At 41.7% G+C, this 72,089-nt stretch overlaps 2 protein-coding genes across 2 annotated transcripts; one reads left to right on the forward strand and one right to left on the reverse strand.

Annotated features, from left to right (window-relative positions):
* Window positions 1–29,137: 29,137 nt before the first annotated feature.
* Window positions 29,138–30,785, reverse strand: cbln2b (cerebellin 2b precursor). Its single transcript, XM_015955298.3, has 3 exons — window positions 30,285–30,785; window positions 29,654–29,773; window positions 29,138–29,562 (listed from the first exon to the last, which is right to left on the reverse strand). The coding sequence occupies exons 1-3, from the start codon at window positions 30,570–30,572 to the stop codon at window positions 29,365–29,367; spliced, it is 606 nt and encodes a 201-aa protein (XP_015810784.1). The 5' UTR covers window positions 30,573–30,785; the 3' UTR covers window positions 29,138–29,364.
* A 3,353-nt stretch (window positions 30,786–34,138) lies between these two features.
* fbxo15 (F-box protein 15) lies at window positions 34,139–47,678 on the forward strand. Its single transcript, XM_015955299.3, has 10 exons — window positions 34,139–34,219; window positions 34,472–34,581; window positions 35,030–35,134; window positions 35,738–35,950; window positions 39,421–39,624; window positions 39,735–39,858; window positions 39,941–40,023; window positions 43,158–43,303; window positions 43,414–43,538; window positions 47,357–47,678. Exons 1-10 carry the CDS (start codon window positions 34,190–34,192, stop codon window positions 47,621–47,623), a joined length of 1,407 nt encoding a protein of 468 aa, XP_015810785.3. The 5' UTR covers window positions 34,139–34,189; the 3' UTR covers window positions 47,624–47,678.
* The last annotated feature ends 24,411 nt before the right edge of the window (window positions 47,679–72,089 follow it).

Raw genomic sequence — 72,089 nt, forward strand, 5'->3', positions numbered from 1 at the left:
GCGTCTACTGTGTGGTTGAGTTGCCAACGCTAACAGTTAGCTTCTGCTAAACCAACAACAGCCTTCCATGTTGCGAGCCAATATGGGTCAATTCAAGTGACAGTGGGATGTAGATCTGTGAAGCTTTTCTAAACTTAGAGTTTCACTGTCTATTTTCTCTCAGAAGCTAATGCAGGAGATAGGTGTAGGAGACTATTTTCATGTTCAGCCTGCATGAATATCTCAGAGTGATTCATTATAATAAAAAAATCATTAAAAATGTTTTTTCAGTGTTCCACACCTTTAATAAAGACACAAGTTCTTGCACATGGATGTTTGTCAGTTTACCTTCACCATTTACTCATTATGACAACTAACCATCTGACATTTGTAATTTTAAATTCAACTTGCAGGGTTTAATATTTTTAGATGTCATGTTGAAAGGGTAGTTTTTCCACAATAAATGATTACCAAATAAAATTACATTTTTCAATTTATATATAGATGAACAAAACCAGATTCCCCACAAAAATCTTATAATAGTTTGTTTGTATATGCAAACACAATGATAGGTGGTTAAAAGTCAACATTGTGAGAGAATTCCCTTGATGAATCCATCAAACAAAGAGACTGACATGTTCTTTGAAGTCAACATAACAGTTTTAACGTATTACACAATAAATGACTGTAAAAAAAATCCAACAACATCCTAATTGTATGAGGAAAGACGAAAGACAATCACAAGCAACATTTTCTCACTGGTGATCTGACTGCAAACATTCCAGGTGCATTTCCATCACAGTCAGCAAGGTTAAACTCCAGAGAAATTAAACAAATTGCTCCTTCAATACAGAGTAAAACAAATGGAGAACTTTAGTGCACATGTGGAACCCTCTTGGGTTCTAATTATGTAAAACTATAGACATCAGAAGGCAGTGAATTCTTTAATGAGCACTTGAGAGAACAAAGGGAATTTAAGTGCATGTTAATAAGAGAGGCGAGACAACAGGAGAAGGCAAAATGCCACAGAAAGAACTGCTACACGTTAAATGGGAACATTTGCTCTTTCACCACCGAGCAGCTTCTGACACATACAAAATATTCTAGAGGAATGTATTTTCACTGTGAGTTAGCATGCGGCTACGAAGAGCAGGCTATGTTTGGTCAATGATGAAATCAATAACACAGACAGCAAACTGAGATGAACTACCAGAGATTCTGCTGCTGAGTTTTCACTGTAGCCTGCAATCAGTCACTAACAGAGCTGTCCCTGTTATCCACTGTGCTGCAGGTATTTTTAAACTATGGTTTAAACACCCTTGTCTGGTCTCAGTGTTGCCATTAGGCCTCCATGGTGTCACTGGAAAAGTGTTTTTAACAAACTTGTCCTCTGTCCAGGAAGCTGAGTTACTTGTTGCTGGTCGGTGCATTGCTCAGTTAATGTTTAAAAAGTTTGCAACATCAACAGGCATAAAGTTACCACCCAATTAGAGCTCTGCATGGGCCTAAAATCTGAGCCCGTGTCCGGCCCGGCCCGAGAGGGTGGAGCCCCAGCCCGACCCGGTCCGAAAAGGTTTTCAGGATTCTCTGGCCCGGCCCGAGCCCGACTTTTTTTTTTTTTACCTTTCATGATGTTTTAGCGTGATAGAAAGCTCAGCATTCTAATTATCTGTGAGAAGCGTTCTGCAGTAAAAAAAAATAAAAGAAAAACACAAAATCATAATGATCTCAAAAGAGAAATAAATTTACATCAGAAATAAATAAAGTCAAACAAATGAAAGATTATTACAAATTTTTGTTAAAAATAAGAAAATGAAAGATTTTGGTAAAGCAGCTAAAATGGTCTTTAGCTGTTTTTTTCAAGTGTCCAGACTGTAAATGCTGCATAACCCCCAAATTCCACTATCTCCGCTCCGCTTCGGTCCGCCCCCGCCTTCCGCTGCCGCTCGCTTCCGAACTCAATTTTTACTGGTACCCGCTCTACAACGGCTCCGCTCCGGTACGGAGACCTGAGGGGGGCAAACAAGCATGCGCGGGATTTTCGAGATCTTGCGATACAGTCTGAGCAATAAACGCAGAAGTTAGATCCAAACACCCGTTGTGTGGGAGAAGCATCGGCATGAACTGTTTAATCTGCCCATCATTTGTGTTGACAGATCAGCAGTGTTTGGATCAACAAAGTGTGACTACTTTGATAGTAGAAACTGTATTTATGGCTTACTTTTGTGCATTTAAACTTCAGCCGCCATTGATAGTTGATAAAAGTTGTTAAACCTGTGCATATAAAACAAAAAAACACCTTTTGTTTATCGATTTATTGTGAAAAACGGAAATTGTGCTTGCTCCTTTTCCTGTTGGGCGGTTGTGATTTCTGTCCATTTACTGCGGAGGTGCTCCGGCGTCCGGCAAAAATAGGATTGATTTTTGCCGGACGCCGGAACAGAGGGCGGCGCACGGCGCCGCACTGCCGTAGCACGGCCGCAGTAGTGGAATTGCTCTGATTGACTACAACGGGACCGATTTTGCTCCAGCGTTCGTGTCGGAGCGGAGCGGAGGTAGTGGAATTTGGGGGTAAGGATAAAGGAAGATCATTCCAAAGTCGGGGTGCAACAGTCTGGAAGGAGCGATCACCTCGACTTTTCTACCTGGTCTTTGGAACTTCTAGGAGGTTCTGGTGTGTGGACCTGAGGGCTTGGGTTGGAGCATAAGGCTTTAACAGTTCAGTAACATAGGGAGGAGCTTGACCATGTAGAGCATTGAAAGTTCTAGTCAGGATTCTAAAATGAACTCTAAAGTTAACGGGTAACCAGTGCAGAGACATCAGAATAGGAGTGATGTGTGCTCTTCTGTTTGCTCCAGTCAGGAGCCTCGCTGCAGAGTTCTGTACCAACTGAAGGCAGCCAAGGGCTTTTTTGTTAAAATACGTGAAGAGTGTGTTACAGTAATCTAGAAGGGATGGCGCTAGCTTGAATGCTAAATTGACAAGCACTGAATAGTGTCAGTATAAATTGCAAGCTAACTGTGGAAGAGGAGGGAGGGGAATGAAAAAGGAATTTGTCTTTTGTGTTCTGGAGCTAAGTGATTAGCGTAGCATTCAACCTTGTGCTACGTACATCTGACTTGTAAGCAGGCTTTCAGCTCAGCTGAACTGAAAATTAATCAAATTAATTAATTAACCTAAAATAATTGTGACTATTTTAAGGCATTTAGTGGTGTACATAGCAGCAAAAATTAATTATTTCATGTTTTTCTTGCCTTTCACTGCCTCCATTTCTTGGTGTTTAAAAGTAAGCTAGTGCCTGAATGACAGGTGGAAGTTGTTGCATCGTGTTCCCTCTTAGATGGATTGTTCCCACATTAAAGGATGGTGTGTGTCTATCCAGCGTCTCAGTCTATCTCGTCATCTGTTTAGACTGCAGTCTGAGCCAGAAGGCAAAAACAAACGTAAAGACTGGCGATAGAAGACTATGCCAGCAAAACTTCATCTGTAGGAAGAAATAAGAGCCACTGAGAACCAGTAAATGGTAAACAGGGTCTGTGAGGAGAATTGTGAAGAAAAAGGAATGAAGATCATATAAATAAAAGGGAATAGTTCATTTTCAGTCACTCCCAGTTTACGTACAAACTACAAAGGCTATATGTCAAAAGCTGATTTATAAAATCAATCCCTTTTGTCAGAAGAATAATGTGGCAACAAAACTCAAATTATGGAAAGCCATGGTCATGGTGAACTAGGGTTGTTATTTATTTACTTGTGAGTACTGGAAGTGGACTCAAACAAAGCTCAAGTAATACAAAGTCATGTTAATGCTTTACCTCTACATCAAAAACATTTATCAGTCTGATTTTATTGGGAACACTTTCTTTTAGCTTTTTCTCCATTCCATCCATTCCTCCTTCGATTCATCTTTTAACCATGAACCCATTCATCCATGCATCCACTAACCATCATTCCGTTCATCCATCATCTATTCATTCATCCATCCCTCCATCTATCCATTAACCATCATTTCATTCATTTATCCATCTGGTAAAATGGTACATGGCCTGTATTTGTATAGCACCTTTATGTGATTGTACAGCCCCCCCAAAGGTGCTTCTCAACTCAATTAGTTATCCACCCATTTACACACCCATTCACACGCTGGTGATGAGGAGCTACAATGTAGCCACAGCTGCCCTGGGGCACACTGATGGAAGCAAGACTGCTAAAAACAGGCGCCACCGATCCCTCCAACCACCACCAGCAGGCAAGATGGGTTAAGTGTCTTGCCCAAGGACACAACAACAACACTCTCCACCGGGAGTCGGGATCGAACCTACAGCCTTCTGATTACTGGACAACCTGCGCTACCTCTTGAGCTACTGCTGCCACATCCATTCACCATCCACCCATCATCTATTCATTCATCCATCTATTCATCATGCATGCAGCCATCCATCCATCCATCCATCCATCATTCATCTATTCAGCCATCCATCTATCTACCCATCCACCCATTCGCCATCCATCCACTCATCATCTATTCATTCATCTATCTATTCATCATGCATCCATCCATCCATCCATCATCTATTCAGCCATCCATCTATCTATTCATCATGCATCCATCCATCCATCCATCCATCATCTATTCAGCCATCCATCTATCTACCCATCCACCCACCATCCATCCACCCATCATCTATTCGTTCATCATGCATCCATCCATTCATCCATCCATCTACCCATTCACCTATCCATCATCCATCCATCAACTATTCATCCATTTATCTATTCATCGTGCATCCATCCATCATCCATCCATCCATTTATCCACCATACATCCATCAATCATCTATTCAGCCATCCATCTATCTACCCATCCACCCATCATTCATTCATCTATCTATTCATCATGCATTCATCCATCCATCCAACCATACTTACATACATACATACATACACCCATCATCCATTCATTCATCTATTTATTCATCATGCATCCATGCATCCATTCATCCATCCACCCATCATTCATTCATCTTTCTATTCATCATGCATTCATTCATACATATATACTTACACCTATCATCCATTCATTCATCTATCTATTCATCATGCATGCATGCATCCATCCATTCATCCATCCACCCATCATCTATTCATTCATCTATCTATTCATCATGCATACATCCATCCATCCATTCATCTATCTATTCATCATGCATGTATGCATGCATGCATGCATCCATCCATCCATCTATCCATACATACACACACCCATCATCCGTTCATTCATCCACCCATTCATCATGCATGTATGCATTCATCCATCAGTCATCTATTCATCAATCCATTTACAATCATTCCATTCATTCATCCGTTCATTAATTTATAAGCCCTTAACCCATCCATCATTCAGTTCATTCATTAACTGTCGTTCCATCCACATTTTCCAATTTTGACTTTTCCCACTTTAGTAACAAGAGACTTGAATTCATTCCCATCCATTCTCAGGTTTCTGTAGAAAGAAACCAAAGTATCTGGTGGAAACTCACATGCGCTGGTAGAATACAGAAAATTATTTGTCTAAAACTAAGAGAAAACAAAACTCTCAAACTAAATCACCCATTTACACAGATTTAAACACTAAATATGTTGTTGATTGACACAAAAAGTGGGATTTTACTACATCTCTGGTAACAGTACTGACATTCATTTGACTGAGCTGGAAATTATTTCTAACGTAGTCATGTCTCACACAGTTTCATATGCACGAGCCTGACTAATAAGGCTTTGAGTTACTGAAACAAAGAAAAACTGAACGTCGTGCTCTCTGTGGTGCTGCGGTTCAGTCAAAATGGGTTTTTGTTTGACATAAAACTAGATCAAACTCTACAGTACTAGCAGACCAAAGCTACTGCTGGTATGCAAATGATCCTGAGTTACAAATGGAAAAAAATCCTCAAACTGTAATCTTCTTGTTCATTCCCAAACAAGAAATCATTTGGAAGGGTATATTTATTGTGTTAGACGTTGTTTTCATCACTACTGGCCAACTGCATTTTTTGTCAACATTTGCAGATTATCTCACATGAAATATAAACCAGTCTCGAGTAATGATTAATCACTTTCTCTTCTTTATTAGTCTTCTCTAACAGCAAAAAAGGTTGTGAGTGTTTTATCTAACATGACCTAACGTGAGGTAAGCCTCAGGGCGGTGACGAACGGTCATCCCTCCCCTGGAGCCAGGAGCAGCTCCCTAATGATGTGTTTGTCTTTTGAACGAAGCAGCCCAAGCCACAGCCCATCACTGAATCCCACAGGAGGAGGCAGGTTAAATTGAACGACAAAGACTGAAACTGAAAGAGATGCCGGTGGTGGGTTGAGGCGTCGAGTTCCTGCTGATGAAAGCTGTCCTTTTCAGAATTACTGTTAGAAATCAGAGTTCACCAGCTTACAAAGCTGATTCAGCTTTAAACCATTAAGAGTAAATACCTGAAATTTCAACAAGCCTTTAAAATAAAAGGCTTACAATCTGCTTCACTAAACAGAGCTCCTTCTAAGAACCAGGCAATCAGAGGGAAGCAACAATGAAATACATATTGCATAAATGACAGGCAGTAATACAGCTGTTGTTGTCTCACTGTCACACTCTAAATATGAGCATTCTCAATCTGGAGGGCTCCACATAATCACTGTTTATCCATTACTTCCCCAGTTATCTTGCCGAAAGGCAGCACACACAGTCAAATTGCTCTCAATCATTTGGTAATTGATGCTTTGGCATTTCATGCCGTATTACCAAAAAAGATAAACAAAACATTTCTGGTTAATTCAATTCAATTCAATTCAAAAATACTTAATTAATCCCAGAGGGAAATTGATTGCTGTAGTAGCTCAGAATAGCATCTTGCTACAGAAATTGAAGGACCTAAGCGTCCTCAAGAAGTGCAGTCTGCTGTGTCCCTTCTTGTAAACGCTTCGCTGTCCTTTCTCCAGTCCAGTCTGTTGTCCAGGTGAACTCCAAGGTATTTGTATTCCTCAACCACCTCCACTTCTTCTCCCATGATGGAAACAGTGTTTGACTCCACCCTGTTTCTTCTGAAGTCTAAAATCATCTCCTTTGTTTTGTTCACGTTCAAAGTCAGATGATTGTTTCCATACCATGCCACAAAGTGCTCCACCAGCTCTCTGTACTCAGCTTCCTGTCCATCTCTGAAACAACCGACAACTGTAGAGTCATCTGAGTATTTCTGTAAATGACAGGTCTCTGATTTGTACTGGAAGTCTGAGGTGTACAGGGTGAAAAGGAATGGTGAGAGTACAGTCCCCTGTGGTGCTCCAAAGTTACTGATCACCTGGTTTGATGTGCATTTTTTCAGCCTCACAAACTGTGGTCTGTTTGTCAGGTAGTCTTTAATCAAGGCGATAGTTGAGGCCCCCACCTGTGTCTTCAGGAGTTTCTGGCAAAGTACATCAGGCTAAATTGTGTTAAATGCACTGGATAAATCAAAGAACATGACCCTCACAGTGCTGCCTGCTTTGTCCAGATGACAGTGGGTTGGTTGAAGCAGCTGGATGATGGCATCTTCAACTCCAACTCCATGGCAATAAGCAAACTGCAGCGGGTCCTGATATGTCCTAGTTTGCTTATTCAGGTGGACCAACAGGAGTCTCTCCAGGGCCTTCATGATGTGCGATGTCAGGGCAACTGGTCTGTAGTTGTCATTGACTGATGGGCGAGTTTTCTTTGGAACTGGAACAAGGCAGGATGTCTTCCACAGGACTGGAATTTTTTCCTGGGCCAGGCTAAGGTTGAAGAGGTGCTGCAGAATCCCACAGAGCTGCTCTGCACATGCCTTCAGTACTCTGGGGCTGACACCATCTGGACCTGCAGCCTTGTTCCTGTTCAGTCTCTCCAGCTGGCTCCACCTGACTTCTAGAGACAGATCATTTAACAGATTCTTCAGTTCACTGGTGATCCAGGGTTTGTTATTAGCGAAGCATCTCACTGTTCTGGTGGGTATGATGTTGTCCACACAGAAGTTTATATAGTCAGTGGCACATCCAGTCATGGCATTGATGTCCTCTTCATATCCTTGGCAGAGAGTCATCCAATCTGTTGTCTCAAAACAACCCTGCAGGGCCTCTTCAGCCTTCTGTGACCATTTTCTCACATTTCTTCTTGTCACAGGTTGCCTCTGAACAAGTGGTTTGTATTCTGAGGAGAAAAAAAACAAGATTGTGATCTGATTGTCCTAGAGGATGTCTTGTTTTGGACATGTATGCATTCTTTACATTTGCATAACACAAATCCAATGTCTTGTTTTCTCTGGTGGAGCAGCTGACAAACTGTTGAAATGTTGGAAGTGTGGCAGAGAGCGAGGCATGATTAAAATCACCAGATATAGCCACAAATGCATTGGGGTGCTGGGTTTGTAGCTTAGCGACAACGGAACTGATGGCATCACAAGCACTTTCAGAAATGGCTGAAGGTGGAATATAAATGGTTGCCAAGACAACACTGGTGAACTCTCTTGGCAAATAATATGGGTGACAACACTGCCAAGAGTTCAACATCTGAGCTGCAGGGACGACATTTCACTGAAACATGACCTGGATGGCACCATCTGTTGTTGACAAGCACTGCCACTCCACCTCCTTTTCTTTTCCCGCTCCTCTTCAGATCTCTGTCTGCTCGTACAGTCAGGAATCCTGGCAGAGAGACGCTGGAATCGGGAATATGGTCCTGCAGCCACGTCTCAGAGAAACACACAACACTGCACTGTCGATGCTCTGGCTGAGTCCTTGAAAGGGCTTGAAGTTCATCCATCTTGTTGGCCAGTGACCTCACGTTGCCCATTATGATCGATGGAAGAGATGGTTTGAATTTCCGCTTTCTCTGTCTCCATTTTGATCCTGCTCTACACCCACGCTTCTTGCGTTTTAGCTCATTTGGGATTTGTGGCTTCAGTTGAGGTATTATTTCAGCCTTTCCCGTATTAATCAGCTGCTCCCGATTGTAAACCAGCTTGTTGCCGTGGTTACGCTTCATAACAAATGCTCAAAAAGAGAAAAAGTGAAAAAATAGCAGTAAAAATCCTCTAAGCTTCACAGCACCAGAAAAATAAAAGTAAAATATCCAAAAGAAATAGTTTTTCTTGAGAAACTAGAAGAAAAAATGCCCCCAAAAAAGCAAAAATTACATATAGTCAACAGAGCTACTCCAACATGCAACCACCCAGAGCAGCGCAGTTCCGGAATGCCCCACCTCCTCCTCCCCCCATTTCCCACCATCATTCACCCTCTTCCAGGATCATGTCCAAGGGGTGGCCCGGGATAGCTCACGACACCTTGGGATTATAACACCCAAAACCGTATGTGGCAACATGTACCTTTAACATTGTTTTCAGCCCCAGGACAACTAAACATTTCTGTATTCTTTTTATTCTTTTTTTTTTTCACGTTGACGCAAATATAATTAAGAATCCTGGTCTCATTCCCTCTCCACTTCAGTTGGTGGCACTAATGCACAAAGAAGTGGCTTGCTAACCACCACAAAACAGCAACAACAGTGTTTCTCAAATGACCCCGTCCCCATGCATTTCACTTATTCAAATCTCCTGGAAGCTTGTTAAGTCCATTCTAATGTTCCCATAATTTTCTCATTTGGGGACAGCTGTTAGCATCAGAAAAGTAAAGAACAGCATAACACACATACGGCAGAAGCAAAGGAAGTAAAGTCTGTGGTAAAAGAAGAATTGCCTGAGGTGGTGTTGAGTGGCAACAAGGACTCCCTTTCTTCTTCTGCACTTTTCTGAATTATTAAACCAAAGAGAAAAAGGAACACCTAGGACAACCCAATGAAAGAAGATGCAAATGAGCAACGGAGAAGATGAACTGGGAGTTATCATATATATAAACATATTTCTTTGTTCTAGAAGGTGAAAATACAACGGGAGTCTGGTGTAGTGCGTGGCAGGGATTAAATTCAGCCCACACGGGTGCATCCATTTTATTCACTCTTCATTATTTTCCTAGCTACACCTAACCGAACCATTTTAGGTTTCCATGCAGAACTGAGCTGGCAAATCTTTTGATTTTCAGGTTCATCTGTTGTGGATTGTCGCTCATCATCTCTTCATTTCTCACCGGAGTGGAAGTGACTAAAGGAAGCCTCCTTTTGTTCCTGCTCTGAAAACACACATGCTAGTGCAGAGATCTGGATCGCCTTCGTCTGCATGTGTCCTGTGAGTCCACCGGTTTCAGAGAGTTGTGCAAGGTTTTTCATGATGCTCACAATTAACAGCAGAACAAAGAACTAATTATTTGTCCATGACATGATGAGATCTCGCAAATCTGTGGAACATGATGAAAATTTTTTGAAAGCATGTTGGGTAAGAGAGGAAAATGTGGTAGAAGGTGGGGTGTTTGGAGAATAAGAATGCACTCAGGGAGTAAGAAGAAAAGAAATCACACCACTTTTGCATTTAAAACACTCTAAAACTTAAAAAAATAAAAGGGAGAAGTGGGTAGGCAAGGCATTAAAGAATATTCACAATGCCTCTGGATATAGAAAAGGAATGGGGGGTTCCTCTGTTTCCTTGCCTTTGCTTGGTAAAAAAAAAAAAAGATATCCACCTTGATCACGATTTATCGTCTGAAGATGCATTGGCAGTTGTTGACAGAGACAGAGTTTGTGATGATAGACCTGGGTATTCCGTAGAGATAGCCGGGGAAGGGCGGTGAGGGGGAGTCGACTCTCCTCCCTTGTTTTCTCACAGACTCGCTTAACTGTGTATACTCTTTCAACCCTGGCATCCAAAGGTATGCAAAGCTGCTAAAACTTTCCTGCTCACTCAAATGTACCACTGTTTCTGCTGCACAGCCTTCATTATTTGTTGATCGATGCAAAGTTAAATATGTGAGCGGTGGTTAGATTTGACCAAGGTCTGTTAGCTAACGATTCAGGATTATGCTTTTACTCCTAACATTTCTGATAGCACTGAGATGAAACAGCCCCCTTGACAATGACCCCCCCCCCCCCCAAAAAAAAAAACATTTGAACTTGTTTTTCACATGAGTCCATGTGAAAAAGATGTTACGGGTCTAGGGGACAGACCCGCATCAGAAGAAATGTCCTGAATGACAGGAGAAATGAGGAGACAGCCGGCGGTTAACTGGGTTTGATGAAGCCTTGCTTCCTTATATTTTATTTACAGAATTATATTCAAAAAATACCTCTTTATTTACATTTCTTTTGTCCTTTTCATAACCAAACTGGGCTATATTTAATAGCATTCCATCATTTTACTATTACCTTGCAGGTCTCATCAAATTCAGTTGGTCGATTCAAATATGTACTGTCATTGACTAGCACACATATTACCAGAAAATAGTACTTTTATTTCTACATTCATATGTAGCTCTCTATATGGTAAACAAGCTTTTTTATTACTTGAGGCTCAATCAAAACAATATTTCTATTTACTATTGCTTGGTCTGCTTATCAATCCTCCATATTTTATTCCAAAACAGAAACTTAAATATCCAAAAATAACAATATAAAATGAATTATAGTACTGTTACAAAAACCATTTTTCAATTAAACAAAGACTTTTACAATTACAATAGTGTCTGAGCTGTTACACTCTTTTTAAGTTCATGTTCGGGTTTAACGTTGTCTTCAAACAGTCAGAACAGTGAAGGTGGAGCACCGCCATTACAGAACCTCGTGTCTGCCTTTAAACAACGAGTACAGCTTGAACAGCCTCTTAACGTGGTCTACTTTGATGAAAAACCCACTCAAAAATTGGCCATATAATGCCAGAACAATATAAAGTCATGTAACATGAAATTTTATGTATATTTTATGCATTATTGCCTGAATAACAGGAGAAATGAGGAGACAGCAGGCAGTTAACTGGGTATAATCATCGACATATACATATATGGACAATGGGTTTCCATAGGCTCCAATAACATATTTTTGAAGAGAAATGGGAGGTGGCCACCACCGCCATTTTGACCGTGTCACAGGTTCCGTCAAGCCCAGACAATTCCACAAAAGGGAAGAGAGGTGGAGATGAGGGTGGGGCTGTAAGGCTGGGATCAACTGACACCCGGTCGAACTAGCTACAAGCTAACCTGAAGCTAACCCAAAGCTAACGCGGAGGTGGGAGCTAAGCTAACGGAGGTAGCAACCTAGCTACAACCGGAGTTAACTGTGCACAACACCAGAGGTTCTGAGTCAGAGATACGCCGGGCTGACCGCTGGGTAAAACCGGGTGGAACACAGAGGACTCCGAGACTTCCACAAGCTGGCAGCCGCACAGCAGACAAGCGCCGCTGCAATCTGAGATGCGCAGAGCTGCCGCTGGGGAGAACCGGGTGGAAAGGTTTCCATCCCAGAGCTCCACAAGCCGGCAGCCCACGCAGCAGACAGAAGCCGCGATCAGACAGAGATGCACCGAGCTGCGGGGAGGGGAGAACCGGGTGGAAAACGTCGGTTTCCATCTGAGACCTCCACAAGCCGGCAGCCCGCGCAGCAGACAGGAGCCGCGGCGATCAGAGATGTGCCGAGCTGCGGGGAGGGGAGAAATGGGTGGAAAACATTGGTCTCCTGAGAGCTCCACAAGCCGATAGTCGGAACCCAGCTCCACCAACATGTTATATTTCAACCCATTTTCCAAAGTGCAGCATTATGTTAAATGCACTGGGTTTCACCGTATTACATTTAAATTTCATGGTTAAACAGTACATGTTAAAATCTAAGCTCAGCTCGGCAGTGACCTAAAATACATAAATATAATTTTATTTACAGAAAAAAATGAAGTGGAGACTCCTTGGACGCTCTATTAGTGCAATTAATACCACAGCAAGTCATTTTGTCCAACAATTGCACAAATAATATCCAAACAAGAATACACAAACACAGAGACTCCAAATCCTGGAACAGTTTCCAGGCCAGACCGAGGCTCTACTGAGGCCTTTCCACGGAGCTAGCTCTGTGGTCACGTGGGTCTGATGCTCATTAATTATACAGAATTTTAGGCTTTTAATACACTTAAACAGAAGAGTGAGAAAAAAATTCCCCCCATCAGAGTTGTCATGAGTGTAAACTAGATAATTTAAACAAAAAACATGTTTGGTACCAGGCTGTAAACATGTTTATTTCTGCTGTGAAATTGGTATTTTTAACATGGGAGTCAATGAGGATTTGCTCGTTTCTGACACCAGCCCCTAGTGGTTGAGGGTGGAACTGCAATTTTTGGTACTTCTGGGTTGGCCTCAATTTCTGTCCCGCATTGTGGGGGCTTGGGTTTGATGCAGCCTTGCTTCCTTGTATGAGAAGAGCTGCAACGTGTTAACAAGAAGGGTGCCCCCGTCTGGCGAGCCCAAAACCGCTCATTACACCGCCCCCTGGTGGCACACTCCACAATCACATGCACTTGGAAATTAACCAGAGAAATGATTCATTCCTGCCAGAACTCTCATGCTCCCCTAACTCAAATGCAGCAACAAAGATATAGGAAAACTTCCATTACAAAAATAAGAAAAACAAATGTGACTGCACACCTTGTGTGCGTCACAAAGACATGACCATATATGGGATCATATGAACCACAATCTAATTGTAAACATGTGCAGACTGTGTTTTGCACATGTTCATTTAACATGTGAAGTTTCCCCTTTTCCCCATTTAAAGCTTTTATATTCACACAGAAGCCTGTTTTTCCATGTATTTCACATATGTCACATTTTAATTCACGTTTCACATGTGATTTCCAAAAGTGCCAGACAAGAATAAAAAAAATTGGTTAAAAGACAAAAGTTACGAGAATGAAGGGTTTTCAAATACAACTACATACATGTTTCAAAAATGTTACATGTGCAGTTGTTACCTTTTGTTTGACTTTTAAAATCACGGTAATGTTTTTGTTCACGTGTGATGTATTTAGTTCTCATCTCATTCTCTTGTGTAAAACCAGCGTTTCACGGGTCAATCAAAATGTTACTGACTAGGAAACATATTCACATGTACAATGAAAATGGGAAGTTGATATATTATTGTTATTAACCATTTTTACCATGCGCAAAACAAGTATTTATCAAAGGAACTAAACACCAATAGGTTTGTCCATGTGTGTTTAACTTGTTGTTTTGTTTTTCTTGGGGACAACAGTATCTCCAGAGGAAGCACAGGTTGTCCAGTAATCGTAAAGTTGCAGGTTCAATCCTGGATCCAACTAAAGAGTGCTGCTCTTGTGTCTGTGGGCAAGACTGTTAACCCACCTTGCCTGCTGGCGTTGGTCGGAGGGACTGGTGGCGCCTGTGCTTGACAGCCTCTCCTCTGTCAGTGCGCACCAGGGCAGCTGTGGCTACATTGTAGCTCATCACCAGTGTGTGAATGTGTGTGTGAATGGATGAATGACTGATTGTGTTGTGAAGTGGGGAAGCTTGCACGGAACATTGCTATATTGGGGAAAGCTAAGTATATTTTTAATCAGAAAGCACTTTATATATCATACAATATAATGCTACTGCCATATTTGAGCTATTGTGTAGAGGTCTGGGGAAATACGTACAAAAGTAATTTACAAACAGTAACGACAATGCAGACAAGGGCAATCAGATTAATAACAAATGCAGGATATTTGGATCACACAAATGAACTTTTTATTAAAACGCGGACAATGAAGTTCCAGGACTTGGTTAAATACAAAGCAGCACAAAAAATGTATGAAGTAAGAAATAAATTAATGCCTGATAAAATACAGAAACTGTTCACAGAGAGAGAAGGGGGATATAACCTGAGAGGGACACTCATAAGATACATAAGTTTAGAACAACATTAAAACAGATGTGTATCACAATAATAGGGGTTAAATTATGGAATAATTTAGAAGAAGAAATCAAAGTAAGTACAAATATAAATGTGTTTAAAATGAATTATAAAAAACATATTCTGAACAAGTATATAGTTGAAAATAGATGATTTATGTGGGTGCCCTTTATTCTAAGGAAAAGTAAATATGAGCATCAATTGTAAAAAGATGTTTTTTTTTCGTTTTTTTTTAATTTTTTCCATATGGTTTGGTGGTTTTTGGTGACTTGCACCATTTTGTTTGTTTTAATGTAGGTTTTGTGTTACATTTAGTAAACAAGTAAAAATTACTTGTATAAAGGGGTAGGGACATAGAAGTTTCGACTTCAGCCTACTCCTTTACAAACAGAGAAAAAGAAAAAAAGGGATGATGATATGTATTTTTTCTGTTTGTGTATTTTTTTAATTATTTATGTTTTCTTTGTTTGAAATAAACTAAACAAAAAAAAGTGCCTTGGGGGGTTGTGGAATCCTAAGAATGCACTATACAAATATGTTTACAATCGAAATGTTTTCACATGTGAGAACATGTGATATGATTTTCCACATGTGAAGGATGTTCCAAAATAGTTTCCGTGTTCAATAAATTAGTTTCAAATATCTCAAATTATTATTTTAATTTGTATTTTTGTGTGAAAACTAGGCAAATTTTTTACACATGAAATGTTTTTGATTCTCATGCGCAAAACATTGATTTCACATGTTCATAAGTTGTGTTAATTTAACACATTCTTCTCATATGTAAGAAAATATGATTCATGCATCTGAAATGGTTTTGTTATTTAATCTCATGTGCAAAACATGAATTTGACATGTTTTCACATGTTAAATTAAAATGTCAAATTTGATTTTCCAAGCGTGAAGTTCTGGTAGTTTTGTAAAGAAACAGTTTATAAATGTTTCACATCAGTTTGAGGCATGTTAATATGAGATATTTCGTATGTGAAATGTGCTGTCCCGTAGCAATATTTCTAATGCGCAATGAGTTTTGAACGTGTTTCACATATCACATGTTAGTTCTTATGTACCATCACATTTGAACATGTGATTTTCCAAAAATGACGTCCCTGTGCTTTGTGCCCAAACTGAATTTATCATGTGCAACATGTGTTTTACATGACTTTTACATATACTGTATTCAACTGATGCATGTGCAATTCAGTACATTAATTTATATGTGTGCAAAAGATCATTTTCACATATTTTACATGTATTTATTAAGCATGCTTTACATGTGAATGTGTAGTTTTTCACAAGCAATATCTGTGTTGTTTGGTACAAAACCACATGTCCCATGTGCAAAACATGGTTCCTACATGTTTTTCATAGTGTAAACCCGTGATTTCCACATGTGACGGGTTAAACAAAAATCTACAGTTTCAGTTTCCTATGAATCTCTGATTCCTCATTTAGGTGAAATTTGAGGAATCTTGCGGCATCGGGCTCAACTCCCTCCTGGGCGTTTGTGCTCTGCAAGGCGGTGGTGGCGACGTTGAAGAGGCTGTGATCAAATCCAAGTTTCTTCTGAAGCTTCTGTGCCTGATCGCAAGTAATCTTCAAGAAAAAAAAAATACAAACACAGAGCAGAGAGTGGAGATGAGAGAAGGGAGAGAGAGAAAAACGACTGATTTCCATCTAAACAGATTGTCAAACCAGATGGGGACTGTTCAAGATCTGGGGCAGAGCGGATAAAGGAGCTGGGGGGTGGCGTGGGGGGACGACTGTGGTTGGGCATGTCTCAACACAAACTCAGTAGTGTAGCGTTATGAAGAACAGTGGATTTATAAAGCACTTGGCTGCTACGCTGCCATGTTTAAATGGCATTAAGTAATTATGAATTTCATTCCCGTCCATTACAGTAAATATTAAATAAGTACACAAAAGCTGCCTGGAATTATTCAGATCAGAGAGAGAATCCTGCTTTATGTGGGAGAATTTAGCTCTTCAGAGCTGAAATAGGCTCAGCTTTGATGGCTGTGTTTAATTTCCTGGAAGCGCACAAAAGTGTCTGACCTTTCACCTCTGAGCATGAACTCTCTGCTTTACAAAATGATGAGCCTGTGCACCGGATGAGTTTGTGTGGCCCTGTCTTTGTGTGTGTTTGTGTAATTAATTCGCCCTGAACCATCGGTGCTTCTGGGATGATTCTACATGCTCTGGCCATTATCACGGAGCCTCTGGCAACACCTGAGCAAGGCTCATCAGCATGCCAGCATTGATTCGACACAAGGCTTCCACCAAAGTGGATTGGCTCGACCGCATGCTTTAAACATGTGATCTGAGCCAAAGCACGCCTGCGTCTCCAACAAAAGACTCTTTTTGTCAGCCTTTAACCACATGGACAAAATAAACAAGCTTGTTTTGATGCCAAACGCAGCCTTTTATAATGCTGAATATTGTTGTTTAAACAACAAGACTGTGATTTTTAATGAAAGGCATAAAAAGAAGCATTCAGAGTTGACGAATACAAGAAGATCATTTACATTTTTATAGAAAAAGTACTGTAACAGTAGTAGGTTTAAGTCTGCGGTATTGCACGCCAAAAGCACTATGTGCCCAGCTGCTGATGATTACAAAATTGAGTGTTTATACAATCAAATTGACCTTTGATGACTGCGCTTTACCCCATGCAGCAAAAAGCCATTTGCACAAGGCAGATGCAATGCAAACAGGTTTCTGATCCCAGCATTAGCGTAGGTGCACAGGCCAGAATCTGATTGCAGAAAAGGGATGTCACAAAGTTATATGTTTTTTACCAGCAGGGGTGGGGGGGGGGGGGGGGGGGGGGGTTGATTTTTGGTTCCAGATACTATACTAAATTATTTATTTTTTCATTTTTTTCCATTGGGGGGGTGCCACATGTATCAGTATCAGTTTATATCAGTGTCGGAAATTAAGAGTCAGAAAATAGTATAAAAAGCTGATTTCGAGCATCCCTAGATCTATCTTTGATTGGCCTTTTATAGGCTTTTGGGGGGGGGGGGGGGGGGGGGGGGGATTTGATCTTTCTTTTTTTTGGCCCACTTCATGTCCTTTTCCATGTTTATGTTTCAGATTTACTGAAAGGAGAACTATAGATTTGTTTGTTACAGTCAAGTTCCAGTAACTTAAAACAGTAAAGGAACATCTTAATGTTTCCTAAGATGTGAGACTTTGAAGGCATTGTTCTGTAATCGGCCCCATGCTATCCTACTACTGATATTTACAAGTTCTACCCTCTCAGACATTAGACTGATCACAGACCCATCTCCACGGTCCGACTAAGTAACACCCATCTCATTTTTTGCCTTAAACATGCCTGTAGCATTCCTGGAGGTCCACCCGCCACGCCTGAGGCTGTGGAGAACATCCCGTGGACTTAGTCTTTGAATTCCTACTTATGTTTACTTTAGAAATAATTTGTCACACTTTTATTCCCTTTTTCCACAGAGAAGGCCTTTGCTCTAACCTGCATTGACTTGCAGCTCATCGACACTGGAATTCTGTAAAGTTGTATGGGCAAAAAAGTAATTGCATGCAGTCTGAATCAACTGAGAAAATGTGACACTTTAAAATGTATTATTTCTCTATAAAATCTTTATAGATGTATGCTTTAAATCCAGGATTTTCTATCTTGTCTCTAATAATTCTAGTGGGAATTGTGCCAGTATTCTTTATAGTAGAGCTGGAGTTATAGGTCAGGGCCAACAAGCTGCTAATAAAAAGGGATTTCCTAGAAAATAAAATAACACTAGAAGCTTTATTTATTTATTTTTGTTTTATACAATTCACCCTCCCCTCTAGGTCTAGAATACTACACTGAGGTGTGACTGCTAATGTGTCCAAAACCATTCACCAAGTGCAAACAGAAGCAGAGTGGAGAATATAATGTGAGCTGCTGTTGTTTCATTCTGAAACAGCAGCAGCGTGCAGGAGTCCAGGACAACCGCCCATTAGGGAGGAAAATAATGATGGCTGAGGTTGTCCGACACATTTGAGGATGTTTTTTTTTTCCTGGGAACTCTTTATGGTTACAATATTGTCGTATTTTTATGAACACATAATTATAAAACATTGTGCAGCTCGTTCTTTTTTTTTCTTTCAAACAATGGCGAGCAACAAAACAGCACAAACATTCTTCTGGCATCAGAGCTCTCTCTGTGCTGGACAGCCTAAAACACACTGCAATCGTTTTCAGGGTAAGAATTTTTATTTTTTGTTTCACTTTGTCTGCCACTAATGGAAGCCTGTTCTGCATTCTTATGATGGCCATGAAACCCTTAATTAGTACTCACTTTTCCAAGCATTGTCTTATTTATTGTGCGTTGTTCAAATATTTATGTTGCCTCTGTCTGCAAACCATTTTTGGTTTGTTCCTAATAAACAAGTGACAAGCTACTGCTCTTGATCTCTATCACAGAAAACTTAAACATTGTCAGGATTTGCTTTAGTCTATGTTTTTACCGTTGGGTACACCCGTTACAGTTATCTTTGGTCGTTTAGCAAACTGCTGCGTCACATTCCTCAGCCTTCGAGGTTTTCTGTCTCCAGTACAACAGTTAACATTTCTCGATCGCAGCTCTAAGTCTACCCAACAGAGCACTGCAATTGACAAGACAGAAAACTGTTTGAGCCAATGGTAGGCCTGCTGAGGCTACAATGGAGCGTGGCTAAACCGACCTGCAAAGCTAAATATTTTGCTGCCGCTACGGTTGGTCTAGATTTCTAGGCTAGACCTTGATTCCTGCCTGTACACTTTTTACATAATCATCTACTGATCGGTGTGGGGCGAGGCTAGATCCCCAGGAAGGAAGGGTCCAGGTCACAAGAGCTATTTTTGGTGGGAATCATCTATGTGGTCCGATTAGGGAGAGAACAGGCCTGTTGTTTGTACCATTTATCTGCTTAATTGATATGTAACATTGAATTAACTGAAGCTTCTGAATCATGGTGATTATTAAAGTCTTTATTAGTCCTCCAGCTCAGTGGCCTAGTGGTAGAGTGTCCGCCCTGACACTGGGAGATCAGGGTTCGATTCCTGGACGGGTCATACCAAAGACTTTGAAAAAATGGAACCCAATGCCACCCTGCTTGACACTCAGCATTAAGGGGTTGGATTGGGGGGTTAAACCACCAAATAGTTCCCGAGCACGGCTGTGTCTGCAGCTCTCCGCTCCCCCAGGGGATGGGTCAAATGCGGAGAACTAATTTCACACACACATTGTTATGCGCTGTGTCTGTGAATGGAGTAATTTTTTTTGTTTGTTTTGTTACCGGGGACTTCACACAACGTCGGGTCCATGGAGGAGCAGAGAAGGAAAGAGTGGGGACTGGCATGAGCTCCTGCTGCAAGGAGTTCCAGGGTTGCTGGGGCAACGGCGGGAGATCTCTACAACAAGGACATGACAGCAGCTCCACCGAGGGGAGGAGTCTCCGGGACGCGGATCAGGAACCACACCTGTAGCAAATAAACTAATTGCTCTTCTCACCTCTTCAACCAGGATTTAAGCAGTTCATGGACGTTCCGTTGAGGAGCGACTCTTTAACCTTGAGCTCGTCTCCGTAGCTGCTTTGTTGTGCACATTTAGTGGTTGGTTATTTCAATAAGTGTGTGTGGCAACTAGCGGGACTTTAACTTTGAGTGAACGCCATCGAACCTCTCTTGGGATTCTGAAAACACAGGGAACAGCATTTCAGCCGGACCACTTCTGGTGACAGACCACATCTGTTGGCACGGAAAAGATGATTAAACATGATAAAATGCTTCTACAAAGCCACGTGCAGCATTAACCTAAAATGTCTGATTTTGGTTTGTAAAAAGAAATCGGAACATCTGCAAAAAACTCACACATGCTTGAGGAGAACATGTAAACAACAGAGATCTGGTTCCACAGCTGGAATTCAAACGTGTGATCATCTTGCTGTGAGGCAGCATTGCTACCAAATGCTCCATCCTACAGCCAATTGTTCAATAGCTTGTTAGAACTAACAGCAAATCAGCCAATCAGATGAAAGAGTGAAACTCAAAACATTAGAATACAGTGAAATATTCTAGACTCAGAGTCAAACTAATCAGCTAATAATCTAAAACACCTGCAAAGCATTCCTGAGCCTTTAAATGGTCTCTCAGTTTATGCTGATTTACGAAAATAAATAGACTTTTGCACCGTATTCTAATTTTCACCAACAAGTACACCCAGCTTCACCTTTTAAAGGGAGAAAAGTAAGGGGGCGAGGATGGAACCTTGAGGAACCCCCCAAGGAAGGGATACGGACTGTGATACTCAGCATGATGCTGAAGGTCCTGTTTAAAAAAAGTAAGACCGAAACCAATCAAGAGCCAAACCTGTGTGTAGTCTGGACATCAGGAGGTAATGATCGACTGTATCGAAGAAGTACCAGAACCACATGGAACCCTGAATCCTTAGCCAAAAACACACCTATATGACATGATAAACACCAGTTGCTGAAGTTCAAATAAATCTTCTGAAAAAGAAGAAGAAAATAGATTTAAGTGACTTTGAAGGTGGCATAGTCGCTGGTGCCAAACAGGTTTGAGTGTTTCAGAATCCAGTCCACTACCTTTGATACACGTAAAGAGTAACCGTATGAAGCTATGAGGGATCAAATAGAAATCTCAGGAGATCTAAGAAGTCTTTAGGTGTTCATACCAAGGTGACAGGTGAACTCAATGTCCAAATGCAAGATTTATGTTACTATTTCAAATCAGGCTCCACATCCCGTTGCAATAAAAGGAGAACATCTCCTTTGTTTGATTTGGTAATTAGGGGGATTTGCTGATAAATATGTGCACACAGTTTTGCGAGGTGTTAATTGGATTATCTGCAGGTGTAGACTACATCCCGCTCTATACGGTGATGAAGTTCTCTTCCACAGATGGATAACTCACCTTAAATTTGGTTCTGTAGCATCCTGGATTTAACCCTCTTTGTAGAAGTCAATGCGCGTTCTGTTTCTATGTCGAAAAGTTCACAGTGCAGCTCAATTTTGCTTTACGGTGCATTTTTGTGTGAGTTTTGCTGTATTGAGAGATGCTATCTGTGCAATAGAAGCTGCAGGGTAGAGAAACAGAGCAGAGCAATCTCCCAGGAGCCCTTTGTTTATTACATGTTTATTTTTTAATTTATCTGTTTTGTGTTGAAAGTGAAAGACACATAAACGCAAATGCTTGGTGGTATCTCAGGTCATTTTTGCTTGGATGGCAAAGTGTGGGTGGAGGGTCCCTGGTTTTCTATTTTTAGCTATCGTGAGCTTATTAAATCCAACATTTTACTTGGGTTTTGCCTCTTGCAACTTTTGCAGACAGACAGTTAAGACAGGTGGTGCGCCTCCCAAACCAGGAAACAGGCAGGGAAAATTACTACTGATCCCTCAGATCTTTTTTATTTGCTTCCTTCTGGCAGAAGAGGAGTGTGCAGGTCAGGACTGGCTTCTTCCCTCACACCATCATCCTTCCAAACCTACACCTGTTTTTTTGGCTCTATCTCCAATTAATGTCCATCTCCAGGCTGATGTTATATCATATTTGCACTATAACTGAGTGTGCAGGTCAACGAACTACAAATCCCAGAATGCACTGGGATGAAGAGCTGGCTGCCCCTCCCCTAAGCTGCAGAGTCGGTTCCTGCTGTTGAAGAGAGCTCTCAAAACAGGTCAAAGGTCTTTTTGAAGCACGGATGGGCAATCCTGGTCCTTAAGGGCAGCTGTCCAGCATGTTTTAGTTGTTTCTCTGCTTAAGCACACCTGGTTTAAATCTGCTGGTGATTAACAGGCTGCTACAGAGCCTGATGAGCTGCTGATCAGGTGATTCATCCAGGAATCAGCTGTGTTGGAGCAAGTAAACAACTAAAACCTGCTGGATAACAGCCCTTGAGGACCAGGATTGCCCCCTGGTTTAAAGGCATTCAATGCCATTTTTTCATAACTTCAAATCATTTCCTTGAACCAGTATGTCGCTAAAATGACCCTTTACATGGTTAATGAAATGTCACTCAGACCCCCACCACACCATGTGGCCAATATACAACACTTGCAACTTCAGAGTGGTGGGCAGTCTCCTTTAGGACTTAGAAAAAGTGGAGCTGACATACCAGCACTGGGGTCTGCTTCCAGCACATTTCCCTGCATGTTTTACATTGTGAACACAGCTTTGTTTCATTTAGTGATGAGCCGCTCCTGTAGACACTAATGAAGGCTGAAGAGTCATTTCAGCTGTTAGATTAAGTTGCTGAAAAGACAAAAGCACAGCAAGGAGACACGTTTTGCTTTCAGGTCTACTAAAAGGACATTAGGGGGTGCTAAAAGCAAGCCTAAACTGCCTAGTCTCCCTTTAAAAACCTGAAGCCAGGTTCCTGCTGGGGTGGACTGGCCTATCTAGCATTCTGGCACTGTCCCAGGGAGCTGCTTGCCCAGCTTGGGTAGACACTCCCCCACACCCACCAGTCTCCTTTTGGATTTGTGGAGATAAAAAAATCAATGTTGCAGAGTGAATGGAGGCAGTGGAAGAGTTGTATCGCTGTTAGCCAATCAGAGGCAAGATGTGTTGAATATTAATGAGTAAATCCTGCCGTTTTCTGCTTCCCTCGCCTCTGGCTAACTTCTACTTCCTAAAACTAAAGCGCCAGAGCTTTTATTCCCAAAGAAAACGACTCAAGGCATTAATTTATACTAGAGACCACAGCAAAATTTTCTGAACATCAGGTAAAATAGCACTTTAAATGTGACAAAAAATAAAATCTGCAACAAGGTTAAGACTCCTCACAGCACTGTTTGTGCAATAATTACGTGTATTTGTTACACACTTGGTCGGTAAATGTGATTCTGATTCTTAACTCTGAGCTGCATCTGTTCTGAAATATCTTTAAAACTCCTAAAACCAGAATCTGCACACACACACCTGTAAAATAGCTCCTCTCCCTCTGCAGTGTTGTCACATCCGTCACCCAAAACACAGGAATCATATAAAAGTGTGTGTGCGCTCATCCCTGATCCAGAGGCTCCACAGCCAGTGGTGTGTGTGCTTTGTCCTCCACTGCAGCTGGAGGTGCCGAGGGAGAATTTTTCCCTTTTTTTGGATTCTAATGAATGCAGTTAAACTGGTTAGGTGCTGGGCCCAGGAAGCTGTCTCTCAGGCTTGCTGCGCCCGAATCTAATGTGGAGACAGATGATGTATTGGAAGCATCACATCAAGGAGTAGCTCATATGAGCTGGGGATGCCTGTGTGTGGTAGGAGGAGGGGGGAGGACTGAAACAGGGGAGGAAGAGAGAAGAACGGGGGAGTGGTGGGCGAGCTTGTATTTTCTTTTGGGAATTGCGTGTTTCAGCAGTATGGATATTGCGAGCGGTGGCAGAAGGAATAAACAGACTTTCTCTGTCTTTTCTTCAGGGATGGGCCTGCTCACAGAGGCGGCGCTGTGACTGATGTTTGTCAGTGTTACGCGTCTATTTATTTGTTTGGCAAACAAATGCATTATTAACAAGCGACTGCCACATGTTATCCTCTCAGCAACATTCTTCCCAAACCCCCACCCCCCACCCCCCCACCCCCCATTCAAGTGCAAATTAGTTGGGTCACCGCACAGCCGCTGCGCCTAAGTTGAAGGTAACTCTTGTCAACTTTGTGAGGTTCAGTCGTTGGAAGTTTGAAAATTTAAAGAAGAAATTTTGACTGTAGAGTGGAAGCGGAAACAGGTGGGATTTTTTTTACTGCGGCTCGTGGAATTAACAGGAATGAAATTGAGAGGTCTGGACCATTGAAGCCAGAGATAAATTCAGAACATTTATGCATTTCCTTTTAACTCACAGCCACATTAGATATCAGATTGAGCGAGTAGGCCCCTGAGGGCCGTTTCAGACCCAGGAGGAACTTTGCCTGTAGGTTTGCCTGGGAGCAACTTGAAAGGCTCATTCGCACTCACAATCACACTTAAGGCAATTTCACCAACAACAGGAACGATAGGGCTGAGAGAAAATGAGACTATGGCAAAAGGCACCTTTTTGCCAAGTTCCCCCTTCCCCTTTCTCATGCATATCAATGCATTTAGCTCATCTGCACTCAAAAAGAGAGGGTTGAAAGTCCTGTCGGAATAAAAGTACAACGAATATCGTCATAGAAGGAAAGAGGGCGAAAGAATGAGATGTAGAAATTCGAGCAGAAACGTGGCGTCAAACACTGCCTTGTTGGTCAAAACTTCCCATTTTAACATTCTTTTAATATTTAATTTAACTAAAATTGCTCTCTTTGTATTTCATATTAGAAAAAAGACAAAGAATCCAGAACTAGAGGTAGAATTTGGAGTAAGATAATTCATTGGTAACACTTTACAATAAGGGTCCCTTTCTTAATGTTACTTAGGACATTATTTAATAGTTTATTAATGCTTATCAAAGTATTAAAAACTGCTTAGATTAATGTTAATATTAAGTAATGCATAAATAAGCAGAGACCACCCCTGGAATTTTGTCCTAACCATTAGGACACTTAAACAATATCCAGAATGTTATTAAAGAGATACCTTGTTTATTAATGCTTAACATCACTCTAAGTAACATTAATAAAGGGATTATTTGTTTATTAATGCTTAACATCACTCTAAGTAACATTAACCCTTTGATGCATAATGGTCACTACAGTGGACAGGTACTAAAAATTGTTATTTATTTATTTTTGCTATTAAGCACAGCTGTTGAAGACTTTATTGTATGTGAGCCCCTCCATTTGGACTTCAGTAAGGCAAGCCACCATATTTCATGTTCAGAATGCACGATGCCCACTGAGATGGACATGTAATAAAGTATTTGTAAATTAACAAAATGTTACAAAAATATTAGTTGAAATTTGTTTCGTTCACACCTAAAGATGAATGAAAAAAAATGTTTAACAAATCATGGTTGAAGATCTCATAATTCATGCATCAGAGGGTTAATAAAGGAATCCTTTGTTTATTAATGCTTAATTATGCATTAAGTGACTTAATGAAGGGACACTTATTGTAAAGTGTTATCAATTCATTTTTTAAATATTAGATCTCAAGAAGAAAGTAGATTTTCCACTAAAGAGATGTAAACTGAAGTGTATCCTTAAAATGTACTCAGATCTAAAACTTAAGTAGATTATTCAAGGTGAAAGCAGCAATTTAGTTGTGCAGGCTACATTATTTAAAGTTAAGCACCAAAACTGTAGCATGAATAGTCCATTTTATACATAACTAATTTATGTGGAAAGAAAAAAACATAACGCAGTTCTGCAAATCCTGTATTATCAGACCAAAAGAATGCAGAAATCCTGCTTTTCTTGCATGTTAGGAAGACTTTTTGATGCTTTCCTTTTATGCACAAGTGATTCATGTTTTTTCCTATTAATGTACGAAAATAGAGAGAAAACATGACATTTTAACCATCATCCTTGTTATGACTGCACCAATCACCCTCGGAAGAGGCAGCATAATTAAATGTTTAAAGATTACAAGAGGAGCCGAGATGAATGTCAAAGCTGTTTTTGATCTCTCAGAGGACAGCTTTCAAATCAGAAACCATTTTAAAGGTAATGTTAGTTTTTTTAACAGAATTAGTGCTGAAGGAGCGGGTTTGAACAACGAGACTGTAAAAAAACCTCGTGAAGGAATAACCGATGTGGATCTTGCCTTACACACAGAGCTGCTGCCGCCACGCCCTGCTGCGGGTTCCAGGCCCATCTCTGATCTCCACGTGTCACAGAAATCAAAAGCCGTTTTTTTTTTAAAGAATGCATGCATCCTTAGACGATATTTAAAATCCCAGGGATGCGTTTGCAGCATTTTAACAGCGTCTGGATGTGTTAAATGTCCATGTGTGTTCTGCAACATGCAGTAAAACACCATCTGTGCTTTAATAACAAAAGCTTGTACAGAAACTCTGGAGATTTTGTGCACTTAAAAAAACAACAGAACAATAAAAATATTCCTGTTAGGGTGAGAACACTTTTGCAATACTGTTGGCCTCCAAGTGATATTTACACTTTGTTTTGGGTAAAGTGTGCTTATTAAGTACAAACACTCTGCCTACTCAAGGATTTATTAAAAGCACGTAATATGCATTTTTCAAAATTTAATAATTTAAACAATAAAGTGATTCAGCTGGACTCATTTGATGATGTGAAACAAAAAAAGGTTTTTGTTTGTTGTTTATTGTGATGAATTAAACCGACAGCTCTGTCAATTATCATGGAGGGACGTTTCTGTGCAGCCTTTTCATTCCAGAGTGCAAACAATTAGCTCTATGTAGGCCAGTTTCAAACACACCGGTTTTCCTGGCAGCTTCTGCTGCTTCGTGCAGCCCTGTTGCTGGCATCAGCAGCATATCAGCAGGTCTCTCTCTCTCTTTGTTCTCAGCTGCTACGTTCTGTTAGACACAAGATGAAGGTAAGAAATTTACAGGAAAAAAACAGATATCTGCATCGCTGAGGCATGCAAGTGGGTTCCCAGCTGCCCAGCAGCTGCAGGTGTTCATTCCAAGTTCATTTGTTTCACCTTTTATGCTCAAATAACGACATAAATGAACTTTTGCACCATGTTCTACTTGTTTTAGTTTGACCTATAAGTGCATTTTGGAGTTAGGAATGATTATATCTCATAATTCACTTTGAATGTTTCACTACAAATAAAGAGTTTTTTTTTTTTATAAACAAAATGGTCAAATGTGGACCTTTCGTGCATTTGAACTTCCTTTATAAAGAAACCTGAAATATCTGGCAACTGGATTAATGAATTTTTAATCTGAGGGCAATTTTCTGGTTTCACTTTTCAGGCGAGAGTTTGTCGGTGCTTTCCACAGATTAACTGATTCAAAATGTAAAAGTTTTTTAGATTAAGTCAGCTTCTCACTGGTGGCCTTTTATCTCTTAGACCTTGTTTTTGTTGTTTTAACCCATATTTGTGAGATAGCATTCCATTTATAGAATTGCTATAACACTTTTCTTTTAAATCGTCAATAGGAAACAAATAATAAGTGAATTTCTTGCTCAGTTCAGTCTTTTCACTTTGATCATTCTGGGTCACCTGAATCCTCTTGACTCAGGTGTGTGTGTGTGTGTGTGTGTGTGTGTGTGTGTGTGTGTGTGTGTGTGTGTGTGTGTGTGTGCGTGCGTGTGTGTGTGTGTGTGTGTGTGTGTGTGTGTGTCTAAAGTGTCATCACAAGAGTTGAAAACTTTCAACTTACATTCATTTTCTTTGTCATATAGGATTATATTCTTTATTTTACATTTTATATCCAAATGTCGTTTGAAAGTATCTTTGTAATCTGCTCTGAGGGTGAATTTTTCTATTTTTAGGGATATTTAGACAAACCAGTGCTCAACAGTTGCTGCAAGTTGCTGCTCCTGATCACTTTGCAGCCCCCAGTGTGACACAATAACTGTATTTCTATAATAAGGCTTTAGAAACAATCTATAGTGATAAAAATATAAAATTATGTTATTTAATTTAAACCAAACACATTCAGATGTAAAATGAATGTGTTTGTTTAATTACCCGGTGACAAAAGCTGCAGAACGTCTATTTTGGATTTCAGCACCACGGACAGCGACTAACTGTTTCCTCAGATTCTAAACAACAAATAATCAATTTTCGGTTTTAAACTCGTAAACAAGAGGTGATGAATGCGCGTGTAGCCTATACAATACAATATCGTTTATTTAGCGGGACATATGAGGGATTCTTCTCTTCTATTATTTTCCACAATGTACATTAAGTGAGCAAAGTCACTGAACATGAAATCAGTCAAAGCTACGCAAATTCCCAAATGTAGAACACACAGTAATGTGAATATTCAGGAATGAGATATATCTTCTTCTTTTAATCTCTCTTTAAATAAAAGGGCTGTAAGTCTGTTGCTGTGGCTCAAATATGTCGCCTTTTTAAAGTCTCATAATAAAACTGGTCCGCGGCCTACATTTGGCTTATTTTCAAGAGCATCCAAACGCAACACCAATGACAGCACACACACACAAAAAAAGAGGAGAAAAAACTTCCATTCGTGCAAAAAAAAAAAAAAAAAAGAAAAAAGATTTTGCCATGGGCGTGAAAGCACTTCTCTTTCGGTTGTCCATAATTCCGACAAAAAAAAGGGGGGGGGGGTATCATCTTTAAGGCTATACAAACACAAAATAGAGCATTACACACTCGGCCTGTCCCCTTGTTGCACCAAAAATTTCGTTTTTTTCCAGGCAAGGAAGGGGGTGGGAGAAAAATCCACATACTCGACAAGCACATGCCAATCACTGGCCGATGGATTAGATTAATCATCCAGACTGCTTTAGAGTTGATTGATGGGCTCGAATATATGAAACTCCAAAGAAACGTTGATATTTGACTATATAGTGGAGGAGTGTACAGATATTCGTCGGCTTCCTTGGCTGACAGTTATTTAAATTGAAAAATAAATGGCATGTTTCTTTTCGTTTTCTTCTTCACCATCTTCATCTTCCTGAACCTATAATGAGCAGAGTCCCGTGCGACGCCAACCATCGCAGACTGGATTATAGAGGAAAGACTAGGAAGCCCGAGAAGGTGGAAAATTTCCATCCACCCATGAGGGTGCCCCGCTCCAGCTTCAAATACACCCGGTCCTCCCGCTCGATCATCAGCAGTACTCCGTTGCTGGCCGCCTCTCTTGTAACGTCCTGGTCACCGGCGAACGCTGATATGACCGCATAATCGTTCTGCATCAGGTTCACCTGCAGGGAAAAGTACATTTGAGTCCATGTGCGCGGAAAATCTCACCTATTAAACCCCTAAATTGGAGGTGAGTACTTTCTAATCCCTCACCTGTATCGTCTGTCTGTTGTAGACCTTCACCACGTGAAAGCTGAAACTATAAATACCTCTCCTCGGAGCTTGAAAAACACTTGCTTTCAGATCGAAATGGTTTCCAATATTCACTAAAACCTGAAAAGGAAGGCAGAATGAGGTGTGTTGGGATCTTATATGGCTTTACTGCAGAGATGGGCGTCAGGACGTCTGCGTGTGATTGTGCCAAATGTGTAAATTTGCGCTTCAGTCGCCTTTTTAGTGTGTGGGGAGGGTTCCCGTTCTGGTGCACTTAACAGGCCGCTGTCCAAAGACCTCAGCCGGAACATCTACTCAGGGCTGCGCAACTGAAACGTAAATGCGCCGTTTATGTGATGGATGATTCTGCGTGAGTGATTGCGCTTTTGGCAGCACCTTGCCAGATTTCTCCAATTACGCACAGCGTTTGTTGAATCCCTCTCAAAAGAAAAAGAAAAAACGACGCAGTGTTCTGTAGTTTGAGGATCGAGGGAAGAACAATGAGGAACAGAATATCAAAGAGAGTCGCCAAACAAGTTTTGTGCGCACACAGAACGTTCAAAAAGTGCGTAAAGACGCATAACCAAATCTATTCGCATAATGTTTGTGTTGCGCTGATTGAACTTCTTACCTGGTCAAAGTAGATGGTCATGGACGTGTTGCTCATCTCTGACGGCTCATGATTGGTCCCACGCACAGCGGAAAAAGCCACTTTCGCCCCAGCGGAGCGGACTGATATGCCAAGTGAGGAGGTTACCGCTCCGTCAGACGAAGGGTTCGAGTCGCACACCACCAGACACTTCCCTTCCAACACGATGGGTTCCGTGTCGTTCTGACCGAGGCAAAGAACTACGCCGCATCCCAAGAGAGTGGCCAGTGCCAGGATGGCACACGGTCCCGGGCAGCGCGCTGGCACCATGGCTGGATCACTGATCCTGAACACAATGATACAACCCGGCAGCCCCTTGGAGGTTTGTCGATCACCCGGTCCAGACTTGGTCCCTCTTTCGTTTCCCCCCTCTTTTTCTTCCTCCTGTCTGTGATGCTCCCTCACTCTCTCAAGCACCCTCTGACACAGACGCACTCCGGCTGAAACTCCCCTCCCTCCTCTGCGTCTTAGTTGATTGTAGGAAAGTATTCAAGCAGCTGCTTTAGTAATACCTGATGACACGTGAGGGCATAATGGAATTATTTTTTGGGAAAAACACGACTGAAAATTAAAACATTTTACTCACTAAACTTGATAAATTCTCTGTGCGTAAAATGCACATCTGCTATCAGTACATATCCCAATCGGCAAAAAGGAATTGATAGTCTTTTAAAAATCGTCTTTTCTAAGATCTAATCTACATTTAGTGCGTCTATAAAACACTTTAAATATTTAAAAAAAAATACATTAATACGTCACAGGTGCGCGTCCTTGCACCTAATGAGAACTGTAAGGATATGTTTCCAGAAGAAAGCGCATTTATGTCTGACTTACCTGTGCTCTCCATCCCGCCTGTGTGCTCGCTGTCTCTCCCAGACTCAACTGAACGCTCAGATTGTTGCTTCAAGAAAGAAAGAAAAAAACGATCCACGAGTCTCGGGGCTCCCTTTCGAGGGACAACTCACGCCCATTCTTTGTGTGTAGCCACGGTAGCCCAGACTCCTCAGAAGCACCCTGCAATTAAAAGCACATGCGTGGACTAATAGGTTTGTTTACATAATAATCAGCTCTGTGCAGTGAACTCGGGAGCCCCTGAGGACGCAACAAGGATTCGTTTCTTTCAGTGTCTGCTGTTTATGTGCTGTGATTTCCACACGTCTGGCCCTGATTAATCCGAAATGAAGGGGGTCTGCAGTGGATAACCCTGCTGGTGCATGGATCATTCACCATGCATGCATATGTTATTAATTTGAGACTTAAAACCACAGCTTTGACTAATAAAGATACTCGTGCGCCACCCAGTGGCCACCTTTGGCTTTGCAGAAAAGGCTTCTGGTTCTAGAATTAGCACAAGAACATCAGATGAATGATTAAATGACACGTTTAGAACCTTAAAATCGTTCTAAGAGGTAAATAAATAAATGAAGGACACATTTTTAATGGAATGGTGTATAAAAGTATCAGCTTCCCTTCACAGGGAAGGGAAAGCACCTCTCTTTGGAACCTTTAACCTTTTCCTTTCAAGTCCTGACATGACGTCCTTTGAAGAGCTGTGTTAGGTGTCCCCATCAGTGCTCCACACCGCTGAATCACCTGAGAGTGGGCTTCACAAGTGGTGAACCTTCCCTTTGGACTTTTAATGAGCTGTCATTTTCCTACTCAAAGGTATGCAACCCGGCTACATTATGCATTCAGCATATTCATTCAGAAAGTTATTGTCTAGACTCTCCAGCTTAAATAATTAGCTGGAGGGAAACACCTGAAACCTTTGAACTCATCTGTAGTAAATATAAAAATCTGACATATAAAGTGTTATCCAGATGTTACCATTAATGCTCTAAGGATGGGATCATTCTGGACTTAATTGTCACGGCGAATGCTTCTTCTCCATTTCTGTCCTTTTTGACAAACATTGCACTGTCAGAGCTTACAGACAAATCATGCAGAAGGGTGACATCAGGTATCCAAGAGCCTCAGATGTCCCCGGGCTCCTCAGAAGGACACAGCCACAGACAAAAATCAAAGAATTCAAATGTCAAGTACAGGAAACATACAAGAGAAACGGGGATGTGTCCTACATAACGTTACTAAACCAGAGGCTGCTGTTTCCCCGAGAGGCACTTCACTTCCATCAGGCAAGCTGATCGGCCAGACTGACAACAGCGTTATGGTGATTTTCCCTGACAGCTAACAGAGCCTACTGGCTTCTCTGAACTAGGAGGTGGGTCATTTGATGCATCTTAAAATGAGACATCTGCTTTAGATTTTTTTCTAAATATGCTCTGCGTTGTGCTTTTCTTTCAACATCAAACAAAAATTCTACAAAAATTCTGAGTCATGCATTTTTGACAGTATTCTAATATTTTGTGTAATAGATACATAAGGAAATAAGCAAGGTTTATGTGCTCAAACAAGCACAAGCAAGACTCAGACATTTTGGTATTTCTTAAATGCACAAAGTGAATGCGTGAAAAAAGAAAACGTTGGCCGATTACTCAGAAATATGTCATTTTATCTCTTTCTCTAGAGTTATTTAAGCTTTCACTTCAAGGAGAAGTTATGTTGGTAACCAAGAGAACATTTAAATGTATATTTAAATTCCAATAAGGGCTGGAAAACCACATTTTGTGTGTTTTTATTCAGAATAGATCAATGAAATCAGTGTTAAATGAAATGTATCATGCCAAATTCACCTTTGGCATCCGTTTTTACTGCCATTTGGGTCTCTGCTGCCTCTATAAACATTACAAATGTGGGAAAATTCTGTCCTTTATAGCTCATTCAGTGTTTAGTTTAGCAAATTATGTGCCTGAAAACAATCCATTTGAAAAAGGTCCTCATTTGTGATGTCACAAACAGGAAAATCAGAATTGAACCACCTCTTGTGTGCAAAGGATATCGGAGCTTCTCAGCTCATAGTAGCCTGAGTGGGGGATGGAAAGGCGTGGCCAACTGCAGTTTGTTTTCTTAAAGAGCAAGTCAGCCCCTACCAGAGTCTAACTCCACTCTCACTTCCTGTTTGAAAAATGCAACAAATGCTGTTGCCTGGCAGACCGAGAAGGCGGAGCTGCTAACAAATACACACACATAAGCTCACGACAGCATTGTGACATCATAATGTACCAGTTTACACCATAGCATAACTCTTAGCCAATAGCGGTGGCAGATTTAAATTAAAATACAGTGCAGAGTTTTTACCTGACAACGGCACAACACTGCCAGTTTTAGGCAGAATATTTAAATTTTAACTAAGATGCACTGAAATGCCAAATTATTGACTACACGTGTCTGCAGCACGATTGGACACTCGTTTATTTAGTTTATCAGCAAAAAAAAGTTGATTTGGGGGTGACTTGCTCTTTAAAGTGACAGAGCCCTGAAATAACTCATTCTGGAAGGTAATGATAATGTTCACATTTTCTGGTAAATTAAGAATTAAAGTGTTCACAAGAAGTCAAATATGGTCACCTTTCCGATAAAATGTTGAGGTATTAATCTAATATATAATATTATATGGCATTATGTATATTTAGATTGAAACATCTATATTTTGTTTAGTGTTATTAGTCAAGCATTCTTTTTTTTAATTAAGTTCTGTTCATGCTTTAATGAGATGTCATATTTTTCTAAGATGCAAGTTACAGGATTAATAAGGGTTTTACTACCCTTCTAATGCAACAAACTTCTGCTAAGCATTGTCTCAATAAAGAAAAGTGTAAAACATTAACTCCTAAATCAATAACAAATTACAAATCAACCGTATTAACGTTTGGAGTTATGACACAATAAAAAAAACTCTCCAATCTAAGCTTTTATTTTGAAAAGAAAATTTTCACTTTCTTCCACCGGAAGTTTGGTTTTCTTCTCGGCCGTAACAATCGTCATCTATGGTTACCATGGCTACTAGACGCGAACAGGTAAACGTAGTTAACATTATAGCAATAAATCGCTAATTTGTAAAACAAATGTTGTTATTGAGCAGGCGGAACACCATTTATTTAACTGACATAGTTTTTCCTCAGTGACTGTGTTTTTGTTGCATTTTAGCTAGCTAAAATCAGCTCGGTTATGGAGCCATGATGTTTAAAATCAATCTTGTCAACATTACAGCCTTTAAAATCTACCTGTAAAACTAATTAAGTCGTTTTTATACGTTTTTTACTTAAAAGTCGTCAAGAGCAGAGAATGTGTTAGCTTCCAAACAAGTTCCCAAGATACAGACCGGAAGTACCTCCACGAGAGCTAAAAAATCTCCGTGCAGTCCAAACTATTTGGAAAGGTAATCCTTCTCAATTACTTCATTCCTTTCATTTCTTTTTTTAATTTTTATCCTGGTTTACGTATTTTGGTAAATTTAAGCAGGTTGGATTTAGAAAATGTAAAATTTTTGGCGTTTTATTCCCTTATTTAGGAAGTTGTGGTGTTTTATGTAGGTATAGCTACTTTTTATTCTAAACTGGTGAATTGGCTAAAATATCCCCACATGATATTTGATATTCAGTAAATTTTCAAGAATGTAAAAATCTGAGGATACTTGACACTGTTCACCAGGATGCCAAAAATCAAAATGTAGGAATTTAAGACATAATTACATAATTCTACACCCATATTTCATTTAGCCACCAAACATTTTTATTTACAGAAATATAAGAAAAAAAATGGCCAAGCTGTGTGTTTAGTGGACATTTGTCTCATGGTACTCCATTGTTCTTATCGCTCTTTGGTAGACTGCCACGTGAGGTTTGGATGAAGATCCTGTCATACCTGGATGCCGGTGCACTTTTAAGCATAAGCTACTGCAGTAAGTTCTTCTATCAGCTCGCCAATGACAAGTAAGTAATATCAAGGATTTTTAAAAATGCAATGAAAGCTCTGTGTTTATTAGCAATCATAAAAAATCATGTCAAAAATTATATTTCTTTCACATGTCCACAATACGTTTTTTTTTTGTAAAACTTCAATTATCAGATTTATTGTAATTTTTTACAATAAGTAGAGATATTAGAATCAAAATGTTTAACCCTTGATTCCAATTTCATTCTTTTCAGATCTGAAGTTATCATCAATGAATGTTAGGCTTGCATTATGATGCTTTATATTTATTTTATATAGGACAGATTTGCAAACGTGTAGCAACCAGCACACCTGAATGTTAAGGACCCTGTATAACCCTTCATAATAAGAGTCTCAAACATATTTTAATACTGATCCCCCCCCCCCAAAAAAAAACTCAAATGGAAAACAGTAGGAAAGAACATCTAATACTTCAATGCAACGTTAAACTGTACATTTGACTCAAAACAACATGAACTTTGATATTCTAACTAGATAAACAGTGCAAATAACAATTTTAATGCAAATTCAAATGTTTATCCAATTGCCATTGACGTTCCTTTACTGCTAGTTTTCTGATTTTCCGGATGCAATCTCTGCAGAACTCTGTGGCACAAGCTATACATCGAGTCTGCAAAGACAAGAAGGACAGTGGAACATGTGACGATGATGAAGAATGAGGATGAAAGTTTGGGCAGCTGGAAGCGGATGTACTTCAGCCAAAAATTATCCCTCGACATGAAAAGATGGCGCTCTTTTCTCAAACCCTACAGTACTCACACTGATGTGACTGGCCAGTCAGCAGACGTCCTCAGGTGCAGTAGAATAGGAAATGAGTTTGAAATGATGTATTTAGCTACCTGTCATTTGATTAGTTCATTTCTATGCTTTTTATTTCTACCATTAAAACTCCAGTATTGAAAAAATTTTTACTTTAGCACCACACAGTTCAGAGTAGATATTACAGCTACAGTAGCACACACGCATCAAAAAGGCTATCTGTTATTGTGGCGGTTTGCGCACGGCTGCAGGGGAGAGGGAAACACTGTAGCACTGACAGCTACCTCTGGGTCAGCTTTCAACTGTACACATTTTATTTACTGTTTCCACTGCTTCCTGTAATCAGCGTCTCTCTCAGGCAATCCATAACCCCCTTGTCCACTGAATTTATGTAGAATGTGTCTGATTAGTCATTTGTAGCAGCTGTGCCTTTTTGCTTCATTTCTACGTGTCACGTTTTGGAGGGATGTTAGAACCCAAAACGCAGAACCCAAGATGACACGAGGCAGGAGTGGATATGAAGAAAACAATCCTTTTATTGTAGGATAAACAAAATTAAATCCAAAAAAAGGCAGGGAGCCAAAATCCAAAAATCCAGAACATGAGAACCAAAGCCCACTTAGAGCACAAACTGGGGACGGGACAGGAAGCTCACACAGAGCACCAAAACAACACTGAACAAACAATGGACCGACAAGGCACTGAGACAAGACAGGACTTAAATAAACTGGGGCATGATGGGAGGCAGATGAGCTGCAGGTGTGTGGGGAGAGGACCAGGTGAAAGCAATACTTAATTAGGGAGGGAACTCACATGACCTAAGAAAAAAACCTAAAAAAAAGGAAAAGCAACCACATAACTAATATTCTAAAGGGAAGGAGAACTACAAAGACTGGTGGGACAAAACATATAAAAGAGACTACTAAAACGAAAAGCTGAAACTATAAACACTGCAGAGGGGTGACTGGAGAAGACTAAAGGAACACAGGACCTGAGAGATATATTCGGAAGGCTGAAGACCAGGGGACAAATGAGGAACACAAAGAGACACATAAATGAGACACAGACAAAGGACACATGAGGGCGCTATGAAACACAAAAGGAGAACCTGGAGTGGGAACTGGAGGGGCTGGGGAACAAAGGGACACAGAACATGACACTACGCTGCAGTCTCACACGTCTCCCGCCACAGTCATCAACAACATCCAGTCCACATCACTGCAGATGCTGCTCCAATCCGCCTGTCGATCTCCCACTCCCTCCTTCCCTCACTCGTGAACAAGACCCCGAGATACTTGAACTCCTCCACTTGAGGCAGGACCTCTCTCCCGACCTGGAGTTGGCAAGCCACCCTTTTCCAGTTGAGAACCATGGTCTCAGACTTGGAGGTGCTGATCTCCATTCCAGCCGCTTCACACTCGGCTGCAAACCTCCCCAGCAAGAGCTGTAAGTCAGAGCCTGATGAAGCTAGGAGGACCACATCATCCGCATAAAGCAGAGATGAGATTCTCCTGCCACCAAACTCGACACACTCAACACCATGGCTGTGCCTAGAAGTCCTGCCCATAAACATTGTGAACAGGACCGGTGACAAAGGGCAGCCCTGGTGGAGTCTAACCCTCACTGGGAACAGGTCCAACTTACCGCCAGCTACACGGGCGAAACTTACACTCCTCTGCTACAGAGACTGAATGGCTCTCAGCAAAAGACCATCCCCCCCTTCTCCTGGATTGCCCCATACAGGGTGCCTCTGATGACACGGTCATAAGCCTTTTCCAAATCAACACAACACATGTGGATTGGTTGGGCAAACTCCCATGACCCCTCCATCACCCTATTAGAGTTGGTCCACAGTTCCACGACCAGGGCAAAAACCACATTGCGCCTCCTCTATCGGAGGTTCAACTATCGAACTGACCCTCCTCTCCAGTACCTTGCAGAAGACCTTTCCCTGGAGGCTGAGGAGTGTGACACCCGCCCCCCACCCCCACCCCCCAGTTGGAACACACCTTTTTAAAAACTGGGACCACAACCCGAGTCTTGCCACTCCACAGGAACTACCCCCGATGACCACGCAATGCTGCAGAGACGTGTCAACCAAGCCAGTCCTACAACATCCAAAGTCTTGAGATACCCAGGTCAGATCTCATCCACCCCAGGGGCTCTGCTGCTGCGTAGTTGTTCATATATATTATAAATATAAATAATATAAAGGATCCCTTTTATTAACATTTCTGTTATTGTTAACTATTAAGTGTCCTTAAGATTAGAACAAAGGTCCAAGGGGTGTGTCTGCTTAGTAATGCATTACATAATATGGTTAAGCAGTTGTTAATACTTCTCTATTAATGGTTAATAATGCAATAAGTACCATTAATAAATGAAACCTTATTGTAAGGTGTTACCAAAATGCCAGTGAAAAGGAGTTTTGTACTTATGTTGAGTAAATTGTGGCATAAATACCATTTGCATTCATCTATGATTCCCTAAATTGCTACAGCTCTGTTTAGACAGAATAAAACTTTTGAGATCTGCCCTTGCTGTGTAGAAAGTTCTGGGCCGACCCGAGACAATCGTCCTACAGTCTAAAACAGAATAGTCTTTGTGTTGTTTTTTCCTACTGAACTTAATGACACTTTCTTATTAAAGGTGAGGAAGGAGGTGTGCGTCTGAATGTGATGTGTGCTCAGAGGGGGTGCCGGCACACAGGGAGGGGGAAGCTACTTCACCTCCGCCGCGGTTTCTGCTGTGCTTTTATAACCTCTGATTAGAGGCTGTACAGCACTCCATTCTGAGTTCTGTAGCTGTTGTTGTGCTGCAGAGAAGTAGAAATAATTGTGTTCTTTGCAGAGGCTGCCTGAATTGTTGAAATAAATTATCCAGCCTAAACACACACAGATATGTGCTCATGCCTCTCTTCTTCCTCCCAGCAGCTGAGACACTTCCCCATGGGGAGGCTGTCCGTTAGAGGCATTGAGGAACATGCGATTTACCTTTGTAATAATCGTTTCACAAGACTTTGCACATACAGACGGTGCAGAGTGAATTCCCTTGGGTCACCCGGAGGCCTCCTGAGCTGCTCCGGTACTCAGCCTTGTTCCTCCATCTAACTGATATTGGTTGGTGCCTCAGCGAGATGCCGGCTACGTCACAGTGGGGGCAGCTGTGAATCACAGTTTAGACAGAATTGGATCGAGAGATTTATCACAACAGCTGCAGTTTCATTTCATTTGCGACACATCGTTTCATTAGTAGGAACAGCTTAAAAAGGAGCTGCGCTTCTACCTGCTGCTGACAAAAGAAACGTTCAAGCCATTAATGTCATCATTTCACTGATTTAAAAAGGCAGCAGCCACGTTTCTTGGCCAAACTCTGCAGTAAATGGGTCATGGAGGTGAAGTTAGTTGTTTTTTCCATTATATAAATAAAAGAGCTTTAGCTAAACTCTCAGTCCCATTACTCCTCATGTGCATCTGTGTTTAAGCATTGCATTGTCTCTCTTCAGACGCTTGGGCGTTGTCTGGGATCTGACAGTTACTGATAAGTCTGGGCATGATTGTACTTTGGAGATGAGCTGGTCCAAGTTCTTTGAGACCTCGATAGCAGTGTGCTGGTTCGGAAGAGACTCGCTGCCCAACTACGAACAGATTACCACCATCCAACTCCACGCTATCAGGAGGATTGACTTCAGCCTCCCCGGCGTAAAGACGTAAAGACAAAAAGCATCTATACCAACCTTCTCATTGTAGCGCTGACGCTACATCATTCTTTGTTACTATCTCTCTGTGAAACCAGCTGTTTTTTTGCTTGCCTTGTCAGACCTGGCTGGAGGTCCCTCGTGGCAAAACTGGACGTTCAACTTCTAAACGCAAAAGTTATTGGTGAGGACCAGCTGGTGCAGCTGAAGTTGGTACAGCCTGGAGTCCTCATTGGTGTCTGGAAGGTAATTACTTTGCTTGGAATTATTCATTAGCTTAATGCCGTGAGTATGTGGCCAATTTACAAGGTATACTGTATTTTTGCAGGATCAGAGCTCCATTGCCTTCATTATGTTCACCCTCCATGTCCACAATCTGGCAAACAGAATCGTTAACCCAAGCTCTTATCGGTAGGTGCCTTTTCTCACAATCGTCTTTGTTTTTAGCAAAGTTTAGCCTGTTGGTGTACACAGAGTACTTTTAGATCTTTATACAAAAGTGTGATTAGAAACATTTCATAAGTTTTAAAGGCTTTTCTACATTAGGTTAATTCAAAGAGTCAATATCTGCAGTCTTGGTCCTTCTCTATCTATACCACTGCATTTCACCGTGGCAGGCTACCAATAAACATTCAGGCCAAATCCTGGCCAATGGGAACTCATTCTTCTACGATCAATGGCTTTGATCTCCTAAGAATTTGTGTCTTTTGTTCGTTCATCAATCTTTTGAGGAATGACCACAAGTTTTTAGTAGGTTCCTTGGACATGGACTTAAAATTGAGATATTTAAACTCATAAAATTCTGCTCCATCATGCTGGAAACCGCTAGCCTGGAAATCTAAAGAAATCATAGCCATGGCAAAACATTTTGCTCTCCAGGTCTGTCTCGCCATGCTCCATTGTAGCTTCAGCACATCTACCGTTGGCTTGACTGAGTTTAGGCTGGGCCAATCACGGCGCTCTATGTTTGTAGAGAGCTGTTTGGGCAGTTTTAGCATCAATACAGCAGAGCAAAACAACAGCGATGGCGACGGCTCAGGAACAGCTCTTGTTTGAAACGGCTTTGGCATCAGCTTTGGATGATTTAGACTTGGGCCTTTGTTTGAGACGAGCAGATGCAGGTACTTCTTCTACTTCTCTTGATTTGTAGGAATATGTCACTTTGTTTTCTGATTGGTTCTAACGCTGTCCAACTGTGTGCAGGGACAACCGTAGGTTCCACCCCTACGACTGAGCTCTGTCTATAGGGAGCCTAAGTCTTCTCTTTTTCGGGTCGTGGGTTCCCGGAAGAACGAAAAATGCATGCAAGTCAACGGGGCTAAAGGAGCTATTTTCTAATCCGCTTAGCCTTCCGCCGTGAATCACACTTATGTTGTATGTCCATTTAAATGAAAACGAATGATGTGTGTTTCAACCACGCCGGTCGTGTACTTTGAGATTTATCAGCTTGTTAAAATTTGTAATTCCTATCAGATGTCAGCTAGTCGCAAATATGACATCACCTCATAATCTCCTCTACGTACCACATTGCCAAGTTTAAGAAGGTTCTTTCCTCCTGAGGGAAGGATTTGAAGTTTGCTTAAATTACGGCCATTTTCCCTTTGCTCTTCGTGTCTGGTTCAATGACGTGAATTAGTGATGCACATTTGTAGTCCTGGACGTATTTTCACACAAAATTTTAATAACTTTTGCCCCTGTTTAAAAAAAAGCTCTTTCTTGGCATCAGAATTTGTCTTTAAAATAAATGAACATCATACATGAAAGCCATGGCACATAAACAGGATTAAAAGATAGCTCCTGTAGCATGAAACTACAAATTAATTATGACCAATAAGATGTGATGATTCCATATAAATATGAAATATCAACCTGATTGATCTCTGAATGTTTAATCAGAAGATTCTTGTTACATTTACTTGTTCAGGGACCATAAACACACTTCGTATTAATTCAGACAGAGTCAGGTATAAAGTTTATAAAATGGGTACTGCATGCCTTTGTAGTTGTGTCAGTCATCACTGCGTCGCCTAAAGGTTGTGCAGAACAGCGCAGCCAGGTTCCTGACTGGGACCAGGAAACGGGACCACATCAGTCCGGCTCTGGCCTCCCTGCACTGGCCTCCGGTTTGCTATCGCTCACAATTCAAAATACCCGTCTTTGTTTATCATTTCTTCCAGGGTGGTGGTCCCCCCTATCTAGCCACTCTCCTGAACAAACATTCCCCATCACGCGCTCTGCTCTGCGCTCCTCTGACCAAGGCCCTCGCTGTCCCTCTTTCTAGGTGTCGTACCCGTGGGGACCGGGCTTGCTCAGTCCTAGCACCGTTACTCTGGAACCAGTTGCCACCCTCAGTTAGGCTGTCCCCATCTCTGCCAGTCTATAAAAGTCACCTAAAAACACACCTCCTCCACTTGGCGTTTCCAGAACATGTTTGATTTTGGCCCTCTTTTATGTTGAATTTAATTCACAGTTTTCATTGGTTCACTCAATCCATCCACTCAATACAAATGTGTTTCACACATTTGTCCTGTACCAGAATGTTTCATCTATCTTGTAATTTGTATTTTGTAATTTGTATTTTGTAATTTGTATTTTATAATTTGAATTGCTCTTATTGTTGATTTATTCAATATATTTACCTACAACTGAACTATGTTCAGCGCTTTGGGCTTCCTAACAGGGTTGCGGAAGGCGCTTTATAAATAAAGCTTTGATTGATTTATTGATTAATTGAATTAATTTTTTTTTACTAAACTAATAATTTATACATGACAAGATATGAATAATGAGATGTGATGTGGTGGCTGTAAGGTGATGTAATGTGATATATTTTCATTCTTCCGCTGACCCATGGTCCAGTGGTAGATGGGCGTGACTTAGGCTCCCTATGTGAGACTATGTATTTACATAAATAGGAGGGTTTGATAGGCTAGGTGCTTGCTGGACTTTCTTCAGCATCCTGTAGCATTTTTGTCAGTACTGTGAACATTGGGTTTTTGTATTTTTATTTATTTGTTTTATTGACAAAGAGGTACGTTGTAATTAATTGTAATTCATTAGCTCACTCTACAGAACTTTCTGGAGTTTATGCAAGCTGCCATCATAAAAGCTGATGCATTGTTACATTTTTTTTCCCCATTCTCAAAAGTTTTGGTTACAACTTTAGATGGCTCTTGTTCAAAAGCAGTGATAACTGATGTGTTACTCACTGCTGCGTCAGCTCAGACACGCCTGATGGCCTCTGAAGAGATGAATATTATGTCTACCTCAGGTATCTTGTTGTTGTCACATGTCAGGGCTACTTTTAAGCCAAACCCTATAGTTCCTGCCTTCTCCTGAAAAGAAGACTTCAGTTGTCTCATATTTGTGGAATTCCACTGTGGAGCTGAGTGGTGGGACCATAGTGCTCTCACATTCTGTGGGTATGGCTCCCTCTAGTGGCATCTATAGAAAATGCTGTTTTAGGATTAGAGTTCATTCAATCAGTAAACATCTAAAGTACCCATGCAATAAAAAAAATTCTAAATCTTTTGTTTTTTCTTCAGTCTTCTTGCAAAGCAAATAATCAAACCAGGTTATGACGACATAGATCCTGAATATGGTCTCCACGGTTACGTCCTGCACATTGGACTCCACGACACTAGAAACATGCTCTTGTCTCAGCGCTATTTGGCGCTCTTCTGTCGAAGAGGTAAGTTTCTAACAATGTGATGCCGTCCTTCGTAAACAGAAACAGATTTTATACATGCAAATTCTCGTGATTTAAAAACATTGCTGTTCTGTGCTGTGGCCTTTAATCAGAAAACATCTGTGACGGACGGATTCGGCTCACAGCAGTTAGCAGAGAAAACTTGTCTCATCATCAAAAGCTGCCAGGCATCATCGCTCTACCCTGGAGGAGTGAGGCCATACAAGGCACAGTGGAGGTACTGAGAGTGCTTTGAAGGGTATTTTTGCTAACTGCTAAACTTTAGTAAACAATAACAAATGGAACCTACAATTTGTTTTGTCATTTAAAGTCATTAGTAATGGTCTAATGTAAAACTTTGCTTATTGTATTCTTAAACATATTAGTTTTAACCATGCACTCTAAAAAATGAAACGTTGAATTTAAACCGAGATGCTTAGATATAAAGCATAATATACATGGCTACAAGTATTTAGGCAAAAACAAAGGTGTGGTTCACTGAAAAAACATTATTTAATCATTTTTTCTGTCTATAATCAGTCACGGAGTTTTTCATGCAGGCTGAACATGAAAATAGTCTCCTACGTTTATCTCCTGCATTAGCTTCTGTTAGGGTCACCTGATGTCCCGCTTTGTGCGGGACAGTCCCGCATTTTCATTACTTTTCACGTGTCCCGCAAAGTAAGACTCACGTCCCGCATTACTGACAGTTTCAATCTTATAAAAGAAACAGTGGAACAATCTGCCTGTTGCTGTCAATCAAACGGAGGCGGGACTTTAACGCCGATCCGGAGCGTGTGTGGAGTGCACCCGAGCAACCAAAACAAGTGTGAGTGAGCACGGAGGAGAAAATGCTTTAAACTCATGAATTAAACGTGTTCAGAGATACTCGACAGAGTCTTTATTGTTTCTGAGTCATTCTTTCATGTCTCGGTGCAGAGTGTGATATGAAGAGGTCAAAAGCAGGTTTTCCAGTAATTAGACAGGTCCATGATAAACACAATGGAGGCTCTAACACAGACAAGGTGCTGCGGTTTCAGATACCTGTGTTCATGCTGAGCCCCTTAAAGCACAGTGAAGAAATAATGAGAATAACTGGAAGCTTTGATCACTTGTTCTCAGAAATGTGAGGCAACAAGTAACTCTAAGAAAATATTATTAATTAGATCTGAATTTTTTAGAGATTAGAATCTGATGTTTGTTCTCTCACCTAAAATTAGAAGGTATGTGTTGTCATGCTAAAAATAATCGTTTTGTTTCTGAATTAAGAAATAAAAAGCAAAAAGGTGTGGATATTTTTTCAACGAGATGCTGATTTTAGTGGAAAATTTATTTAAAACAAACATAAATCCATCTAAAAATATTACTGATACTTTTACTGTCATTCTGTTGTGGAAACATTCAATGAACACTCTGAAAAGCTGCTTAAACCTGCATTTTTTTTATTATTGTGGGCCTATCTATATTATTAAAACGATCAGAGCCACTACAGAAGGCCCAGAGAGCCTGAGTCATGTTGTGGTGGCTTGAGAGGAACTGTGAAATAGAAAAGCTTTTGCTGTATGCTTCTTCACGTTGAATTCCAATAATATATATACAAGAAATATATGATGATAATAAGAATAATAACAACGTGATGTATATGTAGCACTGATGTTAGGGCTAAAAGGCAGAATATAGGTTTTGTTTGTTTGTTATTTTCTCATTACATTGGAACTTCACGTTGTCCCACATTGAGTAGTCTCTGTCCCACATTTGGCAAGTTGGGATCTGGTCACCCTAGCTTCTGATAGAAAATAGTCGGTGAAACTCTAGGATTTGAAAACCCTCAAATATCTACGTTACACTGTCACTTAACATTCATGGACTCACCCAGCATGGGTGTCACACCCGTGGGGGATGTGGGGGATTCAACACCCACACTTTTCTTATTGAGATCGTTCAACACCCTCACTTTTCAGCCGTTTGGCTCACCTCCACACCAGTCTGGTTTCTTTACATCACACTCACTCTGTTTGCCTCATCTCCTTCTTCCTCTCCCTCTTCTGACAGCCAATGTCGGGTTTCAAGGAGAGCAGGAGAGGGAGGGACGGAAGAGCTTGACTGAATTCATAATTTTACATCTTGACATTAGCTGTACAAAGTCTGAGTTTGATAATGTGAAGCACAATAATATGCAGAGGTTTATAACTGGCGCGGCACCAGGTTTTCATTTTTGGGTGGGCCACGGTAATTTTGGATGGACCTTAATAAGCAGTGACTTAAGTGAAGCAGGCAGGTCGCGCTAGAAAATTTCGTTTAAAAAGACATCATAAATGTGTTCCCCGTCATTTTTATTTCTTAATTATGAAGTAAAAACTCCCAATTTCATTTTAATTCATTTGTCATTAATATGTAGTCTACACCCGTGCGTTAAGTGGACCATCTTCCAGTGAAAGCAAAGCATCCAGCCCACCTCTCCAAATGCATAAAATGTGCACCACAGCCGTTAGGCGCGCCGCGCGCACCATCAGCTATGTCAGCCCAGACAAGAGCAGAGCAACTAGAGAAAGAATAGAGGATAATTGTGTCTGGATGTGGATGGAGATTACATTTTACAGCAGCCTGATCATCATTTAAATACGTAAACCATCACCTGCTAGTCCACGCTATCAGCATTATTTTAATTGGTGTGTGTGTGTGTGTGTGTGTGCGTGCGTGCGTGCGTGCGTGCGTGCGCGTGTGTGTGTGTTTTCCACTTCAAACACTGGTCTAACCAACCCAGCGTGTCCAGTAACATATTAATGTTACAATTAAACAGTTTCACTTCATTTCACCTGCCGTGGCCCGACCGCTTCTGTTCCACATAAACTTTTTGCGTGATCAAATGTCTCTACAGGTGCTTTCTGAGCTGAAGGGGCTATTCTGCCTCAGACTGGATGTGTCATGCGTCTCCGTATTAGAGACAGGAACAAGCGCTATTCAGCCAAAGTTTCATAATCAGAGAACATTTTTCCAAGAGACACATCCCTCAGAGAGACCGGGTTTCTTGTTCTTTCAAAACAGCCAGCATTCTTGAGTTTATCCGTCAAAATAAACAGTCAAATGGAAGTATCTGTAACCTGCCATTTAACTGTTTTACCTTCCTGTGAAGATTGTTGCAACGAGAAACAACTAAACTTGATTAACCCCAGAGCCATGCGCACTGCGCTGACTGTAAATGAGGGGGAAACGATTTAATCGGATCCTTTTCTTTTCAACATGGTTTAATGTAAACTTTCATTCAGTACAAACTTTAGTTACACCAATCTAACGAGACAGAGCCTGGATTTGTATTCTGAACAGTTTAAACATGTTTAAAATGGAGACATGCGTGACGCGTCTAAAATTCGCACCTGCTCCGCTATTATGGAAATTAAATGAACAAGATGAATAACATGAAATTATTTTAGGCACAGACAACATCTCCCACACTTTTGAAAATCTTGCAACGCGCCTGTCGCCCAGCTTGACTCACGACGAGGAAGGCTGCTGTTGGTCTAGCGTCCAGGAAACAGCAGGCAAAGCCTTGGCTACTAGAAGCTACCTGTTAGCATTAGCAACTCCACCACACGGCAGGACTCCTTCAGGCTTGCGTGATCTGTGGAGATTAAACATCAACGTTGCAAAGTAAATAGAGTAGTAGAGTTGCTGTTATCCAATTCGAGATGTCCAAATATCAGGAAGTAAGACTCCAAATCCTGCTGTCTGAAGCTCAGCGCTGAAGTGGCTCACTTCTAGTTCCTGATGCAAGCACACTGGTGCTTCCTAGCGTACGACTTACAAGGCATTCATTCTAGAGACCACAGCAGATGTATCGATTAAACAAGGAACCACACCTTTAACTATCTAGGTTTATTGGAATCAGTTGACATAACTCAGTTAACCAAATTCAACGTTTAGTTTCTTAGAGTGTGCATTATTTCTCTAAGCACAGTACAATATATGCATGGTGTGTGTGTGTGTGTGTGTGTGTGTGTGTGTGTGTGTGTGTGTGTGTACATGCTGACACGTATTTACTCTTTTACGATTCAACAGAACTGCTGCATCATGAGTCTGACTCTGACGCACATGCCTACGAAACTCGTCGTGTGTGTCTGCACTCCCGTTTCCATGGAGCAGGAGAACCCGACCGTTTCATACGATTACGATGGCGACGCCTTTCTGATCCAGCATCAGGACTCAAATGTTCAAGTGAAGATGCAGCTCGTGAGGACCAGAGAGGAGAGGGAATTCTTCCTCGTGGGTTTAAACGTCTATCTGAGTGTGGATTTTGTCAACAAGCTTTTTGAGAGAAATTATTGATTTCTCTGAACATTTTTGCTTAGTTCCTCTAATAAAAAGACTATTTCATTTGGAATTTTGTGTTTGTTCATTCCAAGGAAAGCAGGTTCATCATCTGAGATATCTGTTAATCATGTAATGCACCTTGGAGCACCTTGAACCAAAACATTGTGTAAAATAATCACTTTCACTATAACTTATTCTTCAAGTCTTAGCTTTATCTTTTACATCAATTTATGTGAAACTTTCTGTGTAAACCAACTTCATGAAAAAGATGAAGCTAACTCTTAGAGGATGTTTATTTATCTGCCCATTTTTGTAAAAATGGGACAAAAAAGGAAGAGAAGTCAGAGATATAGAACAAATTCTTAATAACTAAGTGCTAAAATGTAAAACTGACAATTTTCTTTCCTAGATCAGGCAAAGGAAAAATGTGATATGATGACGAATCATTGAGTGGTCCAGCTTTATTCAGTATTGGGACTTTTTTTAAACCCATAGTGTGCACCAGGACTTTTTGTGGTAATTTATTGGTGGAAATCGCCAGAATTTCTGAAAATAATCTGTCCATCTTCAGGTACACAATCAATCTACACCCCCCTACCTTATCCAGTTAGTTATTTAAAGAGCAAGTCACCCCCAAATCAACTTTTTTTGCTGATAAACTATATAAATGAGTGTCTAATCGTGCTGCAGACACGTGTAGTCAATAATTTGGTACTTCAGTGCATCTAGTTAAAATTTAAATATTCTGCCTAAAACTGGCAGTGTTGTGCCGTTGTCAGGTAAAAACTCTGCACTGTATTTTAATTTAAATCTGCCACCGCTATTGGCTAAGAGGTATGCTATGGTGTAAACTGGTACATTATGATGTCACAATGCTGTCGTGAGCCTGTGTGTGTGTGTGTGTTAGCAGCTCTGCCTTCTCGGTCTGCCAGGCAACAGCATTTGTTGCATTTTTCAAACATGAAGTGAGAGCGGAGTTAGACTCTGGTAGGGGTTGACTTGCTCTTTAAAATGACAAAATACACGGCACTAGGAAATTATGTATTGGAGCTACTAATGCATACAACAACACATTCTCACACCCAAAGCTTCGAAAAATGACGCTGGGCGACAAAGCGTTTGTTTCCGACGCATTGGGAGTCCAATTGCGTCGGGAGCTGACGCGCTGTGCCAGAGCGTTGGTTGGCAACGCCCACGTTAAAACGTGCATTTCACCAACATTTAACTTCTAATCTCTTGCTATTTAACCCTCCCCTCACACCCATCCTAACCTTAACCCTGTTGCTCGTTCTAAACGCCCCGATAACCGTGTTGGAGAGGGAAGTTACAATTCGGAACAAAGTTTTGACGAGGGTTAAAGTTAGGATGGGGGTGAGGGGAAGGTTGAATAGCAAGAGGGTAAAGGTCAGACATGTGAAATGTCTGTTTTACTGTGGACGTCAGGAACCGATGCTCTGGCACAGCACGTCAGCTGAACAAATACTTGGTCAACCAGCGTCATTTTTCGACGCTTTGGGTGTGAGAATGTGTTGCACACAAAGTAAAATGCACTAAAATGTAGGCTACTCTAATACAAACTAGTACAGAGTACTTTAAAATGTGCGTACTGCTGCTTATGTTTATCCAACTCAGAAATACAAGGCAAGGCAGATTTGTTTACATAGCACATTTCACACACAGAGGAAATTGAGTGGGCTTTCCATTAGTGAGAATAGCATCAACGTGACAGCACAATTAAAATACACTAATAAATTTCAACCTAATTAAATGCACTAATTAATTTCAGATTTAAAAATCAGCAAAAACACAAAGTTGTTCAGTAGGTGCATTTCTAAGTTCTTTATACTAGTTCTTCCTGGTTAAAGTAACTTGTATTTAAGTTAATTTTACTTGGTAAGTATTAGTAGCTCCAACACATGGTTACCTACTCCTGAGAACTTGTAATTTTAAGGGCAATTTGTTTGTGTGCTTTTTTTTCAACTAAGCAGAACTAATCAGATTTTACAGTGTAGGAACTCTCTGTGACCCATAGTTCAGGAGTCCACAACTAAATTTGTTCAAGGGCAGGAGTTATTTCCAGTAGACACCATTAGGGGCAGATGCTCTTCTAAAAATAGTTCAAGTATTGTTGTATCTTAATTCATCAAAATTTAAAATTTGTTTTCGAGAGGAGCCAGTTGAGGTGGCTCAGGCATCTGGTCAGGAGACCTTCTGGACACTCCCCCTGGTTAAGTTTTCCAGGCACATCAAACTGGGAGGGGGCCAAGAGAAGACCCATGACATGCTGGGGACTATATCTCAGCTGGCCTTGGGAGTCCCCCAGAGGAGCTGGCCCAAGTGGCTGGGGACAGGGAAGTCTGGACCTCTGTTAGATTGCTGCCCCCGCCACCCGACTCTGGATAAGCAGCTGAAAATTGATGAATGGATGGACTTTTTTCCCCATCTAAACTGTTTTGTTTGAAGTTTAGTTGTGTTTGCAGAATGTAAACAATTATTGATATTTGGGAAAGGTCTGGCGGGCCGGATGTGATCCGTGGGCCGCCAGTTGAGGTTCACTGCCATAGTCCATAACTGGACTTTAACTAATATTTGCCTTGTTGGTTTCCTTTTTTTTATACCTTCATCATAACAACAAGATTCCTCCATGTGTTCATGACTCAGACGTTAATGCATCTAAATTAAATACATTAGAGACATTCTTCACATAAATGTTTACTCTCCTTGTAGACAAATCAGGTTCGGCCCCTTTTTAATAACTTGGCATCCATACCCTACTGATCATCTTTCACCAGTTTCATCGTGGAGACAATGAGGAAATCTGGCCACCACTTAAGGATTTGGTGTCAAATCAGATTTGTAAAATTGTTGCTTGCTGCTGATACCCAAGTTGCTGATGGCTCAAAAAAAATAAATAAATTGGCTGGCCATGGGTAACAGGATTGCAAAGACTTGCCTTCCTTTTGGCAGATATCACCACCACCTTGAATATGCACTTCTTTGTCCAAAAGCTTTGCCAACATCTTCAGGACCAGGTTCCTAAATAAACTGAAGAAAGCATTTAGAGTCTACTATATTAATTGAGTAAAACTGAGGCATAATCGGTCATGTGTAGAGCAGCATTGTTATGTTGCCATGGTCGTTTAGGACTTTCTCTCCTTGTCTTCAACCAGATCTGGACTTTTCTTCATGTGAGAGAATGGCCCAACATAGCTCCCAGACATAGGATGGGATGTGTCATAAACAGACAAACTGTGTTTTTACTTAATGACTCCCACCTTGTATGACATTGTATGTCATTTGCAACACATTACTATACCAGTAACCTTCATACTGCGGTTTAACGTCCTTCATTCCTAGTTCATATAAAAACCAGGAGCCGAGGGCATTTGTAATGGAACACACCTCAGTTATTCACATCTTTGTGCCACATAATGGCTAAAAATTGGTTTAGACATATGGTTGTTTAGACCAAGGACAGAGCCTTGCAGAAAGCTCTAACTTATCTGCATATACTGATGATTTCTGTGTGAAACGGACATGAGCAAGCAGTAATATCTGTAGATGGTTTATTCAGTTTTATCCCAGTAGATGGCTCTCTTTAGTAAACAATGAGATTTTTATGAGCAGAACAGTTTTCATTCCTCCACACCATCAGTCACTTTAACAACTCAACTTCTGGGACGTTTTAAAGTGAATATTTGGCTAAGTAATTAATGTCAAATCTGCAAGTAAACCAAAACGTCAAAGCAAAATAAATATTGTTTAAAAGAAAGGGGAGTCTAACTCCCTGACAAATGTGATATCTAAAGAGATAATTAAACTCACCTCGAGCCAATCTTTTTAGCTTTTATTCTCTCCCTTGTGAGTGACCAGCTGGGCACAAAAACTGTTCACCCTCACAAGCCGTTGACACTCATCATGTGGTCTTCTTGTTGGAGAGAAACTGTTCATTCACCAAGAGAGAGCTTGACCAGAGTCGCTGACTTAATATTACTAAAAGGTTTAGAGTTGTGTAAGGTGTTGGGGATGATCTAAAGAAACTTTAGTGCAAGCCAATTGCTTGAAGTTGAAGGCCAGCGTAAACAGCTGCCCTCTAGTGGCTCATTCCAGTTCAGGTTTTAGGTGTGCACAATCCTGGTTCTGGAGATCCCCTATCTCCTGTTTCCCTGCTCCAACACACCTGATTTAATGGCTTAATTGCCTGTTGAGTAGCTCATCAAGTTCTGTAGAAGTCTGTTAATCACCACCGATTCAAACGTGCCGAAACACGGAAACAACTAAAACATGCTGGATAGGGGCTCTCCAGGACCAAGGTTGGGTACACCTGATGTAAACAAATGTTGTATATCATTGTTAAAAAATTAAAATATGCTTCAACAATGAAAGAAGGCAGAAATGCATGCTGGTCTATGTACATGTCTTTAGTAACAACATCCATCATTTTGTACTCCAGGATGTCAACTACTTACGTTTGCCTCAGTTTGACATGCTTTTTTCTTAAAACATGGTATAGATGTTATGCTTTTTCAGACTGCAATGCTGCATGAAGTAACAACCTCTTGTTTCGTTGATTTTTCAGAAAACGATTAAAATGAAAGATGGAGCACCACTCATCATGTCCCAGAATGTACCACAAACCCTGCTCTGGTCTTCATCCGCAACTACAAATGTTTGCTATAGATAGGATCTTTCATCTAGGTTAAAATGACCACCTATTCATCATCACACCAGGCTGAATTTGTGCAAATTGTGGCTAAGTAAAATATTGAGTGAAGACGCTGTGACAAAATAAACCTGCTTCTAAATCGAAAATGTTGAAGGCAGGGTCTTTTGTGGGCTTCACAGAAAAAGGTCTGGGCTCTGCAGTCAGAGTTCCTGGAACAATCGGCATCAGTGCTAAAGGTCTCTGCCCAGGGCAAGCTCTATTGATCTGAACCTCTATTAAGGCAGAAAGAAAAGACAGAGATGAAAACATAGAGGCAGGCTTTCTGAGACAGGAAGCATCCTTCATTATGTGTGCATGGGATCAGACGAACATCTGGAGCTGAGATACATGAATACATGCATGTGCCTGTGTAGGTGTCAGGGACATTTTTGGTTTACAATTACACCCATTCACACTTTTCAAAATCACTCCACCATCTTCTGCATCACTGAACAAGCAATCCGGAGTTTTCCCTCTTTCAGAAATTATGCATGACCTTTTAGAAATCAGTGATCGTCTTACCCTGTACTGTGATGTAATGTAGGTAGAATGTAAAGATGTTTGCTAAGCCCACGCTCTTGCAATTTGAATTTAGCACCACTCAAATTTGCAGTTACAAAGGAGAAAATTACTTCATTGCTATGTCGATACCTGGGTTTTTCTCTCTGAAATCACATGAATGAGTCATATCTGATTCAGCTTTAACAGCCTACTTCAGAGGCTGCATGCTTTCATCGCTGCTGCAGTCTGACATGTTTAGAGCATCACGTGCAACCATAACACTGGCGGTTTTGCTTTGGGTAGTTAAGAGGTTTGCTTTTGTGGAAAATATTAAAGTAATAGGCTGAGAGCAACCTTTGAATACTTTTGAACTCACTGTCCATCAGCTGTTACTCAAACTCAGGACTGAACAGAAAAGTGACAAATCGTATTGATGATTCTCTCTGAATGCTGGTTAGTAAATCTCAGAAGAAGGAAACCCCTGAAGGAAAAAGTGAGAAGAAGGTTTTGAGGAAAAACAGTAGAACTAGACAATCCATTCTTGAACCAATAACACGGTTGTTCAACACATCTTTCAGGGATGATTAATTTGTTCTACCTATTTGAAATATACAATGTAATAATATAGCCACTGAAAAGTAAAAACTAACAAGGTATGTGTGAATGCTTTGTACTCTTATTGTGAAAAATCGAAGGAAGTCCCGTGATTTCTCCTGTGGAAGTAGCCAAAAAGATTTCTACATCCATCCATCTTCTTCCGCTTGTGCAGGGTCGGGTCACGGGGGGCACCAGCCTAAGCAGAGAAGCCCAGACTTCCCTCTCCCCAGCCACTTGGGCCAGCACTTCTAGGGGAATCCCAAGGCGTTCCCTGGCCAGCTGAGAAGCATAGTCCCTCCAGCATGTCCTGGGTCTTTCTTTAGGTCTCCTCCCAGTTGAGCGTGTCTGGAAAACCTCACCAGGGAGGCGATGCTCGAGCCACCTCAAACGGGTCCTCTCGATGTGGAGGGGCAGCGGGTCTACTCTAAGCACCTTCTGGGTGGCTGAGCTTCTCACCCCATCTCTAAGCGAAAGCCCAGACACCCAGTGGAAAAAACTCATTTTGGCCGCTTGAATCCACAATCTCATTCTCTTGGTCACTATTCGAAGCTCATGACCATAGGCGAGGGTAGGACCGTAGATCGACAGGTACAACACCCACATCACTGCAGACGCAGCACCAATTTGCCTACTTATCTTGTGCTCCATATTTCCCTCACTCATGAACAACACCCTGAGATACAAACTCCTCCACTTGGGGCACGACATCATCCCTGACCCAGAGAAATCATTCTCCCCCCCCCCCCCCCCCCCCACACACACACACACACACACACACACACACCCCTCGACCCTGCATAGGCAAGTGGGTATAGAAAATTAATGGATGGACTGCCTAGCTTCACAACCTCAGCACAGACAAAATTGTGGGGACCCCTTTAGAGAGTTACGGGCCCCATTTGGGAACCACTGACCTAAAATACACAAATTGACAGCTTATATGATATGACACAATAAGCATATCTGCATGTCACCATTTACAGTTTAACTCACACTTGCATGCACACTTGTCTTTTTCTGCAAAAGCAAGGAAAACACAATGAATGTGTTTCATCACTAAACTGTGCTACTGCACACATTTCATAACTCCTGGCACTTTGATTAATTCAATCTTCTGTCGATGTGGAATGGATTTTAAAAGGTCAAGCTTGTCGCACCTAACTTCATTAGTCAGATATCTTCATTTAACATAATTCTATCCTTATCTTGCCCACTTCATGACTGAATGTGTCTGATCTGCACAAGACTGATGGATAAAGCCCTCTCCACATGACTAATGAAACGAGGTTGAGGTGAACACTTTTATGTTGTGTGTGATATCTCCATTTGCATTCATGATTATAATTACCATCCCTCTTGGTTTAGTAATATTAAAGTGTCTTTTTCCTAGCTTGTGAGTATCTGAAGCAAAAAAGAGGAACAAATAAAGCAGTTAAAAAGTAATTCCTGGAGATGGTGGGGATTATTGATTGATTGATTTCCTTTAACTCAGACCCAGGGGGATCCATATACAAGAAACACAACAACACATGATAAACAACACAACAACTACAAAACACACAATAAAAATAACAATAAAACACAATACACATTAACATGCTTAATGTCCAACATGCACACAATTCCGCCAGTGATTCCACAACTTTGATGTAAATCTGACAGTACTGTGGACAGGGTTGGCCTCAAGACAGCAGTGCAGGTTGGCACCCCAACACTGACAAACATGTGACTCGCACTGGAGCTCCTTGAGTATTTCAGCAATATTCTTATGCTGTCATTATAAGCCACCGTTAGTTTTTCAATACTACTTTTCTTATATCTACACCACAGGTGGGCAGTATACATTGATGTACAGTATGCTTTAAAAAGTAAAATCTTCACTGGTATGGAGCACATACCCAACTTTCTCCCAAGTATATTTGCCTGAGCGTACAGCTTCCTCTGCTGTCGTATAACATCCTTGTCATCATATAAGTCATCAATAACATGGCCTAAATAAGTGACCTCACTGCACACATCAAGAGCAACGTTTGTCAAGTAGAATTCAGGAAATGTTAGCCTCTTGTCTTCTCTTCTTCTGAATATCAGGATCTTGATTTTTTTGCATTATATTTTATATCAAAGTTTGCACCGTACTCACTGCATATTCTCAGGAGTTGTTGGAGACCAGCGCTATATGGGCCAAAGATGACCAAATCGTCGGCATACATGAGGTGATTGACTAATAAGTCACCAATCCTACATCCTGTATCACTCACATTTATTGTCAGAGACAGATCATTTACATACATATTAAATAGGAAAGGAGATAAAATTCCACCCTGATGAACCCCACTGGTCACTCGGAATTGTCACGATTTGAGGATGTTAGGACCCAAAATGCAGATATCCAGGATGACCCGAGGCAGGGATGAAGATTAAGAAAAATCCTTTATTTTAGGATGAACCAAAAAACAAAAATAAATCCAAAAAGGCTGGAAGCCAAAAGTCCAAAAATCCAGAAAATGAACTAGAGATCCAAAAACACTAGAGACACGAGAAGACTGAGATCCAAACACTAGAGACACGAGAAGACTGACAGAATACATCACAATGGACTGACAACAACACTGAGACAAGGAGAGCTTTATACACTGGGGCTGGAGTGATAGGAGACAAGGAGCAGCAGTGTGGGGAACTGGCACAGGTGAAAGCAATAATGAGAGGAGGAGCAGAGGAGGACACCAGACCTGACTGGGAAAGGACACACACACCGAGCTGGGGAAGGACACGCACACACACACACACACACACACACACACACACACACACACACACACACACACACACACACACACACCGAGCTGGGGAAGAACACACACAACTGAAATAAAAGACCAATATAAACTAAGGTGGGGAGACTGAGACATGAAGAAAACCAAGAGGGAGCTGGGGACAAAAAGGGCTGGAGCTACAAGGACACAGAACGTGAAGGGACACAGGGCCTGGGAGGAAAGATCTGGAGGGCTGCAAACAGGAGACACAGGAAACACACAAAGAGACATAAATGAGACGCAGACAAGGACACATGAGGGCGCTATGAGACACAAAAGGAGAAACTAGAGGAATGGAGAACACAAGGAGACACATGAGGAGAGACGCAGACGCAGACCATGACAGGATTGGGTTTGATGTCACACTCCTCCATCTCACTCTCATTGTCTGATGGGTGTACCAGTAGATCAAAATCCTAATTAAAAATCCAGAAACCCCACTATCATCGAGCTTTTGAAATAACTTCTCATGATTCACACAATCAAATGCCTTGGTGGCGTCAATGAAACATGTAAACATTGTGGTATTTTGCCTTTTATATTTATCTACAATTTCCTTTAATGCAAATATACACAAGTCAGTTCCATGATTTCGTTTAAAACCAAATTGATTATCTGAAATCAGGTCATATATCTCAAGCCTATTCAATAACACCATCTCCAGGACTTTAGACAAGACACTGGCCGAAGCTATTGGTCTAGAGTTGTCAGAGCTGTTTAGTTTAGTTCTTCATGTTTGCATGAACTAGCATGCTGTAAATGTCCCTGTAGGTCTCGGAGCTTTATGATGAGATAAGACGCTTTATCTTTCATCAGCATTACGGAGAAAGCCCCCAGATTTACCTTTTGCAGTAAGTTATGGTAAATGGTAAATGGCCTGTATTTGATATAGCGCCTTCTAGAGTCCTGGAACCCCCCAAGGCGCTTTACAACACAATCAGTCATTCACCCATTCACACACCCATTCACACACTGGTGGGGATGAGCTACAATGTAGCCACAGCTGCCCTGGGGCGCACTGACGGAGGCGAGGCTGCCGAGCACTGGCGCCACCGGTCCCTCCGACCACCACCAGCAGGCAATGTGGGTTAAGTGTCTTGCCCAAGGACACAACGACAGCGACAGACTGAGCGGGTCTCGAACCTGCGACCTTCCGATTGCGAGGCGAGCACTTAACTCCTGTGCCACCGTCGTCGTCGTTGTAATATATTTCTTGAAGTTTTTGGTTTATAATGACCCTTGAGTGCTTGTAGTCATACACTACTGGGCATGGATCCAGAAGATGTGGGGAGAACAGTAAAGTGGCCACGAGAAGGCACTGAAACACCTTCCGAGTCATTTTGTCTTACAGGAAGCAGCTGAGACAAAAATACTCAAGTCCTAGCTATTTTGCTATGATCTGCTCTGATGGGATGCATTACAAGTTATATTATTTATAAAATAATTCACTTCATATTTTATCAGCTTCCAATTTCAGTAAAAGTGAAATATATCAGGAAACAAGGGTGTAGAATATGAAAACACGCAGAATGAAGTGAGGGAAGTAGGTTTATTACATACATTTTTCCGAAAGAAATAAAACTTCCAATGAAATGTAATGATGTCACAGTTGAACCAGGAAAAGCAGATTTAAGCTACAAGAAGTGGTTAGAAAAACATGTAGCAGGCATCTGCACACAAATTAAAAAGAGCAAAATCCTTCCAAGAAAACACACATGCCTCAAAAGTCAGATGATTGTGGTATTTTAAATCAGAATATAATTTACTAAGCATGTAAAAAAAAGAGGACATCAAAGGGAACGTCTCATGTGTATAAGGCATCTTTTCCCTATTGTTTAGTAGTTTCTGTCTTTGGGAGTCAGTCCTAATGCGGTACTGCTCTCTCACCTCCATGTCATCACTTTTTGCTGTACTCAACCTTGTGGACCGTAACACACACCGCTTCTCATCAGAGAATATTAGCTAACACTCAGAGGACAACATTCATCAACGTCCCCGGGATTTTGCCAGCTGTGCGTTTCTTTCTGTGGCTGCCCCGAGTCCATTTCGGTTGTTCCAGTAACACCGCGGGGTACTTCGAGTGACCTGTGATGCTTCAGCAGCATGCGGAACGTATCTCTTTCAAGGAGATCCTGACTATAGTTTCTGCTGATGTAAATATCAAATTTGTCTGTGTCCTTGTGCTAATCTCGGTTTATAAGAAAAGGATGTAAAAGGAATATGTTATCTTTTGGCTTTGCTCTTTGTTGGTAGAAATTTATATTAGACATTTTTAGACCCGTTTAAACTATGAAAACTTCCAGGTAATTTCACCAAACCTTTCCAGCATTGGCATGTCTCCATTTCCCCAGGCCAGCCCGAAAGGACCACTTTCGGGGCCATTTCAGGGTTTTCTCCTGATCTGGGGTACGTATTTGAAAATGGCCTGTTAGAGTATATGGGAGGGGCATGTAGTCAACTCATGCTGATTGGTTGTAACACAGTGGGAAATGATATTTGCAGACGTCCTCACCATACAAACGTCATTCCTAAACTTAAGCCCAGACCATACTGTGTTTTTCGGCTGTCGCACAGGAATGCTCATGTCACACTGTGACGACCCTACAGAGGTGATGTCTCAAGATTTCAGTGAGCCAACCTGCACAACGTCTCGCTCTAGCAGGACGCGCCAATGTCACCAGCGCACCCCCAGGGGTGGACATTAACTTCAAAACCAACCGGCCAGCCGGGCCGGTAACTCTGAAAATTTACCGGCCCCGCCAAGAATCTACCGGCCCCGCAGGTCAGCTGCCAAAACGAGTCAAAATAACAACTGAACCATTTTAAATGTAATAAACCTTTATTTTGTACACATTCACAAACATAATCAACTTTTCAACCAGCACTGTGTCAGTCTCTGGCACCATTGTGATGCAGGCTGAACATTTGGCCAGTGGTGGACTAGTGTTGAATTTGTTTGTTCCCTCAACAAAACTCGATTTTGTCATCGCATACTTCCAGCATACAACGCAGTACATCACCTCCTCCGCTTTGCTGTACTCGAGCCATTCTCTGCGCCTCCCGTCTTCTTTAAACCGCCAAGAATCGTTCCACCTACGCACACGCTTCTCTGCTTCATACCGTTTCAAACGGTCTCGCTTCTCTTCAACAGTTTCAAAGCGTTTTGCCGACGGTTTCATCAAGAAATCCCATCCTTGTGGTTGCGCCATCTTCCTGCGTGCTTGTGTGTTTCTAGCGTGGTTTCCCTCTGTCTTTTATAGTGAACTTATAGTTCACGTGACTAGAGGTGTGCAGGTTCATGTGCGCAAAACGACAACGGCGGCTTCCTACAGGGCGCAGCCATGATGTAGGTGAAAGCCGGTGTGTAAATGACAAACAAGGCTAGGGCGCCACCCGGGCGGTAAGTCGTCAATTATTTACTGCCCAACGAGAAAATTTAGCGCCATTGGCGCTCGGGCGCTTTAAAGGTCCACCCCGACCCCCCATAAATGATAAATGACCTGCACTTGTATAGCGCCTCTCAGAGTAAGGACTCCAAAGCGCTTTACACTTCAGTGTATCATTCATCCATTCACACACACATTCACACACTGATGTTGATGAGCTACAATGTAGCCACAGCTGCCCTGGTGCGCACTGACAGAGGCAATAAAGCATGTGTCACTAAAAGCCGACAACTAACCAAAAACAGCATTGCTGAAAAGAGAAAAACCGTTAACTTTTCCTTTATTAGACTTCGAACGGAACTCCAAAACAAGGGGTCCGCTTGTTCCTGTGTGTAGCTTCCACTGTTGCTAATGTTGCTAATTCCACTCTCGCATTGTACTTCCATCACTGGGTGCATTTTCATTGGTCGATTGTAGATGGGAGTTGTAGGGTTTCTAGCATTCGCAGAGCAGGTCACACTGGACAGCCACAGACTTACAAATGACCCTCGCGGTCACAGTTTTTTTTTTCATGATTATGTTCACGATTTGTGCAGGATGGCCAAGAGTTTCAGGTGAAGCGGAATGAAAGAAAAGGTGGCAGCATGAGCGTTTGGCTTCTGTGGCCTTTCCCTGTCAAAAATCTGTAAAGAGAGAAAAGGAAATTAAAATATCGAGCTTTAATTTATTTAATTTTCCAACTAAGCTCACTTATTCTGAGCTATAAAGGCACTGCTGACTTTTAGTGTTTAAAGTACCTCTGAATTCTTCTGTGGTATGAGATATGCCTCCAAAGAGACTTCAGGCTAAAGATGTGTCGAAAACCGCTGACGTGTCAATCAGCAACGTCAACATGGCGTCTCTCAAAAAGCTGTCTTGCAAAAATATTTCTCCGAAGCTGAGATGAACTCTAAGGAGCAATTTCAGCAGTTAGGGTCTCAACTCAACTGTTTTAGAGCTCATCTTCATAAGTGAGACAGAGCTGGAGTCCCAGAAGAAGCTGACTTTCCCACTTCAGGCTTTGACATGACCAACCCTGACATCCAAATCCAACATGGCTACCATCTATTAAGTTTTCTTTGTTCATACTAGCTTGTGTTGCAGAGGTAACTGGTCTACAAGGGAACCAAGCCATCCTTCTTCTTAGGGATACTCCCTAGCTCGTAGCTCAAGTTGAAAGGTTTTACAAAACCTGAAGATATATTTAATATCTTTGTTAGGTACTGAGTCTGCAACAGGGTCTCCTCTCAGTGTGTACTTCTAAAGAACCACCAGAGGAAGACAACCAGGAGACAATGTTATCAGGTGCTTAAACCACGAATCACCCCAACGTACACAAAAAGACACAACTAAAACACTTAATTCTTGATTTTGGAAACCATTTCCTAGTCTAAAACATACGCAAAAGGAAGAAAGAACATGGAAAAATGGACAAAGACCCTAGTATTTACTTTGGATTGATTCTGAATGTTTTACACATGACATATGCAAACAGTTTTAGGTTTACAAGTGACTGTACTGTACAGTAAATGCATGCACAACACACCAAACAATGTTCTTGTTTGGCTGAAAGTCCATTTAGTTTGCAGGCACTTGATCATCGCATATGTAGGCACGAAGCACAGCTCTAGGAGCAGTGTGTTATTTAGAACCTCTTAAGTGTAGTAGTCATCTAAAAACACCCATGGGAATTTACATTGATCCCACTTTCTAAAAGAATGGCATAAGAGCTACAGCCAACACACAAATGTAGGCTAAATCCCATTAGCTGCTAAGGCAGGCTGCTGATTTAAGAAGGCCATACACAAAAAGCCCTGCCAAGAAGGATGGCACGCACGCGCACATCAAGGCTTCTGGTTTGTTACTTTAATTTCAACTAGTGAGCTTTGGCATCAGTGTGTGGAGCTCTGTAGGCGTAAATCTTACATCTAAATGTTTCAAAGAAAGAAAACGAAAGCATTTGAACCATGATAAACAAATGATCTCCACTGTAGCGGAGGTATTCAGGAAAGCCTTCCGGCCTATGCAAATAAGTTACATGAGAATTTTGTTGGAAGCACACAAGACATGAGAGATTTCTACATGTATGAAAAAATGAATGTAGAAGAAGAAAAAGAAGAAGAAAATGTCTTTTTATAGCATATTTCTTTTTCTTTTATTTTTTCATCAAGTCCCAGAGATCCAGGAGCTGCCCTAGAGCACAGCATATTTATAGCATATTTCTGTATGTAGCCTTCCCATAGAGGCTCACACCTCTGTTGATTCTAACACACATGCAGTTATATAGTCACCTTTTCTTTTTCAATAAATGATCAGTCTGCATGTCACGCCAAAGCTTGTTTTGTTAAACTACAACTTTACTCCTTTATTTCTTTGCCCTTTCTTCTCGCTGATTGAGCTGGTAAAGGTCAAGCTGGATCCTGATGTTCACACGCAGGTAGAGCCAAGCCAATTTCAGATGTGTCACTGGAACTGATGCTTCCAGCTTCCTGTGACAGCTTGAGCAGAACAGCTTCAGCTCCTCATCTCAGAATCACCTCAGCTTACGGACCGGAAATCATTTGTCACCTACGCTCAAGATCTGCCATCACGCCCTGTCAGCATGCATCCATTGTAGTTATGACATCATGATTAGCATAAGTAACAAAATGTGCATTTTTCTTATTTGCAAAGTTACAAAGTTCTTAGTGATTAATTTTCGTTTATGAATTGTTTATGAATCAAGACATTTATATGGATCACCAATTATGCATATATGCTATCACATATTTTGTGGCTATGCTAATGCTAGCTTGTACAAAACAGCAACAAGTTCCATATCCTCCTAGGTTACATCCTAGGTTACATTTTTCTTGCGTTTTCAGTAATGAAATAAGAAAATCTGATGTTTTTTGCTATTGCTTCTAAAAAGTTACTGTGTAGTTAAGTTGCAGTGTGCTTCAGCCACCTCAAGGAGGAGTCGAATCCCCGACAACCCTTCACTTTTAGTGCTATAGCGAAGATAAAATACAGACTCATGGTGCAAGTAAAGAAAGCAGTGACAGTGCTAAACTCATTCAGTGTGCTTTAAAAAATGCATTTAATATTCTGGAAACACTATGTTTCTCCACAGGGGTGTGTGTATATGTGATTGTTCATTTTCATTTCTCTAGTCTGTATAGTCGTCGTCGTCGTCATCTTCCCTCGCTTATCCGGGTCCGGGCCACATCCCAACTAGGGAGCTCTAGACCGTCCTCTCCCCAGCCACCTCCGCCAGTTCCTCCGGCAGGACCCCAAGGCGTTCCCGGACCAGATTGGAGATGTAACCTCTCCAACGTGTCCTGGGTCGACCCAGGCACCTTCTGCCGGCAGGACATGCCCGAAACACCTCCCCAGGGAGGCGTTCATGAGGCATCCTAACCAGACGCCCAAACCACCTCAACTGACTCCTTTCGATCCGGAGGAGCAGTGGTTCTACTCTGATTGCCTCCCAAATGTTCGAGCTCCTCACCCTATCTCTAAGGCTGAGCCCGGCCACCCTACGGAGGAAACTCATTTCGGCCGCTTGTATTCGTGATCTCATTCTTTCGGTCATTACCCAAAGCTCATGACCATAGGTGAGGATTGGGACGTAGATCGACCGGTAAATCGAGAGCCTGACTTTCTGGCTCAGCTCCCTCTTCACCACGACAGATCGGCTCAGCGTCCGCAACACTGCAGACGCTGAACCAATCCGCCTGTCGATCTCCCGATCCCTCCTACCCTCACTCGTGAACAATACCCTGAGATACTTAAACTCCTCCACTTGAGGTAGGACCTCTCTCTCGACCCGGAGTTGGCAAGCCACCCTTTCCCGTTCGAGAACCATGGTCTCAGATTTGGAGGTGCTGATCCTCCTCCCAGCCGCTTGACACACTGCCGCGAACCTACTCAGCAAGAGCTGAAGGTCAGAGCTGGATGAAGCTAGGATGACCACATCATCCGCAAAAAGCAGAGACGAGATTCTCCCGCCACCAAACTCAACACACTCCACACCATGGCTGTGCCTAGAAATTCTGTCTATAAATGTTAAGAACATAACCAGTGACAAAGGGCAGCCCTGGCGGAGTCCAACCCTCACCGGGAACATGTCCGACTTACGCTCCTCTGGTAAAGGGACTGAATGGCCCTTAACAAAAGGCTACCCACCCCATACTCCTGGAGCGTCCCCCACAGGGTACCCCTGGGGACACGGTCATAAGCCTTCTCCAAATCTACAAAACACATGTGGATTGGTTGGGCAAACTCCCATGCCCCCTCTATCACTCTTGCAAGGGTATAGAGCTGGTCCACAGTTCCACGGCCAGGACGAAAACCACATTGCTCCTCCTCAATCTGAGATTCAACTATCGATCTGACCCTCCTCTCCAGTACCTTGGAGTAGACCTATCCAGGAAGGCTGAGGAGTGAGATCCCCCTATATTTGGAACAAACCCTTCGGTCACCCATCTTAAAGATAGGCACCACGACCCAGGTCTGCCATGCCACAGGAACTGCCCCCGATGACCACGCAGTGTTGCAGAGACGTGTCAACCATGACAGCCCTACCACATCCATAGCCTTGAGATAACCAGGATGAATCTCATCCACCCCCGGGGCTCCACCGCTGTGTAGTTGTTTGACTACCTCAGCAGCTTCTGCCCCAGAGATTGGACAGTCCAGCCCCAGGTCTCCCGGCTCTGGCTCCTCCTCGGAATGCGCATAGGTGGGATTGAGGAGCTCCTCAAAGTATTCCTTCCACCGCCCAATTATATCCCCAGTTGACGTCAGCAGCTCCCCATCCCCACTGTAAACAGTGTGAGCGAGTTGTTGCCTCCCTCTCCTGAGGCGCCGGACAGTTTGCCAGAACCTCTTTGGTGCCGATCGATAGCCTTTCTCCATGGCCTTTCTCCATGGCCTCACCAAACTCCTCCCACACCAGAGAGTTTGCCTCGGCAACTGCCACTGCTGCACCCCGCTTGGCCATCCAGTACCCGTCTGGTGCCTCTGGAGACGCACAGACCAGCCATGCCCTGTAGGCCTCCTTCATCAGCCTGACGGCTCCCCAAACCTCTGGTGTCCACCAGCGGGTATGGGGGTTGCCACCACGACTGGCACCGGCCACCTTGCGACCACAGATCACAACAGCCGCCTCAACAATCGCAGAGTGGAACAAGGTCCACTCGGAGTCGATGTCCCCCCACTGCTCTCGGGACGCAGTTGAAGCTCTGCCGGAGGTTGGAGTTGAAGACCGTCTTGACAGGTTCTTCTGCCAAGCGTTCCCAGCAGACCCTCACTTTGCGTTTGGGTCTGCCAGGTCTACGCAGCATCTTCCCCTGCCATCTGATCCAACTCACCACCAGGTGGTGATCAGTTGACAGCTCTGCTCCTCTCTTCACTCGGGTGTACAAAACATACGGCCGCAGGTCAGATGATACTACTACAAAGTCTATCATCGACCTGCGACCTAGGCTGCCCTGGTACCAAGTGTACCGGTGGGCATCCTTATGTTCGAACATGGTGTTCATTATGGCCTAACTGCGGCTTGCACAGAAGTCCAATAACAAAACACCACTCGAGTTCAGATCAGGCGGACCGTTCCTCCCAGTCACACCCCTCCAGGTCATGCTGTCATTGCCCACGTGAGCATTGAAGTCCCCCAGCAGGAAAATGGAGTCCCCTGATGGAGCACTCATTCCAGGGACTCCAAAAAGAGTGGGTAATCTGAACTGATATTTGGCGCATAAGCACAAACAACAGTCAGGACCCATTCCCCGACCCGAAGGTGCAGGGAAGCTACCCTCTCGTCCCCCGGGGTAAACCCCAACACACAGGCAGAGAGTCTTGGGGCTAACAAAAAGCCAACCCCAGCCCTCCGCTTCTAACCCGGAGCAACTCCAGCAAAGGAGACTGTCCAACCCCTCTCAAGGACTTGGGTTCCAGAGCCAATGCTATGTGTCGAGGTGAGTCCAACTATATCTAGCCGGTACCGCTCAACCTCTGCCACAAGCTCCTGCTCTTCCCCGCCAGCGAGTTGACGTTCCATGTCCCAATAGCCAGTTTCCTTGTCCAGGGATCGGACCGCCAAGGCTCCCGCCTTCGTGTGCCACCTGATCCACACTGCACTGGACCCTTCATGTTCCTCCTGTGGGTGGTGAGTCCACAGTTGGATGAGCCCATGTATCCGGTTTGGGCTGGGCCCGGCCCCATAGGCAAAAGCCCGGCCACCAGGTGCTCGCTCATGGGCCCCAACCCCAGGCCTGGCTCCAGGGTGGGACCCGGTAACCCTCCTGGCTCGGTACTCTTTACTTTTTGTTTTAACGCCCATGAAAGATCTTCTGAACCGTTCTTTGTCCCACCCTTCACCTAAGACCTATTTGTCATGGGAGACCCTACTAGGGGCACTAAGTGCCCCAGACAACATAGCTCCTAGGATCATTAGGGCACTCAAACTCCACCACGATAAGGTGACGGTTCAAGGAGGAGTCTAGTCTGTATAGATACACAAAAAGGATCACATTTATCAATCACATTTTTTTTATTTATTTTGAAAGATTTCTTTATTTTGTTGAATTTACCGGCCTGTCTCTTCTGTTTTGCTTTGACTTCCTGCCAGAATTGACGTGGCTCATGAAAAAATTCGAGCACACGCCAAAACGATCGCTGCACAGCGTAAGTCTTTGTGGCGCTTTGCAGCTGATGTGGCCAAAGCCATAAGTTAACAAGGGCGCCGAATCGAAGCGCTCTTCATTCCATGGAGCTTTGCGGTGCATTGTCGCGCTTCAGCGTCTGATGTGATCCAGGCATTTTTTTTTTTAGAATTTCAGGATTTGTACTTGTCAGATTTTAGTCACATTGCAGGAAAAGCTCCCACAGTGTGATTCATATGGAAGCCAATTGCCACCACATTCAGACTCTGGAACGCTCTTCCCCTGAGCCTGAGATCAATGGGCTCAATGGTCTCCTTTTAAAAGCAGCTGAAAACTCACCTGTTCAAACTGGCCTTTACTGACCTTCGTGATCACCCTCTCTTTATTCTGCTCTTTCTACTTATTCCACCTTTCCCCGTGACTGATTTCCCTCTTTCCTATTCATTTTCTCTCTCCCTTTCCTTACATTATTTTTTATCACAATTTAAATTTTGATCTCATTTTAAACATATTTTAATAATTTTTATCATTTTTATACTTTAATTGTTTTTAATTTTTGTTTGTGAAGCACCTTGTGGTTTTTATCATGAGAGGCGCTATATAAAAGAACATTTTCTGTCTTTTTTTCACTTACATAAAAACATCTATCTCCTAATTATGAGAGAGCTAAGTTATAATTATGAGACAAGCATTCTTTTAACCAGTGTGGCATGAATGGGCTTCCATACAAAGCAAACTCTAAAGTGTTTAATAATGAGAAAGTGTCTTATTATTACGAGATAGCCAACTTAAATCTGTCCAGTTTGTTGGCAGATTTAGCAAACATTCAACATATGTAACACATAGCAAAGTTGACTTTCTGCAGTCTATTGTCCTGAGCTGTGACTGTGTGGTTATTGGAAGTGACTGCAGTATTTTAGGACACCTTGGAGATGAGTCAGAACTGATCCCTACATGAAACCAACAGCCGTTTTATAAGTTCTGCTGCTGCAGATAATGACTGAGAGCAGAAGGTCTCCATCCTGAGGCTCACCGATTTATCAGAAGCACGCAACTGCAAAGCCAGAATACACCTGATGCTTTTGAAATGTTTCATATTGTAAAATTTATTCAAAAAATATCTTTTCTAAATCAGCAAATAGTAGAACATGTTGAAATGAGCAGCTCCATGACAAACAAGAAGGGCAAGAAAACCTAAGAAAAGCATTCACTGCCCATTTCTTAACTGTTGCTTTATCGTGGCTCTGCACTGGTTTGTTTTTAAGGTCTTCACTAGAAGAAGCACTTTCACATTGCTGACTCTAATGTACAGGTGCTGGCCAGTAAATTAGAATATCATCAAAAGGTTGAAAATATTTCAGTAATTCCATTCAAAATGTGAAACTTGTACATTATATTCATGCAATGCACACAGACCAATGTATTTCCGATGTTTATTACGTTTAATTTTGATATTTATAGGTGACAACCAATGAAAACATCAAATCTGGTATCTCAGAAAATTAGAATATTCTAAAGGCCAATGAAAAAATGTTTGTTTCTCTAATGTTGGCCAACTGAAAAGAATGAACATGAAAAGAATGTGCATGTATAGCACTCAATACTTAGTCGGGGCTCCTTTTGCCTCAATAACTGCAGTAATGCGGCGTGGCATGGACTCGATCAGTCTGTGGCACTGCTCAGGTGTTATGAGAGCCCAGGTTGCTCTGATAGTTGTCTTCAGCTCCTCTGCATTGTTGGGTCTAGCGTATTGCATCCCCCGCTTCACAATACCCCATAGATTTTCTATGGGGTTAAGGTCAGGCGAGTTTGCTGGCCAATCAAGGACAGGGATACCATGGTCCTTGAACCAGGTGCTGGTGGTTTTGGCACTGTGTGCAGGTGCCAAGTCCTGTTGAAAGGTGAAGTCTGCATCCCCATAAAGTTGGTCAGCAGCAGGAAGCATGAAGTGCTCTAAAACTTCCTGGTAGACGGCTGCATTGACCCTGGACCTCAGGAAACAGAGTGGGCCAACACCGGCAGATGACATGGCACCCCACACCATCACTGACGGTGGAAACTTTACACTGGACCTCATGCAACGTGGATTCTGTGCTTCTCCGCTCTTCCTCCAGACTCTGGGTCCTTGATTTCCAAAGGAAATGCAGAACTTGCTTTCATCAGAAAACATAACTTTGGACCACTCAGCATCAGTCCAGTCCTTTTTGTCCTTGGCCCAGGCGAGACGCTTCTTGCGCTGTTTCTTGTTCAAGAGTGGCTTGACACACGGAATGCGACACCTGAATCCCATGTCTTTCATGAGTCTTCTCGTGGTGGTTCTTGAAGCGCTGACTCCAGCTGCAGTCCACTCTTTGTGGATCTCCCCCACATTTTTGAATGGGTTTGTCGTCACAATTCTCTGCAGGGTGCGGTTATCCCTAGAGCTTGTACACTTTTTTCTACCACATTTTTTCCGTCCCTTCGCCTGTCTGTTAATGTGCTTGGACACAGAGCTCTGCGAACAGCCAGCTTCTTTAGCAATCACCTTTTGTGTCTTGCCCTCCTTGTGCAAGGTGTCAATGATTGTCTTTTGGACAGCTGTTAAGTCAGAAGTCTTCCCCATGATTGTGGTGCCTTCAAAACAAGACTGAGGGACCTTTTAAAGGCCTTTGCAGGTGTTTTGAGTAAATCAGCTGATTAGAGTGGCAGCAGGTGTCTTCTATATTCAGCCTTTTCAGAATATTCTAATTTTTTGAGATACCAAATTTGGAGTTTTCATTAGTTGTCACTTATGAATATCAAATTTAAATGTAATGAACATTGGAAATACATTGGTCTGTGTGCATTGCATGAATATAATGTACAAGTTTCACGTTTTGAATGGAATTACTGAAATATTTTCAACCTTTTGATGATATTCTAATTTACTGGCCAGCACCTGTAAAGATCTACAGGGTCTTTAATTCAACATCCCTATACCCAACAGAACCTACTGAGATTAGAAGTATAATTAAATTAGCTCAATGATCGTTGCCTTTGTACATTTTGTGCTTAGTATGACGATTGCTGTAAAGTCACTGACACAAGTCAGTGACTTGATGCAATTTGCTGGGTTCCTTATATAGGAAACTTTTTTCTGATTGGCTTAATGAACTGACCTGGATTGGAATGTTTACTATGTGAAGTGCCTTGAGATGACTCTTGTTGTGATTTGGCGCTTTATAAATAAACTTGAACTGAAAACTGAATTGAATTCAGTATACTGACCAAATCACCTCATGATGAACCAAGAAACTAAAACATCAAATACTCTTCCTGTGGCACAATGATCATACTCAACCTTGCAAGCTACAAAATAATAGAAAAGTCAACTAATTTAAAAAAAAACATAAAAAAACTAATATAAGGGTTGTTTTCTGTAATAAAAACAAGAGTAAACTGATGCTGTTCTATGGAAGTATTTTACTGTCAGTGCGGGGGGGAAGAATTAAGGATCAGTACCTTGTAATAATAAGAAAGTTTGTCGTTTTAACGTGATATAAATGGTAAATAGTCTGTATTTGTTGTGCCTTCTACAAACCCCCAAGGTGCTTCACAACACAATCACTCATCCACACATCCACACGCTGGTGGGGATGAGCTACTCCGTAGCCACAGCTGCCCTGGGGCACACTGACGAGAAAATGTTTTGTTATAATTACATATAAAGTCGTTTTAATGAGAAAGTTTAGCAAAATAGCATGCTTAATAACTCATAGTAATGAAGAAGTTCTTAAGGGTGATCCTTTAGTTCCCCCCTAGTGACAGTAATACACTGCAGTATTTCCTGACTGAGAAAATTTCTTAATTATTTATCAAATTATGTAAATCACCATCAGATCTCAGATGCAGACAAATCATTGCAGAACTTTAAATAAAAGAAGTTGTGTGAAAAAAAGAGGACTTCTGTCAGCAAAATTCTCAAGATCTGCAGGATAATCATGTTACTCAGAGGGCAAAAAGAGCAAAGGTGGGATTTTAGAGCAGTACAAACTCAGCAAAAACACAAGGACTCCTTGCAAGCACAGAATCTTTGGCTGCATGACATTTGTCCAAGTGTGTTTGTATCAAAAAGGATGTTACTTCACTCAAAATATAAGTTCTTACTGGATCTCTAGAACTTTTACCCATATTTGATCACAATACTAGACCACATCGTAGATATTTCATATTTTGCTTGTTAATACATGAACAGCAATGCTTGGATTGCATGATTTTTCATTCAAAAAGTCTTCCACACACACATTTCAGCCTCTAAGCTTAAGTAGCACTAAAAAGCTAAGCTTGCTCTCAGTTCAGTAGAACTGAATTTGTCTGAGATGTGGCAGCTTTTAGAATAAAGGACGTATTAAATCATTGTAAAATAGTCCATCCACCTCTTTTGGTTTTCAGAACATTGTTTTTTCACCTTTCAATGTTTTAACTATGATGCAAAGACCTATATTATCTAGCATGGTGGTGGTGGGACAGTGGTTTGGGCTGGTTTTGCAGCCATAGATCTTAGACAACATGTAGTCATTAAATGTATCTCAAGGTCCATTGTACACCAATGTGTAGACATTTATGAGGCAGTCTGTCACCTAGAGTTGTCAGTAGCTAAAACTGAGTTGTTCAACAGGACGTCTCTCTCTCTAAGTGTCACAGGTAGGTGGTGTCTCTCTCCAGCAGTCACACAAAAGGCAGGCGGCACATTCAACAGGTTGAGGATAGCATAGAAACAAACAGGACACACAACTATTTACAGACTCAAGCAAGCCTTAGGAACAATTTAGAGACACCAATTAAAGTAGAGGTTTTTTCTTAGAGGGCACCATCTAGAGGCAGGAAAAATGCACTGCACATTAAGCCCCTTTCATTACTTCCGGATTACGGAATCACCACGATTGTTGCAATGCAACAATGCAACAAATTGCACCGTCCTGCTGTTTCATTCAAGGGGACAATGATCCCAAATACAACATTGAATCTACAACAAATTGTGGTGCAGTAGCCCCAAATATGATCTAGATTTTAGAGACTAAGCAGTGCTTTCTGCACAATCTACATGACTCACACACACACAATTCACCCAATTTATTACGGACAAACATAGCATTAAACTGAGTCTTACACCCATGTTGATTTAATAAAATCATGGTTAGCTACATAGAGATGAGGTGTAAACTATATGTTCTATTTAAAGGAGCTGTACAAAAATACAATTTGAAGATAACAATGGTCTAAACCTCTAATCCAGATTTATTTGGAAAGTAACTAAACATGATATGGTTACAATGCACCAGAGGGCTTCTGGCAAATTTATTTAGAAATGGCTCCCAAAAAGTTTAAAATAATTAATTACCAGATTAAAGAGCAAATGTGGCTGGATTATGAAATGCCCAACCCAACTTCAGGCACCACTGCCCTCTTCTTTTTTCTTTTTTAACTAAAAAAAATACAACAGTAATACACAACACATATAATTTATTTTAAACAATTGGAACAAAACCTATGTTAACCATGGATGACTTGCAAAGGTGTTTTTCTCTACAGATACAGAGATTTCAGACTGCTGCTGTGTTGTTTGATTCAACAACATTTAGTGGGGTTTTACTAAGACCGTGTGAGTGACAGCAGCGGGGAATCAGAGGGGATTAACTCAGTCTTTAATGTTTCCTGCATGCAAAACAGTAGAGCTTGTCAGTTAAGCTTGGATCCGCAAAAAGCTACAAGGGAGGTCACGAGAACGACAGATCAGGAGCATAAATAGAGAAGTTTTATTTATATAAATTAAAT

This window comes from Nothobranchius furzeri, chromosome 7 (assembly GCF_043380555.1).
Source record: "Nothobranchius furzeri strain GRZ-AD chromosome 7, NfurGRZ-RIMD1, whole genome shotgun sequence".
Lineage (NCBI taxonomy): Eukaryota > Metazoa > Chordata > Actinopteri > Cyprinodontiformes > Nothobranchiidae > Nothobranchius > Nothobranchius furzeri.

Bases quoted from the DNA above. Each gene is read 5' to 3' on its own strand.
- cbln2b (XM_015955298.3), bottom strand. From the start codon at position 30,572: ATGGTGCCAGCGCGCTGCCCGGGACCGTGTGCCATCCTGGCACTGGCC. The intron at 29,774-30,284 runs GTAAGAAGTTCA...CTTCCTTTTCAG, and splicing joins TGACCATCTACTTTGACCAG to GTTTTAGTGAATATTGGAAA. The intron at 29,563-29,653 runs GTGAGGGATTAG...TTTTCCCTGCAG, and splicing joins ACAACAGACAGACGATACAG to GTGAACCTGATGCAGAACGA.
- fbxo15 (XM_015955299.3), top strand. From the start codon at position 34,190: ATGGTTACCATGGCTACTAGACGCGAACAG. The intron at 34,582-35,029 runs GTAATCCTTCTC...GCTCTTTGGTAG, and splicing joins AGTCCAAACTATTTGGAAAG to ACTGCCACGTGAGGTTTGGA. The intron at 35,951-39,420 runs GTGCAGTAGAAT...GTCTCTCTTCAG, and splicing joins CAGTCAGCAGACGTCCTCAG to ACGCTTGGGCGTTGTCTGGG.